This window comes from Suncus etruscus, chromosome 10 (assembly GCF_024139225.1).
Source record: "Suncus etruscus isolate mSunEtr1 chromosome 10, mSunEtr1.pri.cur, whole genome shotgun sequence".
NCBI classification, from domain to species: Eukaryota; Metazoa; Chordata; class Mammalia; order Eulipotyphla; family Soricidae; genus Suncus; species Suncus etruscus.
Window position 1 is genome coordinate 72,254,493 of NC_064857.1, and position 71,655 is coordinate 72,326,147.

The window sequence follows — 71,655 nt, forward strand, 5'->3', positions numbered from 1 at the left end:
CAGGACTAGGATTCCACACCATCCCTGACCACTCTCCCTGACACCACTAACTCACCACACTTATCTTTAAGCATTGGTAATTAGAACCCTGAGGAAACCTGCTCACCCATGAGAACAGGAGCTGGACCACCTCAGAGAGAAGTGCCTTTGGTGGGGCTACTCCCTGAAGGGGATCCAGAACACCTGTGTGTGTGGTGGGGCAGGGACATTTCTGGAGAGCAGAGTTGGTCCCATTTCCACCATTATCATCTGTGGGCAGGGCCCAGAGCACCTTCCCAGCACTTCTGGAAGCCAAGCTCTGGTCTGGGCAGCTAGCCCTGCACTCACCACCTACATCCTTGCTGGGGCATAGACAAGACATGATTCCAAACACAAATGAAACTCATTTAAGCCATGGTGTCATTCATCAACTGGTTCAATGATTTGGAAAGCCTTGGGCATGGCTGTCCATCTTTCCTGGGAATGTCCACAGAAATTTGAACTCCTAGTGATGCCTGGCAGCAAATGAGTGTGGTGATGGCATGAGAAATGAGAAAAGTTCTCAATACACACTTAGCCAAAAACAAACAAAAAGAGTAGAAGAAGAAGCACTTGACAAAAACAAGAAGACATGGATTTGGATAGCAATCATTTTGGATTATCACCAATGTCAAGCTGAATCTTTATATGTGTTCATATATTATATATATCTCTCTTTCTTTAGAAATGCAACTCTACAGCTGATTTTTAAAAAGCTAATAGAAAAGTAGAAACTGGCAATCCTTTTTACACATGTCTCCCTATTCACTCATGATGCCCTGTTTGGATGGAACAATCACACGAAGACAAGGCTATCAATTCCTCTATATAAACTCTTTGGTTTTGTGGCTCGGAGAGAGAATGTGTCCCCAAGACCGCTACCCCTGATCCTCACTCCCTCCCCTGCCCTCCCCTGATGTGAGACTCTGAACATAGAAAGAACTGAGTCTAAGGACCAAGAATGTTCAAGTGACAGGAGTATTTCCCATGTTCTGCCAAATATCACCATTCAGTATCCAAATGTCTTAAACTTGGAGTTCATGGAACCTTTTGAGGGATTCCAAGTTGGGGTGGAGAAGCCATAAAGCAAAATTAAAGGGAAACAATAAAAATCAAGTTAAATGACCCTTTTTCCTCGTGTTGCTGAGAAACAAAATTGATTACCTTCACACTGATCAATGGCGCTATTAGGATTTTAGCCAGGCAAAAGGAGATAATGAACTGAAACAAAAGGTGTGAGAAATCCTCATCTTTGGTATTGTAGCTGTTGAGGTTTCTGTTGCTCTGTTCCGTGTTCTTTGAAAAAACTGCATAGGCACAAATTAAAGACAATCTTTAAGATTACAGCGGGAGTCATCCAATGAAGCAGCTGCCATGGAGGCTCTTCCTTATTCCTATTCTTTTGTCTCAACCCTTTCTTTAAAATCTGCTTCCAAAAAATGTCCCAAGAGATCTGTCTGAACACAGTGCGTCTCGTTGTTCTCGTGTTTGGATTAGTTTTGTTTTCTGTTTTCCTTCTTCTTGCCGGTGGTAGTGGTTCTCGTTGACTTAGGAATTCATTTACGGATTCATTTTTTAATGGGACAATTGCTTTGTTGCAGAAGTAGGTGCAGAAAATTTCTCTTTGGTTTCGATTAGTAATTCATAAAAAAATGTCAGTCTCAAGTGTCTGTAAAGAGTCATCGCAGCGTTTGGCTTGCTTGGAACACCCCCAAGGTGCCCGTGTGGGGCCATTCACTGGTAAATATGCACATGGTGGCCTTCGCAATCTCCCAGAGTTCTGTGGGTGCTCTTCTGCCTGTTGTGGGAAGGTGGCAGCCAGGGACCAGAGCTGGCTTCGTGGAGCCTCTCCCTCGGTGGCTTTGGCTACTGTCGTTGGCGTGGCCAGTCTGCTCAGCCAGATGGTAAGCCAAATGCAAGAGCTGAATTGCCATTTGGAGTTGCAGAAGGTTTCTTTCTGATTTCTAAAGGTAATCACAGTAATGCTAGAAAATGGCAAGTACTAAGTGTCTTTGGTTTGCAGTATTCTGCTTCTTTGGTGTGCTGTGTTTTCTCCAGATTTAGCCAGTGGTTTTATGAGGATGACTCAACAATGGAAGAGATGGCAATCATGAGTAACATGTAGAGTGGTTTGAGTTGTTTTAGTAATTCATCATTTTCCTCACAAAATGTCCCTAACCAATGTGATGGGGATGGGAAGAACCTCAAACTCAAAGAGTGAGAATGAAATACATGGTGGTCCTAATGCATGAGAGAAGAAACCAGGTGACTGATAACCAAGAAGGATACATTAATGACCTAAAAAAATCTAGATCTTTAAAATGCTGCATTTGCTCTATGTACCGTAACAGTTAAATTGGCCTCCTGAGTGTGCATCTGTATTATGTACAAACAATTTGTAGCAAACTGCAAAATGTGCTTGAAGCCATATTCCCAATAATTCCCTAATGACTTCACAATCGGAGTCTTGAAAATCCAGAATTGGTAAATCCAGAACCTTCCTTCCTTGCTCTGTTTTTCTTTGTTGTGCTTGATACTTTGAGCTCAAGGGAACTGATTTTTTTTTTTTTGGATGGATCCAAGACCACATGAGATTTTTCAGGAGGTAAGGAAAAGAAAAAAAAAACACATTGTAAACTGGATCAACTTAAAACTTTCAAAACCATTCAATGAAAAGATGCCTGAGTTGGAAAACCAGGTCCTTGGATTTTTAAAAAATTCCCATATTGAAACTTGTGCTCAGTAATTATCATTCAGATGTTTTCAATGTTATGGCTGTGAATTTGGATGTACTGTGGAATCATGAGGCTAAGCACTTGGAAAGCAAACAAGGTCATTCTTGTTGCTAGATTCTTCTCTAGTGTAGCATCTTGGAAGCCCAACTCATGTCCTTAGATGGGGCCCAATTTCCCACTGTTACTTGTGAAGGACTCGAGATGAGACTGCGGACACCGCTTGGCTGACTTGACGCTGCAGTGAACTTGCTCCACGAATGCCCCATTTGGGTTTCTGGCTGCTTAGCATGCTCAGAGGACAATGTCCAGTTCAAAGAGATGCGTTTTTGGTTTTGTTTTTCAGCTTGCACTTGGACTCCATAGCCATTGAAAAAGAAAACAAGAACACCTGGCCTATGATTACAGCTAGAAGTTTCTTTTCAAGAGAATTGTGCTTTCAGATCACCAGTGAAGGGCCCCAGCTCGGCATCCGGCGTCGCTATCCCTTGGTGTTTCCTTCTGGTACCTGCCACCTGTGTTTGGAGGTGCCGCGTGTGCCATCGAGAGTCCACCTGTCATGCTTTGGTACACGTACTGGAGGTGGACGAGGAGCCCCCCGTGCTGAGGTCATCTTGCCACTTCTCCAAGCTGCGGCGCCGAGCATTCATGAAGAAGTTGCTGACCGTGGTGAGCTCCAGGCCCAGCTGCTGGGAAATGGTTATTTGCATCTCTTTGGACGGGCGCTTGTTCTCCTTGAAGATGGCAAAGAGTGTTCGGCGCTGGAGGTCAGTGAACACCAGGCGGGATTTCTTCTGGGAATTGTTCCTGTCTTTATTTGGTTCTTGCTCTTTGCGTTTGCATGCTGGAAAAGAAAGAGAAAGAGAAGGAGAATCAGTGAATGATCACTCCTAGACTGTGATCCATTGGACACATGGACGGAGTCTATATAAAGGGATGTTAAACTGTTAAGCTTTACTGTGCAAACCGCCTGCTTGTCAATAACCTGCCTGCCCAGTTCATCGCTGGTGATGAAAACCTCCTGGACAGGAGGGGAGATGGGTTGTTCTGCTCTGCTAGTATACGAGGGACTTCCCTCTTTCCACACTTCACCACACCCATGCTCTTAAGAGACTGTTTCTCTGAAATCAGGGTCTTTCCAAGTGGATTCCTGGGGGAGACTCCAGGGGAGTTTGGTGAGTTTTTTTTTTTTTTTTAATATTCACCTTCTAGAATTGCTTTGTCTTCAGCAGAGCTGAAATTGCTTTCTGGAATCAAATGGAAAAGGTGTGTGATACTTCAAAATCAAAGCTTCTGCCTGTGGGACTTGGAAGGATTCGGAAGAGAATGGAATCAGATGTGACAGAGGGATGATCTCATTTTGATCCAAATTCCTTTATAGAATTTGAACTTTTTTTTTAAATAAAATAGGCATCTAATCTTACCAATCTGAGGTGATATCAATACAAGATGAGGGCTGAAGGATGGACAGATGGTTCAATGGGCAGAGTAGACACAATGCATGTGTGTATAGTGGGCTAGATTCATTTCCTAGCACTGCATGGTTTCTTGAGCCCCACTAGCTGTGACCCCAAAACAAAAAAGGGCAGGGCTGAAGGTACAGAATCACTGAAGGTTACAATAACTGGTGTCTGGGGCCCCATATGTGTTCACTGGTATCTATACAGTCCCTGCTTCAGGAGATGGCAGGAAGACATTTTTACAAGGTTAAATAATCTAGTGCATATAACTCATAGACTGTCCATGAAAACACATGCAAATGTCATTACAAGGAATCCCTGACCCAGGGGCCTTCAGTATCTGTAGACAGCAAAGCTGGGGACAACCAGGACCAAGCCTTCCTCTCAGACAGGGCTCCAGCTCATTGACCAAGTCTGCTGGGCCAGTAGCTCCAGGTACAGGCTGCATGTATTCTCATACTTTCCTTTGGCCTGGCCAGGAAGTTCCCCTTTGGTGCCCTGAGACCCAGAATTTCTTATAGGTTCACTGTTCAGGAAGTGTCCCAGTGTGCAAGAATATGGCACCAAGGCTGTGTGCCCTACAGACCAACACTCACAAGAGCGGCATGACAAAAGCCCACACCCAGCACCAAGTCTCCCTGTCCCAAAGAACCACTCCTGGAATCAGTAACTGGTGAGTCCATCACAGACCAGGAAAGGGGAGAGCTGTTTAAGAAAAAACTGGGGACTAGAGCAATAGCACAGTGAGTAGGTCATATACCTTAACACAGACCACCTGGGTTCTATTGCAGGCATCTGGGGTATGATTCCCTGAGCCTGCCAGAAGTGATTTCTGAGTGCAGAGCCAGGAGTTCTCCCTGAGCACTCCCACGGGGACCCCCCCCCAAACAAACAAACAAAAGAATAAAAGAAAACTGGGGCAGGGTGAGCTGTTATAAACCAGGGGAAATTCTTCCTGACCTTTCCTCCTCTCATTTGAAAAAAGTGAATCTACCCCCTCTAAAAATTAAACGCACACCCACCTGTCCCTAGTTTGTTTCCATGGAAAATTCATTCTTTTAGGAGGAGTGGGCTTTCTTAGTGGAGGGAGTATGTCCCTCTGGCATCAGCAGCTCAGAAAGAAGATGATCTAATGTTGTCCAGCAAATATTTTATTTTCTGCTGATCCTTTGTTTCCATGGCTTGGTTTTCATTTATTTAGTTTTTTTTTTGGGGGGGCAGGAGGGCACATCCAGCAGTGCTAAGGGGTTACTCCTGGCTTTGCACTCAGGATTCTTGATGGTGCTCACGGGACCATATGAGACTCCAGGGTTGGCTTTGTGCAAGCAAGGTAAGCTATTCTATCTCTCCAGCCCCCATCACCTGGTTTTTAGACCTTCTTTCCTCACTATTCCTTACTTTGGGGCCCATCTCTGGAGCTTGAGAAGGTGCCTGGGAGAAGAGGGTGGTTTGGAAGAGTCTGAGAACCTGAATTTTTCACAGGCTCCCTGGTCAGGCTGAAGCAGGGAACTTTGTGGCTCAAAGTTGCTCTTGACTGTCCCTCTGACTTATATTGTTTCAGTGGAGGACCCTGATCCCTGATGGGAAAGGAGGCTCTGGAGCCAGATGTGCCTAGAAACCCCTAGAAAGCAGAATCACCGCCAAGATTTGGGGGCCTCAGCAGCACCATGCCTGCTTATGCCTATCTCATGCTCACTCATGCCTGTGTCATACCAATCTCATACCTGTCCCAGACCTACCCCAGTCTGTCCCATGCCTGTTCTATGCCCCCTCATGCCTGTCCATACAGTGGGGCAAAGCTAAGCCCTGAAAAGGTTCTAGGGGCCCTGAGACAAGCACACAGGCAAAACCGTTTTCCTCTTCACACATCAATAGGGTCGGGGGCCTAGGCTGATCGCTCCTATGGCCAGGTATGGCCTGGTCTCTCCTCAACCCTAGTACCACTGGGTGTTGCCCTGTGTCCTTAGCACCCTGCTAGGTGTGGCCCCTGTGGAAAAAACAATGAAATGACAAATAGACCAGGGATGAGGACTATGTGATTGTGTGTCACAGTCAAGTTGGCTGCAGAGCCAGGTCTTTTGTCTTTCTCTGTCTAAATGTCTAGAAGGTCTCTGGCAAGGAAGGGATCTCTGAGCAGGGACCTGTAGATACTCACCTCCAGAGATTCTAGGGCAGAATTCTGGAATATGGGCCTTTCAAGGACACAGGGAATATGTGCTGAGCACCACTCCCCCCCATATATATTTCACACATTAACACATATACACACATGCACAAATATACACTCCAAGCTTCCAGACTGTTTGTGAACAGCCCCAGGAACCTAATGCCTGTATTTGGGGGATTAGCAGACTATATTTGGGATCTGCTAATTATCTCTGAAGAAAATGAGAGTCGGACCTTTACAATCTTGCTTGAGGTCCTCTGTTATTTTGTGTTCCTTCGCATTCACTGTCTAGCTTTCCATTTTTGCTTCTTTTTGGGTTGGGGACCATCCCTGGCAGTGCTCAGGGGAATGTGTGGTGCCAGGAAAAAAACGAGGCATCCTGTATATTTGCATGCAAACATGTTCTACTGCCTAGGGGGCTCCGTCCCTGACCCAGCCCTCAATTTTCATCCCTCCATGGGTTTGTTTTTCAGCTAATGCCTCCTTGTGCTTCGATCAGAATATCGGGCAGTTGGGGCGGGCACAAAAAAGTCATCTGAGATGGTATTTGGTTTCTCTCTGTCTTTCTCGCTCTCTCTCATACAAACACACTTGAAGAGAAAAATGCTAAAGGCTCAGTGTTCAGCAAACTGTAGAGAAAGAACAGATCAATAGACTTGCCTCTCCCTTCCCAATGGCATTCAGAGACCCTGGATTCCACACCAGCACACTTCAGAGCAATAGTCTGGAGTCTCTCAATGCACAAGCTAAATGATGGGTGTGGGGGGAGGGATGCATGAGCTGCCAGAGTCCCCAGAGCTGGCATCAGCCACCTCACCCTATCCCACCCTTGTTCTTTTTTGGTGATAAGGTATTTACTTCATTGCTTTGCACACTCTCTGCCCTCAGCAGTTATCGAGATTCATAAAATGCTCACAGCATTTGGCCCCATGATTCTTAAGCACACAGCAGCTGGGCAGGAGCTGAAGGAAAAGAAAAACAAGTGGGAAAATGTCTGCTTTCAAAGGCTAAGGTAGATCAAAGGGTGCCTGGAAGCCCGGCAGCCTTCGAAGCTCAGAATTCTCAGAAGTCAGGTGCGATTCAGCTATTCCCAAAGGCACTGTGTAAGTGGTTGGGGGTTAGGAGGGCTAGTCAGTTCCCCATTTCTAAACAGCTTGGAAAATGCCAGGGACTCCTCATGACCCAGGAGCATGTGGTAGGGACCCAGCCAGGGCAGTGTGGATGCGGCTCTCCAGGTCTCAGTGGCACCAGGAAGCCCTAAAGATGTGAAACTGGCCCTGCGCTATAGGCCACTAACCTGCTATTTCTCCTCTGCCAGGAGCAAAGACAGCCGTGGTTGGGTGCTGGGAACCTGGGCCCAGCAGGCAGGCAGACAGAGCCATCTCTTCCTGTCCAAGATATGCAGGGGGCCTGGGGAGACAAAGCCTGAAAGCTCAGGAGGTCCTGGGGGTGACTTACTAAGAGGAGCTCTCAGGCCAAGTTCCAAGACCTTCTGAGGTCTGGAAATGACACATGGTCCTTCCTCTGACAGCGCTACAGCCCCTTCCCATGTCCTCCCCAGCCTCTGAAATGGGACAAAGTCATCTCTGAGGCTAATGCCCTCCCCCCAGGGATCTGGGCACCAGACATCCCCCAATCCCCCTTTCTACTTTCCATTCCATTGCTGGGTAATCAGGCTGCTGTGGGTGCCTGTAGGCTCTGAGCACTGGGTCACTGTTGTGTATGTAAATATTTTGGGGGATTACTATGTTGCTCACCCTAAATTGATTAGGTGATTGTGCCATACCCTAGGGTGTGACCTGGCATTCTGCCCCCACCCTAGGGTAGGATCTGATTCTGCTTTCACCATTGGTTGGTATCTGATCCCACCATTGGGTGGGACCTGATTCTGGAGTATAAAAACAGGAGGGCCCGGAGAGATAGTACAGCGGCATTTGCCTTGCAAGCAGCCGATCCAGGACCAAAGGTGGTTGGTTCAAATCCCGGTGTCCCATATAGTCCCCCGTGCCTGCCAGGAGCTATTCTGAGCAGACAGCCAGGAGAAACCCCTGAGCACTGCCGGGTGTGGCCCAAAAAACCAAAAAAAAAAAAAAAAAACAAAAAAAAAAACAGGAGTCTGTGGAAGGCCGGGAGCTTTTTGCTGGCTGGAACTGAATCTGAGTCTCTGGACTTCAGTTTTGTCCATCCGAATAAAGCAAATATTTCCACGAGCCTGATTGTCTGCGAGCTGTTTACCCGCCATTTCACTTCAGAACTGTGGGCTAGACAGGGTGGCAGACGCGTGCTCCGAGCTGGAAGAAAAGGGCCTCATTCTCCATCCCACCATCAGTCAACCTCTTCAGGGGCTGACCTGCTACAGGTCATGACTCTACTTTTGCCAGTAAGCGGTGAGGCCCAGTATGATGCCCCTCCTCAGAAGTGCAAAAGTGCCCCCAGAAGTTCAGACCTGGCTTAGGAAATTCCCCCAGAAGACTGTCTCCCAGAAGTGCTGAACCATCTAGTTCAGTAAATTCAAACTGATCTGACCCCCTAAAGTTCAGTTCTAGCTTAGTAATACAGTATTGTCTCCAACCCCTCTGGTACGGGGCAACCAACCATATATCTCTGGGATTAAGGCCTGAGGGCCTCTCCAGATAACTGTCCCCTCATACAAGGCTGATCCTGTCCTAGTGCCACTGTCCTGCTCCTTTCTGCTACCAGACTGGGAAGCTGGAGGATCACAGCTGGCGGCTAAGGTCCAGGTACCCTCTGCTTCTGAGCCTGGTGTAGGGCAGACCCCTGTCTTTTGGGGCACGGACTCAGGAGCCTCTTTTCCCTAGATGGGATACATCAGAGTTGGAGTCTTCAGCTGGTGGGGTCACCCCACAGGGAGTGACCTGGGCAGACAACAGGGGTCTGTGCCTGAGAGGGTGAGGTATGCTCTCAGGATCTGAGCCACTGCTCTGGTCTAACAGCTTAAACTAAACTGCCATACCCCTTCTCTACTCTCCATCCCACTCTTTCATTCTGGTTTTGGGTCCAAACCCAGTAGTGCTTAAAGGGCTGTCCTGGTCTCTGGGCTCAGGAGTTGGCCCCGTTTGTGCTCAGAGCCCAGTGAGCCATCTCCTTCACCAATACTCTCCTTTCTCTCCATTCTTGGCCCTGTTCTTTCTGGTCCAGCACCCTGCACCCTGCATCCTGCCTGCAGAGACCTGGGGAAGGGGCTGTACCAATCTCTGTGCCAACCTCTTGGCCACACAGTCCCTGCCTCACCACAGTAAAACCCTGGCAGAGTCTCAGAGTGAAGGAGTCCTGCAAAAGGCGATTTCCCACTCTGTGGACAAAACCCTGATGTCAGTCAGTGTCAGAGAAGGCTGAATTTCAGCAGGGTCCCCTTAATCCCAAATGGGCAGAGACCATCTGGGGAGACCCTGGAAGGGCTGTCCCCACTCACTGCAGCTCCCATTTCCCTGAGGGTCCCCTCCTGCCTGAGATTAATAGGGTGCAAGGCTTAAATCCTAATCGATGAACTGTCCCCTGGACAAAGACTCCTTTAAAATCGGCCAGGAGGGCGCTGGCTTTCAAGCTCGACCTAGGTTCAATTCCCAACAACACGAAGGCCTCTCCTGAGCACTCACCAGAGAGATCCAAAGCCCTCCATTAATCCAAAGACAGCACAGTCCCTCTGTCCTTAGCAGGCAGGATAAGAGACCCCAGAATGGGCTGTGAGAACAGAGGCAAAAAGTACCCAGCTGCCGGGAAAGTGGGGCCACTTGCCCCAAAGGGGACTGCAAAAACTCCTGATTTTCTTCCTTTCCTATCCCCCACCCCCCCCACAAAGTTCTGTAGCTCCTCTCCTTTGGGTGCCCCTGAGCACAGCTGAGCACTGAGGACAGCAAGGAGCCTCAGCTGGAAGTGGTGACCTGGTTGGATTTCTCAGGATTTGCCCCCAGCTTTAGTAGCTGATCAGCTCGGAGGTCTAAAGGCAAACAAGGTTAATGATGTTTTCGGTGGGTGTGTTCACTGAGAGATGCTGTCTGGTCCTTTCCAATCTTGCGTCTTCACAGATGTGTCAGAGATCCTAAGAGGTTCTGGACGACCCGTGTTCCCTCCCATCACTAATTTATGTCCAAGTACATTCCACGCAGGATGGTATTGTTAGCCCGTGATAAATAATGCACATCTCTGCTTTCCCCGCAGCAGTAAATACTTTCCCTGAACAGTGCAGCATGATCCGCCAGGGAATGGTGGGGGAAGGAAGGTCATGATGGGGGGGGGCACACTGGTCAGCTCACTGATTCCCCTCCAAGTGTGGGGGAACGTGTCCCCCATTTGAGCCTGGCTGCCTAGGCCAGGGGTCCTGTGTAAAGCTAGGAGTGTGACCCTCAGCCAAGTGGATAACCCAGAGGCTGGGGTGATGTTGGAGTACCTAGTTTGAAAAAAAAACAAAAAACAGTGACCCCATGGGTGGGGTTGGGCAGCCAGAGGAGACGAGCGCTTTGCATGTTGCCATCTGCTGCATGTCGTCTGCAGCCTTTGCAGATGACAGTTTTGAGGGCTGTGCTGCCTAGTCAGATCCTCCAAGGTCCCTGTTTCTGTGAGTTTGGTCCTTAGAGCTGACCTCTCCCTCTCCCTGAGCAGACAGGGCACCAAAATCTTGTCTCTGGGCTGGGAACTGGCTCTCCTGGGGGCCTAGAGGGGCGGTGGCAGTGGCAGTGTCTCAATCCACAGACAATTAGGAGGCCAAGGGTGGGCCTGCCAGTGGGATAAGCAAATGGACTGGGCTCCTCCTTCCTTCTGCTGCCTCTGACCAGGACTGTGGGCTGGCCCAGCCCGAGAAACCTCTCAGCTATTTGGCACATGACCTTGGAAGCTCACAGGCTCTTGGGGCTGCACCACCTGCGTGTCTGATGAGCCACTGCTCATCAGAAGAAGCGGTCTGGTGTGGACATGGGGGTGTGTGGGAACAAGGAGGAAAGAGGGGAAAGGAAGAGTAGAGGAACCAGAGCTGCCTGCAGCGTGAAGGAGCCCAGAAGTCATGCCAGGGGCATCCCCTTCCCACAAGTTCCACTCTGCTCCTCCTATATCCTTCCTTGGCTTTCCTTGAGTTGCTGGGTAGCATAGGGACCTCCCCATGCTCCTTATGGTCAGTGAGAAGGCAGCCCCCACACTTAGCTCCTGCAGGAACCAAGTTTGTATTAGGATTTGACCTTGGATGTGGCATCTTTGGAAGTGGGGTACAGGGGAGATTCACACTTGGGAATGCAGCTCCCACACAGGGTACTGCTCTCTCCAACCCCATGGTGCCCTCAGCTGTCCCTCCTGCAGGACCTGGACCATCCCTGCCTGTCATGCCTCTGTACCTGACTGGGGACATGTTTCCTGCCTGTATCTCCTTTGGAAATTCCATGAGCAAAACCAGATCTTGGCACCCCGAGAAGCAGGTTTCTAAGGGGAGAAGCAGGTTTCTAAGAGCACATGCTCATGGGCCCACTGGCAAAACCACCTGCCCCTGGAACAACAGGACTTTCAAGATGGTTTTGGGGGTGGGCTGGGGCAGGGAAACTAGGGATGGAGCCTAGAGCAGACACATTCAGTGCATGCCCTATAGTCCCAGCCAGACCCTCCTAGAGCCAGTGACCCCTGATCAGTGTCCAAGGCTAGAGGTTCCAGGGGCAGACTATTCTGACCCTGCTCCATGCAGCCCACCCAGTCTAGGCTCCATTCATGCTCCCCAGGGGCCCAATCCTTTCTTAATTTTAAATTTAATTGTATTTTATTAAAGCCCCATGATTTACAAAGTTATTCAAAGTGGAGATGTAGATACACAAGTGTTCCAGTACAGGTTCTACCACCAGAGTCAGCTTCTTTCCACCAGTGTTCCAAGTGGAGTCCACTATCTTTATTTATCTTTATTAATTTTTTATTTTTTTAGATTTTTAGGCCATCTGGTGGTGCTCAGGGGTTACTCCTGACTTTGCACTCAGAAATCACTCCTGGCAGACTTGGGGAACATAAGTGTTGCTGGGGATCAAATCCAAGTCAGCCATGTGCAAGCCAAACACCCTATCACTCTAGTCCCTCTTTATTTTATTGACATTTTTTAATTTTGGATGGAGGCTATACCTGGCAGTGTTCAGGGCTTACTCCTAGTTCTATGCCCAGGGATCACTCTTTTTTTTTTTTTTTTTTTTTTTTTGGTCACACCTGGAAGTGCTCAGGGGTTACTCCTGGCTTTACGCTCAGAAATCGCCCCTGGCAGACTTGGGGGAACCATATGGGATGCTGGGATTCGAACCACCATCATTCTGCATGCAAGGCTATCTCTCCTTCATGCTATCTCTCCGGCCCCTAGGGGATCACTCTTGATGGGGCTTGCACAACCCTTGGAGGTGCCAGGGATAGAACCAGGGTCAGCCATGTGTAAGGCAAGTGCCTGAGCCCTGGTACTATCCCTCTGGGTGCCCAGTCCTTTCTTTTAAATCTGCCTCCAGGAAGGAACGTGACCTGGCACACTGAGCCCCACTTTGCAGTGACAGGGCCTTGAGAGCCCGGAGCTACTCCCCTCAAATCTAGGGGGACCTTTCTTTCCCATGTGCCTATGAGACCTGATTCTGTTCACTCGGCTTTTGAGAGATGGTCATTCCAAGAGCTCCACTGGCCCCAGAGAGGCGTGGAGAGCTCTTTCCCGCTGCACATGGCACCTCTGTGCACTGCTAGCACCGCTCATGCTGGCTATGGGCAGCCTGGAGAGCTGGGAGCACCTCACTTTTCTTTTTACCCCTCTTGGGCACCTGGACTCAAAGGTCAAAGTAGCCAAACTGACAATCTGGGCTTCTGAGAACCCGCCTTCCCCCTTCAGCTACTCAGACACTCAGACTCCACAGTGCCCAGGCTTTGACCTGACTTGCCCCAATGGCTGATGCTTTGGAAACAGCCAAAGGGCTGCCCACTTGCTCTGGATAAGCTGAGAATTGTAGCTCAGGGAGCTACTGGGTCGAACATGGGCTGAGGGGGAAGAGGTACATGGGGTGAAAGACCCATGCTGACCTGGGAGCAGCAATTTCAAAGTTTGTGCCAGGTAGGCCAAGGGGCAAGAGACATCTGGCAGGCATGGCCTAGAGGCCTGCTGACTTTGCCTTGGATGTCTGCTCTGTCACTAGCCTGCACAGAAGCAGGGATGAAGCCCACAGGACTGAGAGCTTTTAGAGGGAGGGAGCCAGTTTGGGATACCAACTGCTGACTCAATGTATGCACGTCTAAACAGATTTAAGGAAGAGGCTTAGAGGAAAATGCAGCCTTTTCCATCACCATAGCAGACCCGGCTGGCCCTTTCCCATAGAGGATGTATAAATGGAACAAAAGGAAACCAATGAAGACAGGAAAAGGCATCGTGTAAAAACCAGAGCAAATGCATCTGGATGGATCTTACAGAGAGAGTCATATTGTCGTCTCTGGATGATGCAAAAGAGACGGACTTGGCACATGTGTTGCCTGGGTACAGGTACCAAAGCAACACACCCACATCTTCCCTCTTAAGGTGTAGAATTTAATGCTTTCATGGTGATTGGTGTAGTTCTCCACCTGTGCTCTCTGTCTTTTGAGCTCCTTTCTCTCTCTCTCTCTCTCTCTCTCTCTCTCTCTCTCTCTCTCTCTCTCTCTCTCTCTCTCTCTCTCTCTCTCTCTCCTCCTTCTTCTTTGTTTTTGTTTTGTTTTGGCCCACACCCGGTGACACTCAGGGGTTACTCCTGGCTATGTGCCCACAAATCGCTCCTGGCTTGGGGGACCATATGGGATACCTGGGGATTGAACTGCAGTCTGTCCTAGGTTAGGGCCAGCAAAGCAGATGCCTTACTGCTCCATGCCACCACTCCAGCCCTACTCTCCCTCCTTCTTATTCTCTCTCCCCGCTTCCTCAGTACCTTCCAGTATAACCTGTTTTTACTTTGAAAGAGAGAGTATAAGAGAGTGAGAGGGAGAGAAAGATGGCTTCTATGGAACAGGAACAACATACAATGGAGATGAAAGCTTAGAGAACTCTCTAGAGTAGTACTTGGAATAGAAATAAGAGAAGAGACAAGATGGAGGAAATACCTTGTGAGAAAATGAGAAATCTACCGGGTTAGAGAAAATATTGTTAAAGAAAAAAAGCCAGGCACAGAAGTACTCATTGAGTCTTTATATGAAATTAAAAAAAAAAAGCCAAGAAAGGAAACTATCATGGCCAGAGATAAGCATCAAGAGCTACAAAACAAAGACAAGAGGCTGATATGAGAGCAGGTGGGTGAACAGTTTTCAGTTAGGATTTAGGGAAAGAATCTTTTGACTAGGGCAGGAACAAAGAAGGACTTCTGAAAGGCTGAATATTCACATACTGCTCATTAAGCTTCTATGTGTAGTTCATGCACTCCCTCTATATAGGTTTTATTTTGTAAGACTTAATATTTCAAAAGCTAACTATTTTTTTTTAGCATCTCATACCAGTGAGAATGGCCTATATGAAAAATACAATCAATGCTGACAAATATATGGTGAAAACAGGAACTTTCTCATTCACAGCTGGTGGGAACATCATCTGTTTCAGCCTCAATGGAAAACAATACAGAAATTACTCAAAGAAAAAAAAAAGTCAGAGCTCCCATATGATCCAGTGATTCAGCCTCTTGGCATCTACCCTGAAACATGAAAACCTCATCCTAAAAGATGTATGCACACCTATGTACAGCATAGCAATGCTAAGTCCAATAGCCAAAATAGGAAAAAACCCAACATGAGAAAGCATGTGAGTGGATCAAAAGGCTATAAAGATGTTCTTTTGTTTTTGTTTTTGGGTCACACCCAGCAGCACTCAGTGGCTACTCCTGGCTCGAAGCACAGAAATCGCCCCAGCAGGCTCGGGGGACCATATGGGATGCCAGATTCGAACCACCATCCTTCTGCATGCAAGGCAAACGCCTTATTTCCGTGCTATCTCTCTGGCCCCTAGAGAGATGTTCTAATGGGTATGTGGCAGACTTGGGTTCGATCCCTGACACCATCTATGGTCCCCTAAGAACCTCCAGAAGTGACTCCTGAGGGTAGAACTAGGAGTAAGTCCTTCTAGGTTTGGCCCTATAAACTAACAACAGAGAAGCTGTGATTATGTGTGTGTGTGTGTGTGTGTGTGAATGTATGTATACACACAATAGAATAGTACTAAGCTGCAAGAAAGGAAGAAATCATGCAGTTTGCAGCCATATGAAGAGAACCAGAAGGTATCATGTTAAGTGAAATCAATCCAATCCGAAGGAGGAGGAATATCAATTATCTTACTCATGTAGGGTGTAGAGAGAAACAAAACACAGGAACAGACAGTAGCAAACAATGACAAACCCTTGACCCTAGGTACCAACTAGTTTGGGAAAAGGCGTAAGGAGGAATAAAGTAACTGAGAGGTAACCTTGAGTCATTAGTAGAGGGTCTTGAGCAATTTGGGGTGGTGGAGGACATTATTCAGGACCATAAATGTTAGTACTATTGGAACCATGTTACTTAAGCGATATTAGAAATAAATTTTTAGGGCCCGGAGAGATAGCACAGCGGCGTTTGCCTTGCAAGCAGCCGATCCAGGACCAAAGGTGGTTGGTTCAAATCCCAGTGTCCCATATGGTCCCCCGTGCCTGCCAGGAACTATTTCTGAGCAGACAGCCAGGAGTAACCCCTGAGCACAGTGGGTATGGCCCCCCAAAAAAAAGAAAAATAAAAGAAATAAAATTTTAATAATAAAATTTTAAATTAGGAAAAAGATATTTCTTATCTATAAACCAGAAATAGCTTATTAAAAATACACAATAATAGTAACAGATAAAGACAATAGAACAAGAATAGATATGTGGGGCTTTATTGCTCTAAAAATTTTCTACATGGTTAAAGAAATACAAGCTATAAAAAGGATTTGTGGAGAATATCCTAGACCCCAGAATACAGTGAGGATAAGGAAAGAACTTGAATGGAGGAGGAGAAAGACACATATGAAAAGACAAGAAACAGGGGCCAAGGGGTCTCAGGTGCACTGGTGTTAACAAAGGACAGAACTATAAAATCAAGCCAGAACCAATAACAATGAAATCATGAGACCCTGTTATTTACAAAACAACCTCAAGATTAAACTTTAAAAGGTGCCTGTTATGATAGCAGGCTGAAGCGGGGGATGGTGCATGGGATGGACTCTGGGAACATTGGTGGAGGGAGGATGAGACTGGTCGTGAGGTCCTGAAACATTGTATGTCTATAATCCAACAATGAATAACTGTAAATCACATTGGTTTAAATAAAAATATTAAATAAATAGGGGGGCCGGAGAGATAGCATGGAGGTAAGGCATTTGCCTTGCATGCAGGAGGACAGTGGTTCGAATCCCGGCATCCCATATGGTCCTCCGAGCCTGTCAGGAGCAATTTCTGAGTGTAGAGCCAGGAGTAACCCCTGAGTGCTGCTGGGTGTGACCCAAAAACAAACAAACAAACAAACAAACAAAAATTAAGGGCCCGGAGAGATAGCACAGTTGTGTTTGCCTTGCAAGCAGCCGATCCAGGACCAAAGGTGGTTGGTTCGAGCCTGCCAGGAGCTATTTCTGAGCAGACAGCCAGGAGTAACCCCTGAGCATCGCCGGGTGTGGCCCAAAAACCAAAAAAAAAAAAAAAAATTGAATAAATAAAAAAAACACAAGCTAAAACTAAAGCATAACCAAATCAGCAGGAATAAAATCATTCAACATATCATAAAAAGGATAACTATCCAAGATATATAAAGCAGTCATAGGATCCATACCAACCAAAAAAATGTCCATAAACTCTATCTAAAAATGGGGAAAGAATGGGGCCGGAGATATAGCATGGAGGTAAGGCATTTGCCTCTCATGCAGAAGGTCAGTGGTTTGTATCCCAGAGTCCCATATGGTCTCCTGAGCCAGCCAGGAGCAATTTCTGAGCATAGAGCCAGGAGTAACCCCTGAGCACTGCCGGGTGTGACCCAAAAAAACAAAAAAAAAATGGGGGAAGAAAATGAACAGAGATGACATATGGATGGCCAACAGACACAAGATCAATGTTCATCCTCACTTATTAACAGGGGACTCTAAATTGTGACGACAATGAAATATCTGACACCACTTAGAATGGCACATAATAAATAAAACTGGGAGCAATGTATGTTAGTGGGATTGAAACTCTCATACACTGTTGGCAGGAATGTTGCTTGGTTCAAACCCTTTGATAAACAGCATGGAGGTTTCTCAGAGAAGTACAAATAGTTATCATATGTCCTAGCGATTCCACTTCTTGGTATTTACCCCCAGGGCACAGAAATACTCATCCCACCACTGTTCATCACAGCACAATAGCTAAAGATACGAAACTACTTAGGTCCCAACAATAGATGTGATACCTGGAATACTATGCAGCTGAAGGGAATGATAAAATGTTCCATTTCCCTGCAACTTGGATGAATTAGACGAGATCATGTTAAGTGAAATGAGCCAGAAGAAGGACAAAGACCAGATGGTCTGACTTACAGTGGAATTCTACTCTGCCATGTGAAAAGACAAAAACCATGCAATTTGCTACTATATGGATGAAACTGGAGAGAATCATGCTGAGTGATGTGGGGCATAAGGAGTAGGACAAACACAGAATGAACTCCATGAGATAGAAAGAAACATAGTAAGAGAATATATATGGCCCCAAGCAACAGTCAGAGAAGTGATCTATAGAACTGAGCTTAGTGATGAAGAATCAGGACAGAGAGAGGAGCTTCAGGGAGTTTATCGTCAGACAATGGTGAGGGATGTGGACACTGGTAGGGTGTGGGGTTGGAAAATTGTTGTGTGCATGAGTCTCTACCAGTGACAGTATTGTAAATCATATTAAGAAAAACAAAACGGGCCTGGAGAGATAGCACAGCGGCGTTTGCCTTGCAAGCAGCCGATCCAGGACCAAAGGTGGTTGGTTCGAATCCCGGTGTCCCATATGGTCCCCCATGCCTGCCAGGAGCTATTTCTGAGCAGACAGCCAGGAGTAACCCCTGAGCATCGCCGGGTGTGGCCCAAAAACCAAAAAAAAAACAAAAAACAAAAACAAAAACAAACCAATATTTTAAAGAGTAAATAGAATCTAAGGAGACTGAGGAGGAAGTTGTAACACTTTGGTCATATATAATGTGATAATTTATGCAGACAATCTAAAGGGACTGAAATCTCCTGGAACTAAGAACTGATGATAGCAAGTGCCTTTCTACTGAAGAAGAAATATGGACAGGAGTAATAAACTCTTACCTTCAAAGCAAACAAAGATATAGATTAAGATTGGAAGTTGAAAAAAATTCAAAAATCATTCCTTTTCTACATATCAACAATGAACAAAAGGTATTTTAAATTAAAAATATAATACTGGGGTCAGAGAGATAGCATGGAGGAAGGGTGTTTGCCTTGCATGCAGAAGGACAGTGGTTCGAATCCCGGCATCCCATATGGTCCCCTGAGCCTGCCAGAAGTGATTTCTGAGCGTAGAGCCAGGAGGAACCCCTGAGTGCTGCCAAAAACCAAAATATATATTAAAAACCATTTAAATTAAAATTAAAAATGAACATTAATACACAACAATTCATATCAGATCACTATGAGGAAAACAATATTCTGGTGAATGAAATAATCAGAAATAAAGAGATTTCATGCACATGGCATGTAAACTCACTGTTCTCAACATGTAAGTTCTTGGGGTTGGAGAAATAGAACAGTGGGTAGGGTGCTTTCCTTACATGTGGCTCACCCAGGTTAGACCTCCAGCACCCCTCTTGGTGCCCTAAATTTGCCAGAAGTTATCCCTGGGTATAGAGCCAGGAATAAGCATTGAGCACCATCAGGTGTGGCCTTCAAACAAACAAAAGACAAAACAATAATTAAAAATAAATGAAACAATGCTAAAACCAAAATCCAGCATCTGTTCTGCAAACACTATTAGAGAATGGTAGAATAAGCCACAGACTAAATAAACTATTTGTAAAAGACAAATCTGATAAAGAAATATTATTCGAAACATACAAGGTAATCCTAAAATTCCATAAGATAACAACCTAGCTTTAAGATGAGGCAGGCAGGGAGCCCCACAAGGAGTGATGCCTTAAGCAAAGGCAAGCATGGCCCCAAACAAAAATAAAATAAAAGTATTTGGGGGCAAGAGCTCAGTGGTCTGAGCACAGACTTTGCATGTAGATACCCCAGAATCTTTCCACCAGGCAATGTCAGGAGTGAACCCTGGACACTGCCAGGAGTAGCTTCAAAACAACAATAGCAAACAGAACAGAAACAGAACAAAACAGAAATGAGGGGAAAGACTCGAAACAGAAACCTCACCAAAAAAGATGTGAAAGTGCCAGATATGCACTTGAAAGGACATACTATGACACTAGGAAAAGGCAAATTAAAGCAAACCTGAGATACCATGACACATGCATTCAAAGGGTCAATCAATAGCTGAAACAGTTGAGCATGAGACAGCGACAAGAACCCTCCTCACTCCTCACTGGTGGAAATAAAAAATGGTTCAGGCACTTTAAAAAACAGCAAGGCAGTTTCTTACAAAATGAAACAGGCTCATATAAGCCAACAATTTCCCTCCTTGGTATTTACCCCAAAGAGCAGAAAATGTATTTATACTTGCACATGAATTTTTACAGTAGGTTTATTCATAACTGCCAAAAACTCAGAAGCAAGAGATGTCTATGGTATATCCAGATGGTGGACTAGGAGGAAAGGATCTTCATCACTGAAAGCAAAAGATTCTTCAAAAGACATGGAGAAAATTTAAATTTAAATCACTAAGTGTAAGAAACCAGTATGCAATGGCTGCCACAAGAAGATGTTCTGTGGGGCTGGAAAGATAGCATGGAGGTAGGGCATTTGCCTTTCATGCAGTAGGACGGTTCGAATATCGGCATCCCATATGGTCCCCCGAGCCTGCCAGGAGCGATTTCTGAGCATAGAGCCAGGAGGAACCCCTGAGCGAGGTTGGGTGTGACCCAAAACCAAACCAAAACAAACAAAAGAGAATATGATGTCCTGGAAGAAACAAAGCTTGAGAGACAGTACAATGACCAGTGGCTGCCCAGAGGAAGCAGGTTGAGGAGATGAAGCAGTTAACAGCAGAGATTTTTAGTCCAGGAAAACCATCCTGTATGATATTATAATGGCAGATACAAGACATTATACATTTATTCAAATGCAAAAAAACTGTACAACAAACACTGACAGTGGTTTGAAGACATTATGATGTACCAATAAAGGTTTTTCTGCCTGGTAAATGGAAAACTCTCTCTTTACTGAGTTATGTTGAAAATGGGGGAGCTCATTCATGTGTCAGGGCAGAGGATAGATAAGAAATAACCACACATTTATCTCAATTATTCAATATAAAACTATCACCTCTCTAGTAAAAAAAAACCCAAAATATCAAAAGGAAGAGAACATAAATAGAAATTGTATAAATTAGGGATGGGAGAAATAGCAAAGTGACTAGGGCATTTGCCTTGCACATGGCTGACCTGGATTTGATCCCCAGCATCCCATATGGCCCCCTCAATCTGCCAGGAATGACCCCTGAGCACAGAGTCAGGAGTAATCCCTGAGCACCACTGGATGTGGCCCAAAATCCTCCCAAAAGAAAGTTTAAAATGGTTCAAGAATCAAAATAACAACAAGATTAGTTTAACCCCATCAAAGGAAATCTTAGCAGAAGCCTTAACCCCGGTACTAGTCTTTCAAGGTCCCCTATTTGTAATCTTTATAGAAAAAATTTTGAGGTAGAGTTCACAGACAATAAACGTTACCAGCTTCCCAGTTTCAATCGTTCACTTCAGCAGTATTAAGTATCTACACATTACGTGCAGCCGGTCTCCAGAGCTTCTGTATCTGGTCAAACAGGAAACTCTAGACCCGTTGAAAGCTCCTAGCACATCCCTGCTCCCAACATCTGGCAACCACCTTCCTACTTTTTCTTCCAATAACTCCAACCATTGCATGTACCTCATATAAATAAAATCACACTGTATGTATTTTTTTGGTGACTGTATTTGCCTAGCATAAAATTCTCAAGGTGCATTCATGTTATGGTATGTCTGGGAATTTCCTTTCTTTTCAAGGATGAGTAAGGTCCTGCTTCATAGCTATACCATATTTTGTTTAGTCTCTCTTTGACGAGCATTTGGATCACTTCCATCTTTTTGACTATTATAAAATATTATCAGTATAATCACAGGTGTGCAAATATCTTTTGGATTCAATGACCTGAGGCAACACTAGAAGTGCTAATGTTACTGGATTGGGTTTTAGGAGAGTTGCAAAGCAGTGCTGAGGAGTATAGGGTGCCCGGGAGGAAACTGGGGTCAACTGCATGCAAGGCAAGCATCTGAGCCCCTGTTTTTTAACCCTGCCTAGGTCATCTTTCTTTTACCCTTTGGACCAGTTGTAAATTCTTTCCAGTATAGAGGTTTCATTTTTCCTTCTTCCCACTATCCATGTACCAGGGTTTCAATTTTTCTACCTCCAACACTTGTTATTTATTTTTTGGTTTTTGGGTCACACCCGGCAGTGCTCAGGGGTTACTCCTGGCTGTCTGCTCAGAAATAGCTCCTGGCAGGCACGGGGGACCATATGGGACACCGGGATTCGAACCAACCACCTTTGGTCCTGGATCGGCTGCTTGCAAGGCAAACACCACTGTGCTATCTCTCCGGGCCCCACTTGTTATTTTTTTAATGTGTCTTCTGTCTGGCTGCTTGGTTGGTATGACATCACAAGGTATGAAGTCAAATATGCTGTGAAAAGAACTGGACTGCAGGGTTTGGAGAGAGAACTGGGTTTCTACATTTCACTTTGTCTTGGCTATTTGGCAGCCGCACCAGGAGAAAACATTTCTCCTTTCTCAGGGCAGATTCTGCTGGACATTCTTGGTTCCAGGCTGGGGAAGAGATAGAAGGGATAGGATGTGCTTCCCTTTGTCTCTACCTCTTTCTCTCCAAGATTATCTATTCTACCCTGTCCTCAGAGGTCAGGCCTGATTTCAGGCTGCCCTCTCCTCCAGCAGCACCATGGACCAGGGACCTGGTGCAGCTGTAACCAGACCCCAACAGTCACAGTCCAAATGATAGCTGCCCAAGCTATGCCTGTGGATCAGAACTAATGGCATTAGATGATCACTCAGGGAACAGAGCTGCAATTACCCCTTGGCTGCTTTCTCCAGGATGACCACATGCAGAACACCAAGAGGGGAAAGAGTAATGAATCACCCAGTGAATTAACTGGAAGCCGTTCTAATTAGTGTTATAATTTTTCATGAAAACACTAATGAATATAAAATAATGTGGCCAGGAAACCACTAAGACAATTAATGCCTGGGAGTAATTTGGAGTCAGGAAAGGATCTGAGAGACTGTTTAAATAGACTGGTGCATGGAGAATGCTGAGGCTCATGCCTTCAACACCTGATATTTAGTAGCAAGTACACTGCTTCTTCAGAAAGACCAGGAGGGTATCTGGGGATTTTGCTTTCACTTCCTGCTAAAGCTCCAGCTTTTAGGAAGAAAGAGGATGGTGTGAAACCAAACAGGAGCCTTTCAGGGCATCTGATGAGAACCCTGGTAACTGAACAATGAATGGATTTGAAGAAGGTGGCCGAATGAAGCCAGGACAAAGGGTGACTAGGACAGCACCTTCTTTGGCATCTCTAGCCTCCCAGCCACTGGGACTGTACTCCCAAACTAGGAGTCCTGATGGAGCCTTTTGGACCCAGTTATAATTTTCACATATTATATGGTCCTATCCTGAAAATGCTTGCAAAATGAACTTTTATCCCAGCATAATTAGTGGATTGTGGAGGATTCAGGTAGGGTAGACTGAATCAAAGTGGATGATTAGCAGATTTCTCCAGTGTGAATCACGGGGCAGATTCTGAGGGAGGTGGGGGTGTTCTACGTCTGAACACTGATGACCAGTAGACCCTCGGGACAGCCATCACCACAACCTCTACCTCTGAAAGAGCCAGATCAATGATGCTAAAGCATTGATGCACCTGTGAGAACTAGGGTGTCAGATGTAGTAGGGAGGAAACAAGGGGTGAAGAAGCAGAGCGCAAGGCTATGCACTTGGAGGTGTGTGATTTACATTCATTAGACTGAAGGATCTGGGCACTAAACTGACCCCATTTGAGAGAGAGAATCATCGAGGATCTCCGGAAGCCATGTAGCTGGGTGGGTTAGTGGAGTGACTGGGATACGTCAACAGTCACAGCCCAAAGCTCAGCCTTCCAGTCACAATATAACACTTTTTATATATGCTCATAGTCACTTTATTCAATGCTCCAAGGACCCTGCAATGCTGGGAACTGAACCTAGGGTCTACATGCAAATCATCTACATGTAAAGCATCCTACTGGGTGCTCCCTGCAGCCCCTCTTTCTTGTTGTCTGAACTCTATGGGAGAGTAAATGACACAGAGTACATTTAGAACAGAGATGTTCTAAAATACACTTCACAATCAACAACCACCATACTAGCAGCTAAGTTAGCAAGTGCTCTCTCAGCACTAATTGTCCTGAGCATCTCTATGCATCAGTTTCTTGAAGGATAGCAATCACTGGTCTCTGTTAAGGGTTTCTCTACTATTTGATGAACAGATTGTAATGAACTGAAGGTTTGTGATGCTGAATTTCACAGGCTGAAATCCTAACCCCCAATAGGGATAGTACCAGCAAGGGGGCCTTCGGGAGGTGAGTAAGTCATGTAGTGGGTCCTCAAGGAACAGAATGTGTGTCTCAGACACTTGGTTCTGGAGAGCACCCTAACTCCCTCCACCATATGAGGGCCTGGAAAAGGATCTGCACCCTTTCATGCTGGCTCTGGTCATGGGCTTCCAGCCTTTAGAAAGCTACTGTTCTATGGCCCACAAGCGACCAATATTTTGTTAAATTATAATGGTTTCCTACATGAATGGAGTGAAATAAGAGAAACATTGAGGAATATCATGAGTTCTGAAGTAGCCAGGAACTGTGTGTGTGTGTGTGTGTGTGTGTGTGTGTGTGTGTGTGTGTGTGTGTGTGTGTGTGTGGTAGGGTGCTAACCTTGCATGCAGCTGACTTAGGTTTGATCCTTAATTTGATCCAAGGTTTCCTATACATAGCCAGAAATGATCCCTAAATGTAGAGCCAGGAATAAGCCCTGAACCCAGCCAGGTGTAGGCCCCAAACTAAAACACACACACTAACGAAAGCTAACAAAGAAGAGAACAGCAGTGTTTGTGGATTGCAGATGCTCCACCCAGATCTCTTGCCAAAGGACAGAAAGGTCTGTTTTCCTGATGTTCAGCCACAGGGAAGGTAAGGATGAGAGAAAAGGACTTGCCTCTGTCTTGCTTCCAGCAGCGAAAAAAGGAGGAATCACACTCCTCCACTGGAAAAGAACCAAGATCAATTCATCCTGCTGCTTTCAAGCCCAAAAGGATTTCTGGCTCCTCATCTGTATACCTAAGACTTGTTGTGGAGGCCCCAGAAGAAGTGGGCCAGTGAGCTTGGAAACAGAAGTGCCAGATTCCAGCTAATCCAAGAAGGAAAGAGTAACTTCTGTTCACAACGCTCACAGCCCACACATTCAGTCTCCCCAGCCTCTGGTACAAGGATACAAAGCATTTTTTTTTGGAATCACTGGGTAAACAAGTCCATTGGCCAGGGACAGGTTGTTATGAATAACCAGAGACTCGATCTCCCTACTAAGGGTGTGATTTCTTCACAGCCATTGCAAGGCTAGACGCTAGGCATTGATTCATAGGCTGCCATTTCATATGTATGCAGAATGAATCCTGCTAAACCAAGTTATCTGCCCAATGGAACTCAAAAATATTTCACAATTTAATTTTAAGCAGACCTCAATGCGAAAGAAACTTAATTAGGCACGTAATATAGAACACAATGAAATGTCCATCAAAATTGCTTCCAACGGTTTTTTTTTTTAATGTTTTCCTTTTCCACCCCTGTAGCTCGAGTCGCTGAGATCTCTACAATGTCTTGAAAGCAGAGCTCAAAAATCAATGGGATCATGTCTCTAGATTCTGTATGCAGAAATAAGAGCCACCGAGCTCCGAATAAATCAGTTCAAGTAGCCCTCTCTGGGCCCGACCATTAGGGGACAGGCGAAAGTGAAGGCAGATGAAAATAAACACATTATCTGGGCACACTCACTAATGGAAGGCTTCATGTACCCACATTAAGAATCCACACAAAGCATCAAGCACTTTTAACACTGTGTGTGATTTAAAAAAAGCAGCAGCATGCTCTATTTGGAGGACCTTAGAACACGCAGGCAAGCACACAGTAGATGCATTTGCTATAGTTACACACGAATGAATCTTTCTTGGAGAGGGAAGGGCTGTGCACCCCCAGCTCAATGCTTGGACGGTCACTCCCAGCTGTGCTTGGGAAAGTATACAGTGCTGGGGATCAAACCTCCCCTTTCTGATCTTTTTAATATCATCTCCAAATTGCAACTTATTTATTGGTGCGCCTTAGGCAATGGTGCTGCAATGTTTGCATTTCGTAGCTACAGGATCACCAAGTTTTGAACTGAACAGTTGGACTTTTGGGCCCTTTGGTTTTGTTCCTCTGGTGTTTGGTTACTTTGGGTGGGGAAATGAGGTCTGTTTTAAAAGTCTATGCAAGTGGCAAGCAGTCATCAAGTGGGGCTGGAAGAGACCCCCCAATAGGCCACAGAAAAGATCACTTGATAGGTCACAGAAGTGATCGTATGGTAGGCCACGGAGAAGACTATCTGATGGGCCATGGAAGAAATGGTCTGACAGGTCATGGAAGAAACTGGAAGGCCACAATAGAGACTGATGGATTAAGGAAGAGACTGTCTGGTGGGCCATGGAAGAGACTTTCTGATGGGCTCCTGGTGCAGAGTGACCCTGGGTTCCTGTGGCTCCCACCTTTCTTGACACTAGTCACATATTAGGAAACATAGTGAGTGAAGCTCAGAGTCATGATGCCTGCTTCAGTCTCATGTAGGATCTCAGTCTGTGGGCAACTAGGGCCCCGGACAGAGAGGCTGGTTCACTTCCTTATTGAGGGCCTGCTGTGCTGCCAATAGCCTTGCTTTATCCTGAAACATGACTGCTATCCTCTGTCAATCACAGGACTGGCTTTGTTTCTTTTTCTCTTTTGGTCACACTCAGCGGTGCTCAGGACTTACTTGTAGCTCTGCATTTAGAAATCAATCCTGATATAGGGGGTGGGGTGGGGTCAAACCCAGGTAGACCATGTCAAAGTTGCAAAGCAAGTGCCTTATCTACTATACTACCTCTCAGCCCCCCCAGATTTGGCTTCCTTGAGAGAAAAAGTGAAGGGCCAGAGAGGTAATACAGTGGTTAGGATTCAGGGTCACTATATGCTAGGCCTGAATATATGGTCACTATATACTAGGTCCCTCGTGCAGCAGGGACCATGTTGCCTCCATTGAGTGGGCCTGGATAATCCTCAGCACAGCATCCTTAACCCCTCACAATGAACTACCAGCCTGATTTTCCAAGAACTGCCAGGAGAGATTGCTGAAACATTGGTTGGGAGCCCCTTTGCCCCCAATAAAGAAAGTAATAATGAAGTAATTAAAGTAATAATAATGAAAGTAATCTGAAGCATGCAGCAGATGGCAAACAAACATTGTTTAAAAACCCTCTAGCTCCCCTTCTCTATACCCATCTCCTTCCAGCCTCACGTGCACTGTGCTCAGTCATGGAACTTGCTTTGACCAAGGGACTGTTGGAGGTGAGATATGATTGGTTTGTCAGCACTATGAGCTGGTCACACTTGGCTACCCCAGAGGTCTAAGCATGAGAAACAAGTCACTGCCCCACGCAGGCTCAATCCAGGGAAACTTCAGGCACAAAGACAAGTGCTAGGAGACATCCCAAGTCAGCAGAGGCTAACAGACACATAGCAAACCAGACTCACTGTTGAATGCCATGGACCCGGGCAAGGTTAGAGGCAATGGGCATCTGTACACTGAACATAACAGAAGGGGAGAAATATATATATATATAATATATGTATATATAATTTGGTGTCCATCCACCCTTATTATTCAATGCCATGTCGTTCTTCAGATCACACTTCGGGTGAGAAGTTGGTGGAGGGAACCCTGGAGACAGCGTTGCAGTCACAACTCTCTGTCACCACATCATTTCTAGTGTTCATGGTGGCTCCCCAAGGTCGACAAGAGGAGACTGAGCATCCAAGAGGGAAAGTTCTAAGTGACCTTCATGTCTGTCTGAGTCCATGGCCAGAGGTGGTTCATTCTGCTGTGCTACCCTGGGGCAGTCTCTAATAAGGGACTAGAGGGGTGTGGAATCATGAGAGTGCCTGCTGCCTCCAACCCCTTCCAGCAGCCTGGGAGAAAGGGGTCTGTGCCATAGGCCCACCATCAGCCCCTCTGAAGAGCCCCCTTCTGAGCTCAGAGGTTCCTGCCAATTACGAATGAGATGGGTAGAGTCATAACCTAAGGACTTCCGTTGCTCTAGAAAATGTGGCTTCTTGAGTTGGTACGTTTAATAGCACAAGAGTTTGCCAAGTTCTACTATGAAGATTCCCCCTTTCCCCCTCCAGCCCAATCTCCTATCAATTCCCCATTTGGACTTTAACTCCCCTTTAAATGAACTTTCTGGAATAAGCCTGTGGCAGAAGTCAGAAGACCCAGGTAGAGAACTGTCAGGGAGAGGTAAGCCTAACAATTTCATGCTCAGGGAACACTCCTGGAGGAGATCTGGGAACCATATGAGGTGTTGGGGATTGAACCCAGATCTCCTGCATGCAAGACAAGCAGACACCCTATCTGCTGCCCTAATGCTCTGGTTCCAGCAATTCTGTCTGGTCTCACCTGATGGCCTTGGGAGGACAGTTGGAGGTGGAAGCCATGGGCAGTAAAGAAGAACATATAGTGTGGTCAGTGGTGCCAGCTGTGTCCAGGCTCCACCACCCTGGAGTGATGGGGAAACTTGAGGCTTTCCAGACGACTCCAGCTCTGCTCGGTCTGGCCTGTCTCTGCCTGTATGTCCGAGGAAGGTTCGTTTGGCTTGCAAGGCACATAAGTGACAGTCACTTAAGTCAATTGCTTATGGAGCACACCTAATTATCATGCAGAACAGCAATGCATCCAATTAATGGCTTCAGGGGGGAAAAAAGCCAGTGATGTTTTAATTTTCCCACTGAATTCTCTTCATAGAGGCTGAGCTGTCAGAGTTTGTTATGTGCGCAAGTCTGGACATTAAAGCCTATCGGTAAAAAAAGAAAGTAGTTCAAGGCAAGGGGTTCTTCCTACTTCAGATGTCTAGAATGTGAGCTTAACTGAATTTTTTATTGACGTTGAAAGAACAAATAAATATGTTTTCACATAATCTAATATGACTGTTATAAAGGCAAACAATGATTTGTTCACTCAAGTGTTTCAAAACCAGAAAAATAAAACAAAACAAACAAACAAGGAGCCAAAATGATAGTACAATGGGTAGGACACTTGCTTTGCATGTTGTCTACCCAGGCTCAATCTTGGGCATCTCATATGGTCCCCTGAGCCTGGCCAGGAGTGATTCTTAATACTGGTGATGGGATTGGTGTTAGGAAATTGTATGCCTGAAATTTGTATCTGAATAACTTCGTAAATCACTGTATCACAATTAAAAATATGTACATATATATTTTAAGGGGGTTTGGGTCACATCTGGCTGTGCTCAGGGGTTGCTCCTGACTCTGTGCTTAGAAATTGCTCCTGGCAGGCTCGGAGGACCTTGTGGGATGCCCAGGATTGAATCTGGGTTCATCCCGGTTTGGCTGTGTGCAAGGCAATAGCCCTATCACCATGCTACTGCTCTGGTCCCAATAAAATCTATTTTTGTTTGTTGTTTTATTGGGGTCACACCCAGTGATTCTCAGGGGTTATTCTTGGCTATGTGCTCAGAAATCGCTCCTGGTTTAGGGGACCATATGGGATGCTGGGGATTGAACCCAGGTCTATCCTGGGTCATCTGCGTGCAAGGCAAACACCCTACCACTGTGCTATTGCTCCAGCACCTAAAAATATTTTTAAAGTAATAAAGAACTAGTTGTTTTTCCTATTCTTTAATTTTCTTTCTTTCTTTCTTTCTTTCTTTCTTTCTTTCTTTCTTTCTTTCTTTCTTTCTTTCTTTCTTTCTTTCTTTCTTTCTTTCTTTCTTTCTTTCTTTCTTTCTTTCTTTCTTTCTTTTTTTTTTTTTTGGTTTTTGGGCCACACCCAGCTGTGCTTAGGGGTTACTCCTGGCTATCTGCTCAGAAATAGCTCCTGGTAGACACAGGGGACCTTATGAGATGCCAGGATTTGAACCAACCACCTAAGGTCCAGGATCAGCTGCTTGCAAGGCAAACACCGCTGTGCCATCTCTCCAGCCCCTAATTTTCCTTTTTAAAGTGATGTTTATTTAAGCACCATGATACAATGCTATTAATAAGAGTTTAAGACATATACTGTTTCAACTCCAAATAATGCTGTGTTTGTAAAAACACTGTACACCCTTGAAAAAATGTTTTGGGGTTGCACACTGAGATGCTCAGGGCTTTTTCCTGGCTTTGGGCTGAAGAGAATACTCTTGGCAAAATTCAAGGTGCAGATGCTGGGGACAAACCCAGGTCAACTGTGTGTGAGGCAAACACCTTCTCTCCTGTTCTATGGCTCTAATCACTCCTTAAAACTTTTGACTACTCAGGTTCAAAGGTAGAAAGTAATGTTATGTATGGACTGGTAGACCAAAAGATAAGGAATTGGGCTAGAAAGAGAGTGGAATTATTCTCTGCCAGTTCTCTTTACAGGTTAATCAGGATAGAATCAATCTAAGAATGCATGATACCTCCAGAAAAGACATTTCAATGTAAAGCTAAGTTTATTAGTAATGAAAATGATTAAAAAGAGGAAACTATCTCCTCTATGTGCTTGCAAATACAATGGTCTAAATTACATGTTGGTTCTGTGGGGACACAGAGAACCCTTGGTTATTAGCCCAGCCTCCACTAACATTGCTTTCCCCCTATTACATTTATGCCTATCTCAGATGGACTTAGCAAATCATTTTTGGCTACACAAGCATTTCTACCAGTGACACCAACATTAGTGATCAACAATCCTCCCTTTTCAAAAGCAGAAGGTCTGGTCAGAGCCATAGTACATTGGGAAGGTTGCTTACCTTGCACTCGGTTGACCTGAGTTTGATCTCTGACACCATATATGGTTCCCTGGACCCCACCAGGAGTGACCCCTGAGTGCAGAGCCAGGAAAGACCCCTGCATGTTGCTGGGTATGGCCCCAAACCAAAAAGACTAACCTAAACTAAAAGCAGAGGCTTAACAAGAATGACAACAGTAATTGAACAGATCCTACCCCATGGTGCCTGGTGTTGGAAATGAGGAGATTATGTGTAGAGTAGCATGACACTATCAACTCAACCAGTCACTGGGATAAAAATTCCTTCTCTGAGTGTAGTCAGTAATCAGTGGTTGTGGGAAGCATGGAGCATCCTGTGTTCCCTCCAGAGACAAAAGGGAAGGCACTCAAAGACTTCCAGAGAGGTGGAAGAACAATGCCAAGAACGGTTATGCAGTTGGTAACAGAACATTGCAAAAGAAGTGCAAGAAAGGGAGAGAAATGAATGCTCTGAATCTCCAGGGACTAAGTGCTGGTCTTGCATATGGCTGACCCTGGTTCTATGCTCAGCACTATGAATAGTCCAGGAGTGATCCCTGAGCACTACTGGCTGCAGTCTCAAACCCCTCCCACAGGGAGCCCTTCTCCCCGCCCCCCCAAAGGAATGGTCTCACATCTACTGGTCACTAAGATTGCAGAAAGAGAATGTGATTTGATCAGGAAGGGATAAGAACTGGAGAGAAACAGATGAGGGCAGTTATTCCAAGGAGGAGGAACAGAGCAGGCAAAGACAGATATGCTGAAGGGCCCATGTGTGAAGAGCACTCAGAGAACTGTCTGGCCAGCACAGGCATCCTTGTGGGTGAAGTGAGGTGGGAACTGGGTCCCTAATGTCCCAATCCTCACTTCACTCGGGAAATCACCCATAACTTTGGAAAGACTGGATTCTACACCAAGATCTCCTCTACAGTACACGCCAAGGGCAGAAACAGCTATAGCAGCTGCAAAGGAGGGTCAGTTTATGAGAGACCTATGTGGCCTCCTTTAAAGGGACTCAGGAAGTTCATCAAGTGTTCTTTAGTCAGGGTGTGAGGTGCTTAGATTTGGGAATCCAGAAAAGTCACTCAGGTTTAAGACTGGGAACTGCATGGGAGAAGGCAAGATTGGGTGTGGGGGTTGAGGGGATCAGTCAAGAGACCCTGAAGCTGTGATGGTCCCAGCGAGGGGAAGAGCAGAGGGGACAGAGAGGGCACTGCTTTGTTTGAGTCAGATGCAGTGGTGCCTACAAAGTAAATGAAGAAGGAAAGCTTGGCTCCCTGTCAGATCTATGTCTTACTGGAAAAAGGTTTTGGTCCTGCAACCTAGCAACTACTTAAAAAATGCATGTCTGCAAATTCAGAGATTACAAAGCTGGAAGGCACTGCTTTAATAAGTGTTTACTGCACAGATCTGAAATCAGCTCTTAGATCTGATTTAAAAATATACCTGCTTATTTTTAGAGCAAAATTTGAGGCATTTAGATTGAATTTACCTCCTTTGATATGGAGAGCAGATGCTTTACCAGATCTGCTTTAGCTTTATTTAGGGTTGGGTTTTTCTTCACTTTACCCAAGAGTTGCTTGGAATCTACAGGTAAATTCTCACAGGGGAAGAAAAACTCATTTATCACACCCTTGACTTTCTTTGAAAGGGGACACACATCTGTTCCTATGCTCCAGCATCCCAAGAACCACTTTAGCAATAAATTAGAATTGAATTAAAGTTCCTTGAAATAAAGCAAAAGGTTTACATTTTAATTAGCACAGAGAAGTCAAGGGCCATTTGACTAGATGAGAGATGTGAGTTGGGTCCATTATAGATCAGAGGGATCCGTCTCTCTCTTTTCCTTGGGAATGAAAACAACAAAAGCAGGGAAATCGGGGGTGGGGGCAGCCAGAGTTGGGTGGGCACTTGAGGTCAGTGCTTACCCTGGCCAGGGCCATGTGACTGCAGGTGTGGCTCCACCATGTGGCCTGGAGGAAGTGACAGAGAGCATCTTCTTCAAGTGTACTATCATGAGGCCATAGAGATAGTATAGTGATAAAGTACACACAGTAGGCATGGGTTTGATTCCCCCAAGACTCAGCAGGAGCAACTCCTGAGCACCTCTGGGGGTGGCACAAAGCCCATCTCTTACCCCCAAAATGTCCCATCCAGGGAGAGTCTCCAGAAACCAAACAGGAATTTGAGCTTTATGATAAGCAAGAAAGCTATTCCCAGGTTAGTTCTTCCCTGCAAAACACTGCTGTTAAAAATGGAAGACGAAAGGAACATATTTCAAAAAATTAGGACAAGTAGAGGAACACACACACACACATATACACACACACACTTTTATGTTGTGTGTACTGGGAACTGGGGGGGGGTACAAGGTCAAGGAGAACCCTAAACCTGTCCTAAACCTGGAGAATGGACTGTGCCCACAATAAGGCCATTACTTTTGGGGGAATTCAATTTGTATGCCACCCCCCAACAGCAGCTCCCTCTCTCTGCAAAGTCCCTCAGAGCCTCCTTCCTTTTGATCATTGTTGACTTCACACCCAGACAGTGGTGGGCGAGAGGGTACCAGAAGGTTCAGACAGAGGAGCTCTAGTGAGAGAATTTCACCTAACCCAGCTCTCAGGAGGCAGTGGGCTAGCAGCTCTCTGGGTACTGTTCGTGGTGCTGAAGCCCAGGGCAGGCCTGGTTTCAGCAGCTCCTAACCACCCTGTGCTCTGCAGCCCAATTCATAGGAGGGGAGTTTGCAAACAGCCGCCATTCACAGAGCTCCCACCAGCCCTGTCTTTTGACTCCCAGTCTGGCTTGCTGGCTCACTTCTGTGCAGTGGCTAAATGACCAGAGCACTCCCTGTCCCCCTCTCTCTTTGCCCTGGTGGTTTCCAGGGCTCTGCCTCCTGCTCACTGGTGGGTCTCATCCCCATGTCCTCCCTGCCTAGGAGATCTGCCTTAACATTGTTCTCTCTATATTATTTCCCCTTTCCCGAGAGCACCTTGTGCCTGAGACTGTCCTCCCTGGCACCATAGCCCGAGCCATTTCTCCTCTTCTCCCAGCTGTTCTAGCTGTTGGCTTGTTCTCTGCTTGGCCTCCCCATCCTCCTCCAAGGACCCCCTAGTTCTTTCCAGAAAAACAGCCCTTTCACACACATCAGGTTTACTTCCACATGTCACCCTCCACAGCAGAATGGGTGGTTGCTCCTGGGCTAGAATTTAGAAGCAGCCGAGGTGGAGTCTATAGAGAGGAGACCAGTTCCTGGAGGTAGTGGAGCAAGGGCTTGGGCTAGGTAGAAGGCCAGGTTGCACCAGCAGGTGGCACTGTCGTCCAAGGCGCTCCAGCCTGACCCTCTAAGCAGCACCTCTTCCCCCACCCCCTTGTTTGGAGGTTGTCTTCTAGATCTGAGCACTTATCCAGACGACATTCCTGCTAAAAAGCATCGTTTGCACAATCCTTTTTACTGTAATGCACTATGATGAAGGGAACATAAATAGAAAGGAGAGGTTCAGTAGAGCTGCCTTTTTTTTTTTTTTTTTTTTGGTTTGTTTTGCCTGCTGTGATGGATGTTGTTCAGAACAAAACTGTTTAATCATCAATAACGTGATTCAGCAATTGGGAAATGTAAACAAGTTGTGCAACTGCAGGTTTTGGTCAAAGCCCTGGAGGGGCTCACGGAGCTGGGCTAAGCCTGGGAGAGCAATGCCAGTAGGATTTGCCCCCTCCTCCTCCTCCTCTCTTCGGGTTGGGCTGGCTTCACCCACAGTCCCACTGGCGTGACCTTTGGCTTTGGTAGCACTGACACATTTGGGCCGGGGTTAATGGCATTTTGCAGGAGCTTCAATTGAGCAAACAAAAAAATGTCTTGCCTCGTTCTAATGGAGCACATTATTCTGAGGCATAAGCCTGGGTCCTAGCCCAGCAGCTGCTCTGCAGGTCAGAGCTACCCATAAAGCAATTAGCCAATGAGAAAACTCGCCTTCCCCCGAGGGGGACTTTGGGGGTTTTGCTGCAGTTCGGGCTTTTGCTTTGAGTTTTCCAACAGGCCAGCCAAGTTGATTTGAGCCTCTTACATCAGACTCCAGGATGAGGATGCATGGAACTGTGTGTTTGCTGAGTGTGAGGTTTGAAGGGACTGGTCTCTTGTTCCACAGAGCCTGGAGAGCTCCCTGCTTCCTGTTCAATTAACCTGAACCAGAGCTGAACTCTGCCCTTTGAACTCACTCAGAAGATAAATACATTAGCTCACCTAAGGAATCATTAATATTTTTCAATCACATAAAACAAACAGGAATGGCTGAATACAACCCAAGAGATGGCCAATTAAGAATAAGCGCATGTACCATATTGGGGAGGGGTGTCAAAAATCAGAAATGGGTGGTATTTACAGAACCAAAGAGGTCAAGGAGGAAATGAAATGAATCATTCCAACAGTTCTGGAAACAAAGGGTACTTTCATTTTTGTATCTACAAGCAAGAGGGAGACTGAACAATATTTAGTAATTCTGATTCCAGTAGCGCTGATAGATTGGAAAGTACCTTGTTCCTAGTTGGGTTTCTGCTCCCATCTGAACACACAACTCCCAGCTCTCTATCATCAAAAGTGGCTTCAGTGTCAACACAGTCTAGTACAGCATCCAATATATTGCATTTCTGGAGACAAGTCTATCCTTGGTTTGTTACCAATGAACCAAAAGAAATTTTGGAGAAGTATGACTCCTTTTAAGTGAACCAAAGTAAATGAGCCAGGCTAGTGGCTTGACCTAAACAATTTAACAAAAATGAAATTCCCAAGAAGGGGCCCCATTTTGTAAATAAACAGATTTTCTTTTGTGGGAAGATCAGTAGGAGAGAGGGAGAGGGAGAGGGAGAGGGAGAGGGAGAGGGAGGGAGGGAGAGACAGACAGACAAACAGAGAGAGTGTAAGAGAGAGATGCTAAATGCATCTGCTTTGTTCTTATTCTGGCACATCCTCTTAGAAGAACAAGAAAAACATCCCCAACCAGTCACTGCCCATTTCAGTCTGATTCAATTTCACTGGCCACAATTATCTTCCTGACCCCTCCCCTACAAGCCCCTTTCATTTTGGTTTGGTTTGGAGTGTGGGCTTAATGCCCAGCTAGCCTAGATGAGAACACTTAAAGGAATATCACAAGCGCGAAGGGTAAATCTATTGAACGAGGGTCTTTAACTATGTGGTTTCCTTAAAGGGAAAGGTTGGATCAATAGGATCAATATGAAAGGTTTCCCTGGCCCTGCATAAAAGGGTAAGGGCTTCTCTTTTCACTGGTTTAACTTTACTCTCTGACAAATGCAAATCAATGGATCTGTGTTTACAACAGATTCCCTAACAGACTCAACTTGGGTAAAGCCCAGAGCCTCCCTTTGGGGGGCAGGGAGCCTGAGCTGGCTCTTGGGGAAAGCTCCAGGGCAGTTTCACACCCAAGACTTGGGGGGGGGTGGAGGGTGGCTGGGGTGGGGGAAGAAACCGAGGGATCCAGCTGCTGTTCCTGTCTGTGGCCTCTCCATAGAGGGTGGGAAGATGGAACAACACAGAACAGGCTCTCCAAGGCGGTCTCAATCTCAACCCAACCGTAGGGAGTCCAAATTCCTGGGATCTGGCGAGCCAATCTGCCTTGCTTCCCACCAATATAGATCGGGTGAGCTGATCATGCGGAGGAAACTGGAGTGGAATTATCTACACTTGGGGCCATCTGAGGACCTGCGCTTGAGAAGGCTCTTCCGGCCCTCTCTTTGGGGGAGCATGGGGAGGGGTAACTGGCTTTCTTAGCCATGACAAGCTAAATCACTAAAACTATGGCTTCTTTTCCCCTTCGTTTTCCCTTTCCCTTTAAAAATGTGATGCTTTGCAGAGATTACATGACTTCAAGTCAATACCAGTTACTGAGAAATTATTTTTCTTCCTGCAGGAGAAAGTATATGTATATTTGATTACATGAGCCAAAGTCCAATGCTGATTAAATTACGTTGGAGGTGTGCTTCCAACCCAAACAAAGTCTGCTTTCTGCCCGAGAGTAATGGAGCTTCAAATGGCTAGCAAGGCGCCCGGGCAAAACGCAGAGCCTCTCTCCCCTCTGGGACAATGTGTGTGGGGCAGTTTTTCATAACAAATGTCCATAGCCTCTGAGCAGCCTCCGTGTATGGACACTCTGTGCTTAGCCCACACTAGGCGGGTGGCTGTACCCCCATCTGCTCCTGACTTCCTCTTTGCCTGCCCCTCCAAAAAAGCTAGATAGGCACATTTTCCAACTTGGTCTGGAGAGAGGCCTGGAAACCAAAAGAGCCCTTCCCAAAGGGCTGAAGTAGAATAGGGAGGCAGGTGAGGTCCAAGAGGGCTTTCCTGACCCACTGTCATTCTCCACAGAGAGCAACCTCTTCTGGACAGAAGTGATGAAGGGAGTGATGGTCCTATTAGAAAAAGTAAGGGTCTCTAAGTGTGTGTTTGTGTTTGTGTTTGTGTTTGTGTGTGTGTGTGTGTGTGTGTGTGTGTGTGTGTGTGTGTGTGTGTAACCCCCTGGAGACTACAGGTAAAGTTTAAGGCCTGAGGTGTCTCTGTGGTCACCTCCTTAATTGCCTCCCTTTAATGCAGGCAATTATTTCTATTTATTTCTGGCTCATTGCTCTTTTTTCCTTTGGCAAGAATCCTGAACCCAAAATCAAGAATGCTGCTGCCTCTGCTTCAAGGATCTCATTCCCCCAGGGATCCCCTACATGATTAACACTTCTCTTTAACTGCCAGCACCACCGGCAGTCATGGGGTGTGCCAGGCACTCTTCTGGGGAACTCTGCAGTCTCTGACACACGTCTGCCAATGGAAAGGCCTAGAATGGCATTAATAGTACAGCAGGGCAGAGTGCTTACTTGAATACAGCAGGCTCAGGTTTAATTCAGGACATTACACATGGTTACCTCAGCCTTTTGATCCCCAAGTGCAGAGCCAAGAGTAAGCCCTGAGTATAGCCAGGGATGTGTGTGTGTGTGTGTGTGTGTGTGTGTGTGTGAGAGAGAGAGAGAGAGAGAGAGAGAGACCAAGAAAGTGAGAGAAAGTGAGAGAAAGTGAGAGAAAGTGAGAGAGAAAAAAAAAGAAATCACCACAAAGGTTGGAGCCCAAGAGGTCGGTGAGGTGAGGCTGATTCCCCAGAGGAAATGAGGGAAAGTATCTTCACATGGAGCCTCGGAGTAGCTGGGCTTGAGAAAGCTCCTGTCCTTCCGTTCAGGCTGAGAACAGATCCCCAGGCTTGAGGAGGTGAATGAAAGGAGTCAAGGAAGCTGGGCAGACGTAGGCACACAGTACAGCCAACAGCTCTTTGGGAGCTGGGAGAATGGGGGAGCAAGTGCCAGTACAGAGAATCTGGGACGTGGGTCGGTTTCCCCTTGCTTCTTCCCATTCACTGTGAGCTTCAATGGACATGGGAACTCTCCAAGGCTCCACCTGCCCCCCCCCAAAGATCACTCATTCCAGAGCAGACCCCAGAGGCAGTTTACCAGGTGAGGGGGCTGGTCTCTGGGGAGGAGTGCAGTTGTCTCCCAGAGTGGAGGAGAAGGCCCACTTGGTTTCTCTAGTCTAGCTGATCTCCAGTGGCCCCCCCCCCCCTATACGAGGAGCCAAGAAGCTGAATCAAGGCTTCCTTCTTCTTGGAGGGATTGTGAACCCAATTTCTGTGAAGGTTAAGAAGAAATATAAGTTCCCTCCTTGCTGCACACCAAAGCAGAACATGATCAAATTGGCTTTTCTTTCTCCCCCGTTCTTGCCTCTAGGATCTCATCTCATCCGGAAGAGGAAAAACACTCCCCAGACCATCTCCTGGATAGCAGCTGAACTGGGGGGGGGGGGTGTTTGCAGAGGTCGGGAGGGGTCGGAGGTCCGGAGGGGCGTTTATTTAACAGACGTGTCTTTAAGGGGCTTGCATCTCATCCCTGTTCTTTCCTTCTTCCCAGAAAAAAAATCGGTATAGCTTCTTTGGGAAGAACAAAACGCCCTTTCCTGCTGGGCTGGCTTCTCTCTCTGGGGGTGGAAGTGACAGGGGTAATGGCAGAGTCTCAAAGCAAACCTCACTACCGGACACAAATTCTCTCCAGATTGGGGAGTAGGTCGGGGTACACAGAATATGCAGATAGGAAACGTATTCTCCAGGGGCTGATCCAATGAGTCTCAGACACAGCGGGACAATCCAGCTTCTGTCCCAGAGTGAAAGTTCTGCGAATGGGAACATTCAAGGTAAATGAATGTTCTCGAATATGAGAGGGGTGTGAGGCAGGGCTGACGAATGGGAGGAGGCCCCGTGAAACCCGGGACTGTACAGCTAAGAGGGTGTTCTAAGATTTCGAAAGTTGGGATCCCTCTCCAGGTTGGGCTTGGTCGTTCTCTCGTGAGAGTAAATGCCCAGGTAGGAAAGAAATTGTTGGGCCCCGGCCTGGTTCAGAACCGGGTCGCTGCGTCACTGACAGGGAGGCGAGGACACCAAAATGACAGAGCTGAGACCTAGAGTGTCACAGGAGTCTGTCTGCGCATCCTGCTCCTGAGAAGCTGAAGACCTGAGCGCTGAATGTGGGGTGGGGTGGGGTGCTTGCTCTTGCTTTCGGTAACCAGGGATGCCCCATGAAGGGAGAAGAAAAGCTCGGGTAGGAATCCTGGATGGGAACTCAGGGAGGAGAAGCCACATTGAGTTGCGGAGGCGGGAGCGCCCGGAGCCGGGACACTGGGGAGTCGGGGCGCTGGCGAGCGCTCTGCTGGGAAGAGCCGCGCGCACCGTCGGGCTTACTGGAAACGCGCCGGATCAGGTTCCAGATCAATGAAATCTGGGTCCACACGTTTACGTTATTGTTGCCAGCATTAATGCTCTTTTAATCTTCTAGACATTATCAGCATCGATCTCCCTCCATATACACATTTGTTTGAGCAAGTGACATAACCACACGGTGGAAAGCCTGGAATAAAAATAAACGTGCCGCCCTGTGCGTCGAGGGCGCCCGGGCACTGGGTTTCTCTTCCACGACCCTCCAGGCAGGTCCTGCCTCGTTTTCACCTCCTCTACCCGACAACCGGCGCCTGCCTGCAGGGAAGGTGTTTTCCAGGCCTCGGGGCTAGACCCGGCCAAACCTGCCTCGAAATGAATCAGACCAACCCGCGGGTAGAAACGCGCTGTGAGCCTGCCAGCTGACGCCTGGCCTTCGGTCCTACGAGCTCCAGTGCTGGGTAAACAGCAGAGCTGACCCGACATCTAGCAGCAAGATGGGGTGGGGGTGCTCTCCAACGGAGACACTCCTGCACATCCCATAGGAGGCCAGCCACACCCCCAGAGAGGAACAAACCCGGGAGAAGCCGCGGGGTGCTTGGTGGGGGGGGGGTAGGAGGCCAGGGGAGGAGAAGGACGCGCTCGCAGACCGCTACACCTCAGTCTGACCACACTAGGAGCTGGGTTTGGGGGGGTGGTTACAGAAATCCTCCCTTCTGTCCCTTAGGCATGGACTCTCCTCCAAGGGCGCTAGCCCAGGTTCCAGCTGGTTCGGTTCAGGTTCAGAGGCCTTCCGGGCTCCCAGCCCAAGCGAGGGAGCGTGTACTCGAGCCCTCGGGGAATTTATACTCTAATCTGGGGGAATATAAACCTTGAGTGCCCATCCCCCAATAGTGAAGACAGCCCCATCTGACCTTTCAAGGAAACTTGGAGCTTCCTGGACCTATTCCTCCCAATCCTACAGTTGGGGCAATTGGGGTTCTCCTGGCTTCATCTCCCTTCCCAGAGACAAGCCACCCTGAGCTTCGAGAGGGAAATAGGACCTGCCTCTGGGTCTCCAGTTCTTTTTACCTAAGAAGTTAGGGGTCTCTTGAAACTCTGAGGACGCCTGAGACTCAGAGGGGTTGGGCTAGTAGGACATTAGAGGGATAAGGGAAAGAAGAGAGACACAGAGATAGACAGAGACAGAGAGACAGAGAATGAGACAGAGACCAGGATGGAGAAAAGATGGGAGAGGAAGTCTGGTCTGGGGAGGGGTATGGGGAGAAGCTCTGGGCTGGAAGTGAGGCCTCAGTTCCTATAGAGCCCTTGGCTTGTTAAATCCCAGAGTCCCTTAGTGAGAGGCCTCCCTGGCATGTGGATGGGGATTCTGATCAATACCCAAAGCCCAAGTTCTGCTGGTAGCTGGCTCTGGTCCCCCAGTGCTGCAGGGCCTGTAATACCTACTTACCAGTCCCAGCTTCTGCGTCGTTGTGGGTGTTTGAAGAGACTGATCGCCTGACCCCAAACAGAAAAGCCTCCTATGTAATAATAACTGCTCAACACACTTGTAGTTGCTGATAAAATGGCCAGATAAAAAGGTAAAGGCTCTTGTCCATTTTCAGCGCGGGGGTAATAAAACAAACACAGATTTGAATGCACATGCAAAGCAGAATGCTCAGCAAGAATGCCCCTCAACCGGAAAGCAGTGACTTCTCTGAGAAGGCCCCAGCTCCCAAGGTCAGTTTCCCCTCCACCCCCAGGAGCCACCACTACTTCCCCGAATGGGGGTGGGCAGGAGAAGGGTTCCCAGGAGTTCCTTTATCCCAGAAACGTGTGCCACTCTAAAAGCTGCCCAGATCTAACAGGTAACAACACATCACTAGCGCTCAGTTTCAGACACTGGCAGGCAGAAGGCACGTGTTTCCAGAAAGCTTGGCCCTTTGCTGGGCAGGCATGAGGGGGCGTCAGTGCACCGAGATATCTCGAGGGTCGCTAAACTGAGCTGTCATCCTGCCTTTCACTGTATCCCCCCCCACCTCACCCCAAAATGGGCTGCGATTTCTTTGGGGTGGGGGAAGCTGTACCCTGGAAGCCAGCACAGTGCTACAGCTCACTCCAGAGTAATTGGAGGTGTTTCTGGGGGTCCTAAGACAAAGACTTAGACTTTTAATCGCTACTCTCAATTCACAGCTTCACCTTTGCTGGAAACCAGGCGTCAACCCAAGAAAATCGAGGGAGAGAAGTCTGCAAAAGGAGAGGAAGAAAAAGTGGATTTCTGATCCTAGGAAAAGATGGGTCGAAAAAGTGGATTTCTGATCCTAGGAAAAGATGTGTCTAAAGCACCCTGATTTGGGGGCGCTCTAGGAGGAGGGGGAAAGCTAGTTTTCTTTATCTTTTCAGTTTATCCCAGCAGGGTGCTTAGTAGCGGGGTGGTGGTGGGGGGAGAGGATCTTCCGACAGCCCCTCCGCAGGCTTCATCGCACACGCTGTCACCTCCCCCAGCCCTGTCCATCTTCCGCAGGGTGCATCCCTTCAGCCGGGGCTGAGAGCAGTGTGGCTAGAGCACCCGCGGGCACTAGGGAGAAGAGGAAGCTTCAGCTGTACGCGTTGTGTGCGGGCAGCTCAGAACCGCGTGCGTTCTACTCTACTCCCCGCAGCTACATAAACGACCTTCACCGGGAACTGTTTCCCCAGAAGGCTCATCCACCCGGGGGGATCACCTCCATCCCGCAGAAGCGGCCGATCCCGGCAAGCCGTGGGTGGGGGTACCCGGGTGTGTGCTCCCCGCGGGGCGCCTGGACACTTTGTGCCCCCCAGGTGAGCCGCACGGGTCTGGGCGCGGAGCAGCTGCCACGCGCACCACGCTAGGTCTGTGCGCACAAAAGCGTGCAACTACAAGCCAGTCGCAGCCTCTGCTGCTGCTGCTGCTGCAGCGTCTTTTCTCTCCAGCTCCCGCCGCCCACACCGGAGGCTTCGGAGCTCCGACTAGAACAATAGAGGGCTGTATCTCGCGGCTCGGCCGCTAGAGGAGGCACAAAGAGCCGAGGCGGCTCCAGAACAATGTAACCGGCGTCCACCACTCCCCTCCCGCCGGCCTCTAAGATCTCCCGGGTGCCTCGCTGGCTGTGTCCGCTTAATGCAAAGAAGGGAGCCAGTAGCCCGTGGGCAAGATGCCTTAACTGATCTGCACCTTAATAACTCCGCACTTCTTTCCACTAGCGCTCAGCTTTTTCCAGAATCTAGCTAAGCCATGACACATTTGTCCCCGCAAATGCCAAGAGCCGGGCTTGGGCAGCTGGCGAGTGAGCTAGGGCCACTCTCCACTCTTTACTTTCTTCTCCCACGTCGATACTCCCCTCCCAACCTCGCAAATACTAGTCCTTGCATCCTCTTGCCCCCCTCCCTCCCACCCCAGCAAGGTGCAATAACACAGAAGCGGACTTCCTTCACGCACGCTCAGAGGACCAGAAAGTCACCCTGGCGCAAATGCCAACGCTAGAAATGGGCTCGGGAAGCGCTCTAGTATTCTGCTACAAATCCCCCTCGCCGGCGGGCTGGGCTGTGACTCCAGCCAAGGACCAAAGAAGTTTGCTTAGGAGAGAAGAGGGAGGTTCTCCCTTCTGAAACCTTCTCTAGCGCCTCCTTATAGGCCGGTGAGGCAGCCGGCAAAACGCAAACGCATTGTCTTAACAACGAAGTTCAAGTGCACTGGGCTTTTGACTTGAGGACAAGTCCCGGGTCTTAAGTCCAGTAAAGTCGGAACAGACATTTCTAAGTGCACCCTGGCTCCCGCGAGTGGAAAAGGTCGCAAAGAGAGTGTTGAATTGAATTGGCAGACTTAGGAGAGGACGGAGGAAGGGGGGGGGGAAGCTTGGTTAATGGGAAATGGGGAAAGAGAGAGAAGAATGAAAAGAGGGAGAAAGAGGAAATGCAAGAAGAAATAAAGTCCAGAAACACCAGGAAGTGAGTGGGAGGGGAGAGGAGAGGAGAGGAGAGGAGAGGAGAGGAGAGGAGAGGAGAGGAGAGGAGAGGAGAGGAGAGGAGAGGAGAGGAGAGGAGCGCACGCACCCGCAGACGCGGGGAGGCGCGCCTCGAGTCAAACCCTCTCCTGCCCTCCTGCCCGCGCCTTTCCCCCCGCTTACCGGCCAGGCGTAAGGCGGACATGCGCTGGAATTCGGGCTCCTGCAGCCACTTCCACATCCTGCGGAAGGTCTCCCTGCCAGATTTGAGTTTACTCCACGGTTTGGGGTTGCGGAGCAGGTCGGAGAGCGTCCCCTGAGAGCGGCAGAGCACCCTCTGCGCGAAGATGGCCTGCGGGATGCTGTAGCGCTTGAGCTCGGCGGTGATGCGCTGGGCCACCTCCTTGGTGTTGATCTCCTCCAGCTGGCCCGACGTGGCCACCTGCGAGCCGGACGAGGACGAGGGCGGCCGCTCGCGGCTGGGCGCCAGCACGGGGCCGTGGGCCTGAGCGTGGCCCGGGTGGTGCAGGCCGTTGAGGTGCGACATCATCGCCGTGGGCGGCGTGCCCAGGCCGCGGGACAGGTGCTGCTCGCCGCGGGTCAGCATGGCAGTGTGGTGCGCGTCGAAGTTGGGGCTGAGCATCTTGTCGTGGCCGGGGGGCCCGTAGTTGGGCAGACTCTGCTGCGCGTTGTGGAGGCCGCCCAGCCCGTTGCCCAGCGGCGTGGCGGCCAGCGGGGACAGGCTCTGGCTCATGCCGGGCATCTCCTTGTAGGGGTTGTAGAGGTTGTTCATAGCCGGGGGGAGCCCGCGCTCGTCGCGCATGAGGGTGAAGCTGCCGCTGACGTTGCCCGACAGGCGCTGGTGGTGGTGATGGTGGTGGTGGTGGTGGTGGTGCGGGTGGTGATGGTGCGGATGGTGGAACTTGTCGGACACGGTGGAGATGGGCGGCAGCGGCTGGAGCGGCGTCAGCGTGGTGTAGGTGTTGCTCATGCCCATGCCGGGCGGAGACGCGTCGCACGACATGCTCATGGCGTGGTGCAGCGGGATGGAGAGCTCGGGCCGGTAGTCGCCGCCGTCCAGGATCGAGGCCATGCTGGTGACCATCGCCGAGCGCGACGCCGCCGCCGCCGCCGCCGCTGCAGCCGCCGCCGCCGCCGTGCCCAGCTCCTGGTGCGCAGCCGGGGCCGGTGGAGGCGGCGGCGGCGGCGGCTGCGGGCCCCGCAGCGAGCCGGCGGTGGCCCCGCGACCCGCGTGATGGGGGCTGGGGCTGGCCAGCAGCTCCTGCTCAGGGCCCGGACCCCCTCCGCCGGCCCCGCCGGCCCCGCCGCCGCCGCCACCCCCGCCGCTGCCGCCGCTGCCGCCGCCGGCCGGCCCGTGCAAAGTGCCCAGACTTTCCATTGTCAGCTCCGGGTTCATGGCGCAGCCCTCTAGGTCTTTGGAGAGGCATCGATACGCGGGGTAGGCAGCCTTCATTCAGTCCATCAGGGCCCGGGGGCGGCGGGGGCGGCGGGCGGCGGGCGGCGGGCTGGCGGGGCGCGCGCGTGGACCTCGGAGCACGCTCCAGCCGCGGGGCGCGCGGGATGCTGCTGCGGGAGGAGTGCGGGTGTGTGCGCTCCGGGCGCGCCCCGATTGGGGGCGGGGTGGGGGCGTGCGTGCGAGGAGAAGGGGCCGGGAGGGAAGGGATGGAAGGGATGGGATGGGAAGGGAGGGATCACCGGGCCCCGCCGCTCCAGCCGGCGCGCTGCCTCGCCATGTCCGAGCCCGCTCCGCTCGCTCCGGCGCCGCCGACGTCCTTCTGTTTGGCCGGAGCCTCCGGGAGCTGTCCAGAAGGGGCTCGTGCCGCTCGCCGCCCCAGCCTGCCAACCAACCAACCAACCAACCTACCCTCCCGGACCTCGGGGGGGCGGGGTTACGGCTGACGGGCGGGGAGAACAGCCACTCCGGAGCCGCCGTTTTCCCCGTGGGGCGGGCCTAGAGCGCGAGTCCACCAATGGGAGGGTTGAGGGGCGTGGCCGCGCGGTTCACGTTTGTTTGGCTGACAGCTCTGTGCTCCCACCCACCACCACCACCCTCCCCTCCCCGGCTCGGCCACTGGCAGCAAACGTCAAGAAGGAGGGAGGGAGGGAAGGAAGGAAGGAAGGAAGGAAGGAAGGAAGGAAGGAAGGAAGGAAGGAAGGAAGGAAGGAAGGAAGGAAGGAAGGAAGGAAGGAAGGAAGGAAGGAAAGAAGGAGGAAGCCCCGGGGTGTGCGGTGTTGGGTGGGACTGAGAAGGGAGCTGGGTAGCAGAGGGAGAGAAATTATGTTAAAGAGGCCCGCTCAGGGTTCCCCTCCGGGGAGCTGCGATTTGCGGGGGGCGGGCGGGGGGAGGATCTGGCTTGGGTTCCCTTGGTTTCTAGGCTTAGGAGGACCAAAGCACCCCTCCACCAGCTGGTGTGCAAAAAAGAAAACAAATAAACATCTTCAGGCTAGCCGAAAGCTTCCCCCGCGTGTCCCCAGCTAGCCAGCAGCCAGGAGTTTTCGCCTTTTAAGATGCAAAGCGCTCATGTATGTATTCTAATGCAGGGTGAATTCCCTGTCCAGCCTGGAGGCGTGCAAGATCTATCTATCTATCCCGAGCGAGGAACTCCATCCAGCGCCCTAGATAGCCGCCCCCAGGAGCTGCGGCTGCGGAGGAAAAGCCCACACACAAGCTTCCCGTAATGCATGCAAAGTTAACACAAGAACATCATTTAATTACCCAGCGAGCCCATAAATCTCTCAGTTATGAGACTTCATTCACGAAGGCCCAGCTAGATTGCAGAGCGGAAAAAAAAAAAAAAAGAAAAAAACTCTAGAAATCCTGGAACTGCAGTTTCAAGGGGACCAAATACTTGTCCCATTAGCGAAGAAGTGGGGGGCCACCCACTTCGGAAGTGGGGGGAGCGTGCAGCAGGATTGCAGGTGCAGATGCCTATAGTGAGATGCAAACTTCTGGGGAACGGTGTCTGCGAACCATCCGGGATAATACTCGAAGATCTTGAACCTAACGTGCACACGCGCGCGCGCACGCACACACACACACACACACACACACACACACACACACACACACACACACACACGATTTGAGAGAGAATAAGAGAAAGATTAAACGCCTGGGCTGTCAGCGTGCAGCTGACATGAAACCTTGGCGGACATCTGCCTATTCAAGCCCAATTTCTGAACAGACCAAAGCCATGGCGAGTTCTAGAACGTTCGCCAGCCGCAGGTTTTAAAAGTGCCTCTTGGTCTTTGCTCCAGAATTTCGGTGGTTTGGGAGACCCAGGCCGGTCGGGGTGGGCTGGGGGCGCCCGGAGTGCAGCGGGGCGGAGAGAGGGTGCAGACATTTGCAACCGGGCGAGAGGATGGAGGAGTGGGGGAAGACCCAAAGCCACCCGGCCTGGAAAGCCTTAAACGTCACAGATTCTTCCGAAGCAGGTTGCGCTCCGTTTGCCTCCGAAGATTCAAGCTCGCCGAGGTTGCGCAGATGTTGCCTTTGTTTAAAGAGACAGTAATTAAAGACAGGGTGGACATAAGTTTGAGAAGCGTGACCTATTTTCTTTTGATCAGCTGTCAAAAGAAGAGCAGGGGGTCTTCTGAAGACAGCCCCCTCCCCTCCAACCACTTCCAGCTGTTAGAGAAAACTTGATAAGAAAACAAGGACCACAGCCTGGAAGACTGTATGTATGTGTGTGTGTCTTCCTGGCGCTAGAGAACGGTTTAACTCATTTGGAAAACTGTTCTTTGCTGTGACCTTTTACAGCTGCCCTCCTCTCTCTTCCAGCTCCAGAGCAGACCCCACTCCACCCCTCGCACACACCATCCTGCCACAAACATGTAGAGTGACGTTATTCATAGATCAACTTTATTGAGCTCTGGCCAATACCTTGCCAATTACTCTTCCAAATAGCTTCTTCGTCTCTGCACTATCAGAGCCTAGACAAGAAAGCGGCAGATGCCTTGCTTTATAAGAAGTCCTTTCCTAGCTGTTCACCTCTTTAATGTTGCAAATAAAAATACTTGACAAATAAAAATAATTCCATTTTCTGGTTCCCTGTTTGTCACCCTTCACCCTCTCTACGGCGTCTTTCCAGTCTGCATCTTATGTATGTATAGTCTGGAAGGATATAAAGGGAACTAGTTAATGTTTGGAATATACATTAAGTTAAGCAAAAAAAAAAAGTTCACCAGATTGCTACCTTCTGTTAGGGCAGGAGTGCTCAGAGACTGAAAGAGGGCAGGAGAGGATTTAGGCCAATGAAGAGACCAGTCTGCCCTGCCTTGGTCCTAAATAGAGCAGAATATCTTTTGCCCTGGCTTCAGGATAGAGAAATAGCAGGTAACACCAGGCTAGTGGACACTGCTTCCGTAAAGAAACTTAAGTACATAAGTTGTCATTTAAATAATTTTTCCTCAAAATGATAAAGTCATTGACCAGGCCACCAAGATAAATCTACTCCAGGGAAATGCATTTCGGTGTGTCTGGGATCAGTCACGTGCAGGGGAGTTGAAAGGTAAGTTGCATATTCTAGCTGTTTCCCTCCCTCCCTGTCTCCCTCCCTCCCCCATCCCTCCTCCTTCCGATCAATATTGGTGATCTCAGGGAAATCATGAAATCGTATTGGCTTCTTTGTGTATAATTTCATTGGGCTAGATTAAAGCAGATTTTTCATGTTGTTTTTCTAATGGTGGTTTGAGGTTTTATAGTGCACCCAGAACCCCTTTAAATAGAAAATGAATGTGCTTGTTTAGTCAACATCCTTATTTATTTAAGTAGTTATTATTTATTTTTACTCAATTAGGTGCTCTTTCCCCTTTATTTCTGAAAAGAAAAAATAGTTGTTTTTTACTTCAAGATAATTTTAAAGAACATTGCTTCTAATTAGATGTTCAAATAGGTTTTGAAATTGTATTTGTTTTTTCTCCAAATTTAGAATAATTAAAGGAGAAGCTGCTTTGCACCTGCCTTTTTATTTAGCACCCAAACCTCACCCTTCAGAATTTTTCCTAGAACATTAGTTTGACTCCCAGTCTCTTCATTTGATTCACTCAGCATTTGATTCACTGTATAGAAATGTGGTAGCGAGAATGCTAGCTCAAGACTCTTAGAATCTGAAGAAATAGTTGCACAAGCCATTCTGTCAGAAACAGGATACTAATTTCTTAGAGTGTTAGATCCGCAGATCTGATTTTCTCCAAGATCCTAAGCTGAAATGGGTCAAAAGACAACTGTAAAGAAATGCAGTTTGTGCCACTACAATTGGCTCTGTAACCTATTGCATTGTGAAAGAAAAAAATATATGAACTTGAATTAGCAGTTGCAAAGTAAGTTCGACAATATTTGTGAGCAGGGTTTTTCTATATGGGTTTTATACTTTGAACATTTCTGAGGTTCTGAGAGAGAAAAAGGTGAATGTTTAATTACAACAGAAACCCTATAAATTATTCAAGGAAAAAAATAAACAGACCACAAGTACACCCGATCTGGACAAGGAAGGAGCCACAGAGCTTTGTTTTCATTAAACAGCAGTAACCACAGGCCAAATCCCAGGAAAAGGAGGTTACTTATTTCCACCCAAATGTTCGAAATCCTGGAGGTTTTGTGTTGGCCTGAACACTTTTGTGCCACGGCTACGTTTATCAGAGCAACACAAAAAGACATAATGGTGGGTTGATTTGGACGATTTTATTTTTGTCCTTCCCCAAACCATCTGGCGTGTGAGTGTGGGATATTGATCAGAGCCGTGAGCTGTTGGACACCATGCCAATCCATAGCGTTGCTGGCAATCAGCGTCGCCTATGAATCGCAGCTGTCTGGCTGCTCCCGACGAGAAATCTTCAAAAAAGTGCCCCCCTTATCAAACACATCATCCGTTCAGGGGTAAGTCAATATCATTTCTTTGTCATTCTGTGAACAGGATTATTCGGGAGAAAGTTTTTGTTGTCGGGCAAAGCTGCTGCAAGCGGCTGCATCAGCGGCGCAGACACCCCCCCCCCCACCATACACACACTTTTTTTTTTTTTAAGAGGAAGGAGAGCAATTTTCTAGCTATTGAATGGTAATGGTTTCCCAGAAAGGCCTCAAACGTTTGTATGAAGCGTTTGTATCAGACAACAAATGCGGGTGCGGTATTGCGGGGGAATTTTTAAGAGGGGTGGAAATTCTTTTGGGGCTCTACCGAATTAATAATAACTCACCGAGGGCTCCTGTTCACAGCGGAGAAGAGCCCCCCCCCCACCTCCTAGATCTCCCAGGCCCTGGGAGATTTGTGCCAGTGTGGGATTGCCTGGTTGGGCCGTGGGTGTTGTGGGGTGTGTGTGTGTGGGGAGGGGGGGAGAGAAATCTTTGTAATTGGGCAGCTTCAGTCTTTCTTCTGCCCGAAATCTCCTGCTAATGGAGTTCTGGGAGAAGAAATCCACCCCCCCAAAGCATATCCCTATTAGACAGACCCCTTGGTCTCGTAGCTGGGAAATTTATGGACACTCCAGATTTCAAAAAGTTTTTTTGTTTTGTTTTGTTTTTAAAGAAGAAGAAAACAGAAAAAGTTTCTCTTGGGGTGAGGCCGACCGGGTGCTTTTGCGTCTCCCTCTTCCTCCTCGGGTGTCCATTCGCGTAAAGTCGAAAATGTCGGCTAGTGGGCAGCGTTGGTGGGGGCCGTCACCAACTTTTGGGTTGATTAAAGGTATTCGCTCGGCTCAGAGGCCGAGTAGGACCGAGTGAGACTGGGTTGGTCTTTTCCCACCCTCAAGTGGGTCTTTTAGGAAAAAGAAAATGGTGTGGCAGAAGCCGGGTCTCCAGGGTACCCCTAACCCTGCATCTGGGTTTACAGGTGCAAAGAGGGCGCTTCGAGGTGAAGCCTTCCCGCACCCCGATCTCTGTAGTCCTGGCAGGGGAGTGGGCGGGTTTGGGGGAGGGACGGAGACCCCCCACCCCCGAAGTGTGGGAGCCAGCTCCGTTGAGGCGAGTTTGCACCTGCGAGGCCTCTGCTCCCTCCAAAACTCTGCATTTGCACCCACCTGCCTGATGTTATGAAAAATCAGAAGTCGGGGAGCGACTTTGATCGGTCCCCGGGCACTGGCAGGGTGAGCAGGTTGGACTGGAGTAACACACACACACACACACACACACACACACACACACACACACACACACACACACACACCACGTCCGATGGTCCCCACCGCCCCCAATTCTGGGAGCCCTCCTGGAGCCTAGTTAGCCTAGTTTGTACCTAAGGGGGCCTTTGAGCTCGGCAGGATGGATAGGGTCTGAGTTCAGAGTCGGCAGCCTTAGTCAAGCTCGCCCCAGACCCTTTTCTGGGACCCCCTTCAGTTCTGCAGGTTTTCGACGGCAACCAGTGCGAAAGCTGTGGGAGAAATAATTTCATTCTTCGGGGAGGGGAGTTAGTTTACATTCCCAAAAAGTGAAAGGGAAATGAGATTCAAGAGGCATAAAGATCAGAACATTTTTCTTCTTTATTGGGGGGCTGTGTGAGAAGTGTAGGGGAGCTAGTTATCCCCGGGACATAGCCTTTTCTCTCCCCCCAATTCGTTGCACTGCCAAAAATGCAACTCCCCCCCCCCAGCCGGTGTAGCCTCAGCTATCAGTGGGGGGGAGACTGCACTGCAATTGCTCTCAACGCTGCTTTTTTGCCAAAAGTGCTCTCCAAGTGCGCCTCAAATAAAGTTTTCCTCTCCTCCAGTTGTCGCCCCACAAAAGAAAAACTGGCGTGAGGTCCTTTTGTTCGGGCCAAGTTGTGCGCGAAATCTTTTTGTTGTGCTCTCAATAGGAAGGCAAAAGTTGCAGTTGATTGTAAAAGGGACAAATTTAACTCTCTAAAAGTGGAGCTGTTTTCAAGTTGCCCCGAGACACGAAAGCACCGACGTCGCCTTTTATTTATGACTGTCTTAAAACGATCATTTATTTGCTCTGGACGTAGCCATTTTTGATCGAGGATTCAATATTGCTTAGGCATTAATATAATTACCTGCCACTTATCCTCTCTATGAAAACGGGAGAGTTTAATACTATTTTTTGGTCTAATTTCAATAGCCTTTCTCCCATGGAATGATTATTTTTAAAGGACTGCTTTTTTTCCTTTGAAAGGCATGGGTTAGATTTTTTTAATTCGAGAAATATTTCCTATTTCCAACGACAACATTTCTTCTTGAAAACGAACAAAACTAACCTAGGGGGTTAGCTTATAAGTATCGACATGAAACAGACCCTTTTTTGAAAAAGAATTGGAAAAAGAAGGCATTTAGAAAATATTCCTCGAGAATCAGTTCCCAAAGAAATGATCAAGTAAATTTTGAGCTTCTTGAAGTTATTCATAAGTAACAGAGCTCATTTAGATCATGTATTATAGGAACAGTTTATCTTCGGGAAAGTCTTGAAGGGGCCACTTTTTAGAAATTTGAATTTGTTAGGCTTCCAAATGCCTAAAAAAAAAGAGGGGGCAAATATTGCTAACCCTGCAGCATTTGGGGGTGATCCTGGAGGCCCTGGAGACGCTTCCCCCATTCTCCACGACCCGCAGTAGCTGGTGCGGGACCGGGCCGGGCCGGGCACAGGTGGTTTGGCCGCTTGCAAACGCCCGGGACTGGGCCAGCGTCCTGCTAGCCGATTCGGGGAACCTGGCCACGACGCTCCAGACGCGCGAGGCGCTGGGGAGACCTGTTGGCTCGGGGAAGCGGACTCGGCGCGAGACCAGCATCCAGGCCGCGGATGCGGGGGGCTACCAGCTTATCCCAGGGCCCGTGGCCTGCGCCTCGGTGCAGCCCGCGCGCCCTGCCCAGCCCGGGCCCAGCGGCGCGGCCTTGGGGAGCCCCCCAGCGCCCGGCCGCTCCTGCGGGAGGGAACTGCGCGCGAGGCCCAGGAGGCGGACGGAGCCCGGCAGGATTGATGTCTAAATCAATGCGGTTTCTAGGCGCTTCTCTGGGTTCCTCTCCATCTTCCTCAAAGGCAAATCGCCTCCGGAAGGGGGGGGTTGCGGGGGTCTTCTAGTGGCCAGTGGCCAGAGCCATCGTGCAGCCGCCCCGGGAGAGCGCGCACCTGGCGGGGTGTCCGAGGGAAGGGGCGCCCCGAGTAAGCGCCTGGATGCAGGGGGGGGGGGGGAAGGCGACTGGGAGACCCGACTGGGCGCTTTCTCCAGCTTTTCTTTGGGCCCCAAGCCGACCCCTAGATCTCTCCCTCTGCAAACACTCCGTATGGTGCCCGGGATTCGGTCAAACTCCCCAAGCCCTAGGCCCAGGCATGGTTTGGCATCGGCAGGTCCTCGAAGCTCCCAACGACGCGCGCAAAGACCAGGGCTTGGAGAGGGGGAACACCCGCTGGTCTCCGACGCCACCCACCCCGGCCCCTCTCTGAGCAGGCCTGGCTGCTTCTGATTTAATTATTCACTGATGAATTAGACAGCTGCAATTGTCGTGAAAACTCAGCGGCTGCTATCGATTCCAAGCGGGAGAGGGGGTGGGGAGGGAGGCCGCGGGCGCAGGCTAAGGGGGCGGCGTGCGCCCCGGCCTTGGGGTGTCCTCGACCGGGCCGCCAGGCCTGGTTCTCGGCCAGCCTGGAAGGGCCTAGGCCAGCCCTGGGCGCCCTGGGACGCCACTCGGGGTCCCGGGGAGACAAAGGGCAGCTGGGCGGAGAGGGTTCGTCGCCTCTCCGCAAGGGTTCGAGGAGGCTCCCAGGCTTGGCTCAGGCTTGCGGGCGGTGGAAGGAACGCGGCGGGGCCTCCTTCCCGAGGCCTGGGGCTTGAGAAGCCGCGCCATCCTGAGCCCTTGGCAGCAACATCTGCTCCCCAGGACCAGGGCCCTGCAGGGCGCCCCCCACCCCATCCCTCGCACGCGCAGGTCCAGCGGTGGAGAAGGGCGAGTCCGCACATCTGGACCTGGGGGCCCAGGCCTGCATGCGGGCCTGGCCTGGGAGCAAGGGTTTCGGTACCATTGTGTGGACCCCACGGACCTAGATTTGATTAGATGGGCACTTACTTGCTGCAACGCTTTCTTCTTCTAGTTAGTATTGCTAGTAGGAAAGCATGTCAGGGCCCCCCTTTCTTTGGTCGTCTTTAAGCCATGTGGTGGTTCTTTATAATTTGGAATTATTTTTGTTAGATTACGTTTATAGGGATCAATAATTAAACAGGGTATTTCTAGGCTATGGAGAGTTAAAATAGTCAAGGCATTCCTCATGTTTCTCTCTCTCTCTCTCTCTCTCTCTCTCTCTCTCTCTCTCTCACACACACACACACACACACACACATTTGTATCTACTCTTCCTTTGTTGGTGAAAAGTGTGCAGACTTGGTGGTGCTGGGAGGACTTGAGCTCAGTGCTCCCTGGAGAGCTGCTATAGAGTGGGAAAAGGGCCCTGGCACTATATTGCCTGCTTCATAATCCACAGGGCTAGGTAGAGGTCACTGAACACAAAATGGCCTTTCCTCTCTTGCATCCTGAGATGGTTTAATGGATTTTGTCATGGTTTTTCAACTCTCCAACAGGCAGGGGATCTGACGGGGGGGGGTGGGGGAGACTGTGTTCATATATAACAAATACACACTGCTCTTCATTTGCTTTATTAAAGTAAATAAAAAAGAAACTATTTATTTAAATGAACTGTTTGAAGACATGAGCAAAAATCAAGGACAATTCTGTACAATGTTTTGAAGACAGGCTTGTAACCAAGAAAGTGGTAAGTCCTTACCATTGTCTATTTTATGTAGCCTGGGCTGAGGAAAAATTTCTGAAAATCTCATTTTCTATCATCTGCTACAAAACTGTGATATCTTTGGGATATGGCTTCAAGATATTTCCCTCTCTCCCTTTTAGGATGCAGGGGATTTTGGCAGTGGGTGCAAGGAATGAGTTTTGGTTGATTTTTACTTTCAGTGAAATAAAAGTGTGTTTGGGAACATTACTATTTGCATCTATAATTCTCTCTGGGAATAGTGAATTTTTCATCCTGCACTGTACATTAGTACTCTTTAGTGCTTAAACGAAACATATCTTTTCAGAGTTCTGAATAAAATGACATTTGCTTAAGTGAAACTGCTCAGAGTGCTATTCATGGCATCTGGACATACTTTAGGGGACGATTAATCACAAATATTTTTACTTGACTTTTGATTCAAGAACTTCCCTTTATTAATTAAATAGTAGATCTTAAATATTGGAGCACACAGGGGAAAGCAGTCAGGTGTAATAATCAGCACATGGGAAGGTTCTTAGACGCTATAAAGTCTTAGACAAAAATAACTATGATCACAGATAGTGGATTTATCAATCTATTTGCTCTCTTAAGAAACATTTACTGAATGCTTCCTGAGGCTGGCTGGAGTTTTTGTTTCAGCTTTAAATGAATTGCTGGAGTATTTGATTCAATTTTACATTCACTTCAGTATGAAGGCACCTCCATGGAAGACTCAGGTAGCTCACAGAGGTGAAGGCACTATTGAGTGGAAAGCTGGCAGCAATACAGGGACAATAAATGTGGGGGCAGTTCGGGTTGTGCCATGCAGTAGACAGAACTCTTAGGAAACAAACCTCCCCGGGCAATTATTAGCTCTGTTGCAGATGCCAAGATGCTTCTGTGTGAGGCCTGGGTTTTCGTTTTGCCTCTACTGAGTCATAGGAAGCAGCTGCCCAGGATCCCAGCTACTGGAAGAAAGGTGAAAAGAGGGTGAAACTACATTGCATCCATACTGTAGTTTTTTTTTTTTAAGAGAACCAATTAAAAAATAAGAAGGGTGTTTGGATAGTATCCAGCCAAAAGTACAAAAACAAAACAATGCAACAACCAACCAAAAATCCAAACCAATAAGCAGCAACTATAAATATGTTTCTAGGTGTAGTAAATAGAACAATGGACACATTATATGTGCTTCCTGCTCTGATAAAATTTTTCCTTTCAGAGGAATGATGATGAATATTTGTGTATAAAGGAGAGTAGGAAAAAAACCCACAAATAATTATTTGAATCCCATCTCAATGCTATGGATGTTTTTTCCTTTTTCCTTTGCTTTCTTTTGGATATGGTTGGATGCTGGCACAGGTATGTTAGTGGTGCCATGTTTAGTTAACCACAGTTAACATCAAGGTTAAGGTTATGGTGGACAACTAATTCTGGAAAATGGAGCTGGATTTGCTGATCCCAATTTTGTCACTGTCCTTTTGTGGCTTTGAGCACCTTCTTAGTTTCAATGCTTTTCATAATCTTTGTCCTGCTATAAGTCTGATTTGATATGGATCCCCTTTTATCAAAATGGGTCTTAATAATGATTGGGTCCATTTCAGAAGGGCTTTTGAAAAAGATACCCTAAATCTGAATTCATGTAGTTAGTAGACTTATAGTCTTAAATTGCTATTTATGATGGGATACATTTATAATAACTTGTTATTCCAAAAAGCCTTTAGGATTTTCTTTTTCAAAAATGAATTTTCTTTTACCTCTAAATCCAAATGATTGAATTCAGTGAATGGGCTTGTTGTCAAATGACCTGGGTGTGGAGTGGGGAAATTTGGTTCCTATCTGCCATTAGTTTTCAGATTGAGGAACTTCTATTATTTTCTATCTATTTTCACGCTTTCACTTCTCCCTTCCTATCTAGTCTGAGGGAAGGAACAGAAGAAACAAAAATCCAGAAAACAGGAAAAGAGAAAATGTATGAATTAGAGAGATTGCTCATATCAGAGTTAGTTCAGAATTATTAGTTTAATTATTACTGTTGGGTTTTTTTTTTTTTTGACAGATACTTAATTTGAAAAGGATTTCAGTTTTATGTGGAAAAAAGTACTTGACAGGACAGAAATCCTGATTTGAACTTAGTTTCTTTTTCTTTTTTTCTTTTTTTTTAAATCCTGGGCAGCCATAGTAATATTTACTATAGCATCAAAGCACCCTGAGGAGAGTGACCTGGGGACAGTCTCAAGGGTCATGTTTAACATTAGGTTTGTTGCATAATAGAAGCAAACAGTAGCAGCCTTGGTTATTTCATATTCCTGGTATTCTGGTGAAAAAAAAAAGTGGGTATATCAAATGAAATCCTTTTAGACCAGGGTCACTTGCCTTGCAGGAGAGCCCTCTGCATGATGGGTTTTAAAAGTGAGTCCCCTGGGAAAACCAAACAAGCATGTCAAATTAGACATGTTTAAGATGTCGATTTTTGCATACTGGGCCGCTGAAAATCTCGCAGTGTCATGCAGTCAGTAGGTGGGTAGAAAGGGGAATGGGAGGAGTCCCATCCATAGGAGTGGATTGATCTCTAATGAGATAGGGTATGCTTTTCCTCCTTATTGTCTTGCTCTCTTGTCTTCTATGATACTTACTCTTTTTCCTCTTCAGACCCCCTTTCACCAAGGGGAAATATTTTTGCTACTTTGGGCATATAAAATAGTATATAAACCAAACATCAACTAACAATAAACCATGTATTTGTTTTCAAGCAATTTGATTTTATGGGGGCCTGCATACAACTGTGCAGTTCAGTATGAATGAAGCTGCAGACCAGAAAATAGGAAGTTAGGTCTATGGCACTTCAAATATTTCCCTATGTTTCAGTGTCTTGGTAGAACCCACAGTAGGAAATGAATTTTATATTGTAACCCTAGTACATATATATGGGGCATTTCAGGAAGGATTCTCCCCCCCCACACACACACATTTAGCAGTGCTAACCTCACTCCTTTTCCTGACTCTGTGCTATGGGATCTTTCCTGGTGGTGTTTGTGAGATAATATTCAGGGATGGGACATGGTCTGGTTGGGTACAAGGCAAGCACCCTACCTGCTGTACTGTCTCTCTTATACAAAAGGCATCTTTTTAGTGACCTACTGTAGCCAACATTGTATTTAAAATGTATTACTGTAGGGGCCGGTGTGGTGGCGCTAGAGGTAAGGTGTCTGCCTTGCCAGAGCTAGCCTAGGACAGACAGGGGTTCGATTCCCCGGCGTCCCATATATTTCCCAAAGCCAGGAGCGACTTCTGAGCACATAGCCAGGAGTAACCCCTGGGCGTTACCGGGTGTGGCCCAAAAACCAAAAAAAAAAAAAAAGTATTACTGTAGAGACTCCTCTGATGATTTCTGGGTATATTATTGTCTCCTTTTGCTACTCAGTCTGTACATATCCTCAAACACTTGTTATTTGTGTATGAGGTTCTTGACTTGTTCTATCTAGATGGCACCTAAGAGTGCCTAAGGACTCTCACTAGACTTTCAATCAATCCTATCTTGCTTATAGTATTAAAAGAAAGTTTCTAATCATTATTAAAAGCATTTCCTATAAAATTTGTCGGTGACTTAGTAGTAACCATAGCTAATATGTTGAAAGGTAAGATCAAGATTCAAAACTCAATAAGAATATTGGGCTGAAAAAAAAACACCAGAATGTAATGTAGCAAAACCACAGCATAGAATCCCTTTATTGAGGCTGAAAAATATAACAAGAGGATTTACCTGGGTTGTAGCAGCATTACATGTGAAAACATGGGAGCTCAATTTACTATAAATGCAAAATGACACCAAAATACTGTAAAAATAAGCTAATATGGAGCAGAGAGATAATGCTATTCAGTGGTTTAATTGCTTGTCGGCATTCCATTGGCTCTATTTCTATGCCTTGCACCACATATGGTCCCCTAAACATCACCAGGGGTAATACCTGAGCTCAGAACCAAGAGCAGATCCTGAGCAGAGCTGAGTGTGCAACCCTGAGCTAATAAAATTTTAGACTGCATTCATAAAACTATGATCTAGAATTAAAAAAAAAAGGTAACTATTTCCCTAGCTGCTGGAGCTTTATGTAGTCCTAACTCCCTTATTTTATTTAATTAATTTAAAATAAAAATTATTTTATTTTTGGTTCAATTTGGGATTATACCTGATGGAGCTTGTGGGATTGCTTTTAGCAGTGCTTGTGGGACCAAGTGTGTTCAGGGAGCAAACTTGGGCTTCCTCCATCAAAGCATATGCTCAGGCCGGTTGAGCCCTCTTGCTAGGCAACTTCATTTTAATACAGGCACTGATAAGTTAGAGATTAGCATGGCCTTCCGGATGTGGGGGAGAGGAAACTTTCTGCTTTCCGTGGAAGTTAGGGCAAATGTTTAGTACAGAGAAGAGGCAAATGCTGTGGTACATGCTTGCCATTTCAAATATTTGCCTAGTTGTCATGTGGCAGAGGGCATCGAGCCATTTTTTTCTGCTCCCCAGAACAAAGTTAGGGCAAAAGGGTAAAAAAGTGACAGAGGCGTTGACTGTGGTTCTAATAATTAACATAGTTCGACCAAGTTGCCCGGAAGGAGCGAATCCTCCCATAGCAGCATTCTGCAGAGGTGGAGGGCCAGGCTTGCTAAGATGTTGTTCTTTTTATTAGTAGGGATCTCCTGACTTAGGTAGCATCTATTTCTTGGGTTAAATTCCAGAATTTGTAAATGGAATATTTAAAACACAGTATTGTAAAAGTGATTTGATATATTTGATTTTTCCAGGGGGGAGGGGAGTTAGTGAGGTGTTTGGGGACTACACATAGAGATGGTCAAGGGCTGTTCCTAGCCTGTGCTCAGGAGATACCCCTAGTGGTGCCCAGGGGGTCATATGTGGTACTAAATTTGAATTAGTGGCAGCTGCATGGAAGGCAAGCTGCATGCAAGGACCTTACTCATGTATTATCTCTCTGACCTCTATATAGATGATATTCAGTTCTATTAATATTCAAATATATCAGACATTTAAATGTGCCTCAGAGCATTTTCTATCCTTTGCAAAGTTCTATAATACCATTCTCTTATAAAAATCATAATTTGATAAAAATCACAATTTTATTATTTTTATGCATTTTATATATAAAAAGCTGTGAAAACCAGCTTTTCTAAATTTCACATGACTAAATAATAGCCCTAAAAAATCAATGTAATTAGCTGACAGAAAAAGTAATAAAATTATTTGCATTTTTTGTATATGCTCTTTCTTGAATCAATGGAATCAGATATCTTGCAAGAATCCGAAGGACAGAGCACACTTACTGATTTGGAGCAGTGTCTTTTTATGAGTTCATTTATTCATTTATTCATTTATTTATTCATTTATTTATTTATTTATTTATTGGTTTTTGGGCCACACCCAGCGGTGGTCAGGGGTGACTCCTGGCTGTCTGCTCAGAAATAGCTCCTGGCAGGCACGGGGGACCATATGGGACACCGGGATTCGAACCAACCACCTTTGGTCCTGGATTGGCTGCTTTGCAAGGCAAACACCACTGTGCTATCCATCCGGGCCCATGAGTTCATTTATGATAATGCCCCTTTGTGTAATTCAGGAGTGGTGTGATACCACCCAACTATCCATTCTTTAGCATTGACCTTCTTAAATATTCCATACATGTTTTTCAAACAATCATGGTCATCTTAATCATCTTCATGAAAAGAAACTGAGATAACTCCAAATATCACTCAACTGATGTGTCAGCCTTTGTTCTACTTGAATAAACAGCCATACTTAGCTCTAAAAATAAAATATTGTCGGGGGGGCCAGAGAGATAGCATGGAGGTAGGGTGTTTGCCTTGCATGCAGAAGGACGGTGGCTCAAATCCTGGCATCCCATATGGTCCCCCATGCCTGCCAGGAGCGATATCTGAGTGGAGAGCCAGGAGTAAACCCCTGAGCACTGCCAGGTGTGATCCAAAACAAAAGAAAACAAAACAAAACAAATATATTGTATTGCATTATAGAGCATTGCTTTAGAACCCAGTAAGGTTATGGAATATGTGATCCCCCACCATATTTTAAATAAGTAAAAACGTTAATTTTGAATATCTATTTACAGAGAATTACATTAAAAGCTTGCTATTATTTATCACAGATAGTTTTTGTTTTCTTAGCCTAACTTAAATCTCACTGAAGAGAAATCTAGACACTAAACCATGTGATCTCTCTGTGCTAGAATGATTCTTAATAAATATTACTGAGGAGCTAGCCCAAAGGACTAGGGTGCTGCTTTGCATGAGGGAGCCCAGGTTTTTATCACTGAGCACTACCAGGATCAGCATACTCTTGCCTCTGAGTGTCATGGGGTATGGCTCTCTCCCGAGAAAAGAATTTTAAGGGATTGGTATATAGCTCAGCAGTAGGCAGTAGAGCTCTTACCTTATATGATTGAGGTCCCAAGTTCAATCCTAGGCACTGCAATCCCCCCAATCCCCCAGAATTTATTGGGGGTGGAGAGATAGTACAAATGCTAAGGCACTTGCCTAGCATGCAGCTGCAACCTGACTATGGTTCAAATCCCAGTACCACATATGGTCTCCCAGCTCTGTCAGGTGTGGTTCCTGTGTACAGAGTCAAGTGCTAGGTGTTGTCCCCAAATTTAAAAAAACGAATTAAAAATGTCTGTGTAGGGCCCAGAGAGATAGCACAGCGGTGTTTGCCTTGCAAGCAGCCGATCCAGGACCAAAGGTGGTTGGTTCGAATCCTGGTGTCCCATATGGTCCCCTGTGCTTGCCAGGAGCTATTTCTGAGCAGAAGCCAAGAGTAACCCCTGAGCACCGCCGGGTGTGACCCCCCCCCAAAAAATGCCTGTGTAAAAGGTAGGTAGTATGTTACAAAAAAGGTTAAACTTTTTTTTTTTTTTCGGTTTTTGGGGCCACACCTGTTTGATGCTCAGGGCTTACTCCTGGCTAAGTGCTCAGAAATTGCCCCTGGCTTGGGGGGACCATATGGGATGCGGGGGGATAGAACTGCGGTCCTTTCCTTGGCTAGTGCTTGCTAGCTCTAGCTCTAGCGCCACCTCACCGGCCCCAAAAAAGTTTAAACTTTTTATAGAAGGAATTTCTTTGATGAGCTAAATATTATTATTATTATCATCATCATCATCATCATTATTTGGTCACAGCTGGTGGCACTCAGGGATTACTCCTAGCTCTGTGCACAGAAACCAATCCTGGCAGGCCTGGGGGACCATATGAGATGCCAGGATTCGAACCACCATCCGTCGTGTATTGGCTGCATGTAAAGCAAACATCCTACCACTGTGCTATCTCCTTGGCCCCAAATTTATTCTATTGATGAGGTTAAATTGCTTTGCCTTTTCCATATTTATTTTGTGAAGTGGCAGGTGGCCAAAAATGATCAGGTTCTCCCCTCAGTATAGTTTAGATTATTCAAAGTTGGCCACAGGAGACAATTTCATACTTTCTGAATCTGGAACTCAGTGGAGGATTTTGTAGACTGGGTTTATGAATGACTTTCCCTACTTATACCCTTTCTGTAAAGCTCTTTCTTTAGTTATTTTCAGCATGCCCCTAAATTAAGCAGAAGAGTTACAAAGGTAACAGAATGAAGAAAGTTTCCTTCCTGTGTGTATATGCACAAAATAACTTGTAGCTTAATATGGGAAAATTCTATTGTTTTCATTTTAAAGTATGAGAAATGTAGCCTCAGGAAAGTGAAGTGATTGCTTAGAGTTAAATATCCAGTAAGTGGTAAAATAGAATCCAAGGATTCAAATTAGAGTCTACTTATTTTTCCATCAAATTAATATAGAGGAAACTTATCTTTCTCATCACTTTTACAAGGGTGGACTTTTTGTCCCCTGATTTAGACTTCATAGTTTTGTGTGTTTAGAGAACACATGAGGAAATAAATGGGTGTTTATGAGGAAGGGTCTCCACTGCTTAACATAGACATCCAAATGCCCAAGCTTGCCCTTTGTCCATCTGCTGGCAGTTGAGACTCAGACATCAGCTAAGCTCAGCCAATCAGACTTGCCTTCATGGAGGTCTAACACAAAGAACTTACGAGAGGGGACCCTCAGATTCACTCTAGAAAGTGGCATACCTCACAGGGCTACTTGTTCTCTGTGTTGGTGCTTTGGTTGTGGGTCTTTATGCCTAGACTTCAGGGGAACATTTTCAGTTGTCCTGTATGCCACCTATGTCCATTCCTCACTACAGAGGGACAAGGCAATTCTAGTTGTTTTCAGCCAAGGATTTGGACTAGGAGAGATCCACTTGAAAGACAAAGTAGTGAAAATTGGTCAGGTTTAGGTTGTGTTATAGAGAGCTAGAGAGGGAAGCCTGATAGAAATGTGTTGAGGGACTGGATAGAGAATGCTAGAGAAACGGGTTAAATTAAAAATGGCTCCCAAATTGGTCTGAATCATTGAAAGTATGAAGCCTCCATTTGTTTTAGTTCTCTGTCACTATAAACATCCTTAGTGTGTGTGTGTGTGTGTGTGTGTGTGTGTGTGTGTGTGTGTGAGAGAGAGAGAGAGAGAGAGAGAGAGAGAGAGAGAGAGAGAGAGAGAGAGAGCAAGAACGAGAGAGGAAGAATGAGAGAGAGAATGTCTGCCATCGAGACAGGTAGGGAAGAGGGCCGAGAGGAAGGTGGGAAGGAAACGGGATTTTGGTGATAAGAAATGTGCACTGGTGAAGGGTGTTGTACATTGTATGACTGAAAATCCATCATGAACAATCTTGTAACTATATTGCACAGTGATTCAATAAAAAATCTATAGGAAAAAGAAGATAAAATCTCTCTGTTCTAGTAGCACTCGCCTGTGTTTACATTTCTTGTAGAAAGGGGTCACACAACAACAAAGCTTAAGTCACTTCTTTCTATGCCATAAACTCTGGCCAGACCCAAAATATTCTTTTTCTACCTTGCCATTTGAAACCATAGATATTTATTTGCTTTAGTACTACTTTTGTTATACTGCATTAATTTTGTTATATATTGTGTTTTTATCTTTTTTTTTTTGGTCACACCTTCAATTATTCAGGAATTAGTGCTCAAGGATGGGGCTCAGGGTATGACCTGGTTGCTGGAGATTGACCCTGAATCAGCTGCATGCAAGTCAAGTGCCCTATCTACTGTACTATTTCTCCTGCTCTTGTTGTTTTTTTTTTTTTTTGGGGGGGGGCACACCCGGTGGTGCTCAGGGGTTACTCCTGGCTATCTGCTCAGAAATAGCTCCTGGCAGGCACGGGGAACCATATAGGACTCCGGGATTTGGACCAACTACCTTAGGTCCTGGGTCGCCTGTTTGCAAGGCAAACACTGCTGTGCTATCTCTCCGGCCCCAAGGTGTGGAATACTTTTTTTTCTTTTTTCTTTTTGGGTCACACCCAGCAGCGCTCAGGGGTTACTCCTGGCTCTATGCTCAGAAATCCCTCCTGACAGGCTCGGGGGACCATATGAGATGCCAGGATTCGAATCACCGATCTTCTGGTTGCAAGGCAAATGCCTTACCTCCATGCTATCTCTCCGGCCCCTGCTCTTGTGTTTTTATTTTCATCTGTCTGGAGATATTTTCTAATTTTGTCCCTAATTTCTGCTTAGATATAATAGTTTAGAGTGTGTCACCAAGATTTAGCAAAAATGTGAATTTTTCTATTTTATTTTTATTATTGATAGCTAGCTTCAATCCATTATGATTGTAAAACATCTTTGGAAATATCTCTGTATTCCTAAAGTTTGTTAAGATTTACTTTTGTGACTTAGCTATGATCTATCCTGGAAAACGCTCTGTACATACTTAGGGAGAATTAGTGTCTGCTGCTGTGTGCCCTGAATATTTGTTAGGGCTATTTAATTTATAGTGCTGTATAGTTCTGTTGCTTTTGTGATGAATTGCTTTTCTGGAAGATCTTCACCCTATAGAAACTGAAAGTACAAGAGTGAAGCCTCCTATTATTATGGTACTGTTTTTTTTTTTTTGTTTGTTTGTTTGTTTCTCTCTAGATTTCTCAATGCTTGTTTTTTTTTTTTATGAAATTTTAGGTGATCTGATGGTAACTATTATATTGTCCTCTTAAATTGACCTTTCATTGCTATTTAGGGGACTTAGTAGAATTATATCTTTACGATTTCACTGTTTATAACGACTTTTATCTCTTGTGACAATTTTATACTTCTATGTCTTCTTTAAGTATTGCTATTTCTGCTGTTTTGATTATAATTTTCATGAAATATGTTTCTCCATCTCATCACTTTTCCAATCTTCTTAAATCTAACGTAAGTTTCTTGCAAACAGCATGTTGTTGGGTCTTATTAGAGTTTAAATGGAAAGTAATTATTGTCAGATAAGACTATTACTCTTTCGTTAATATTTTAGTTCTTTGTTTCTGTCTTTCTGTGGTTTTATTTTTAATTTTTACTTATTTATTTTAAATAATATATTTAAGCACCATTATTACAACCATATTTGTATTTGGGTTTTAGTTATAAAAAAGAACACCCTCCCTTGAGGCCAGAGAGATAGCACAGTGGTAGGGCATTTGCCTCGCAAGCAGCCAACCCAGGACTACTGATGTTTTGAATTCCGACATTCCATATGGTCCCCTGAACCTGCCAGGGGTAATTTCTGAGCTCAGATCCAGAAGTAAGCCCTGAACGTCCAGGTGTGACCCCCTCAAAAAAAGAACATCCCCCCTTCACCAGTGCAACCTTCCCAACACCAATGCCCCCATTTCCCTCTTCCCCCACCCCTGCCTGTATTGTAATTGTAATTTTTAAATTTGGGGGGGCTTGGGTCACACCCCCGGCAGCACTCAGGGGCTACTCCTGGCTCTATGCTCAGAAATTGTTCCTGGCAGGCTAGGGGACCATATGGGATGCTGAGATTCGAACCACCATCCTTCTGCATGCAAGGCAAATGCTCTACATCCATGCTATCTCTCCAGTCTAATTTTTTAAATTTTTGTTAATATTATTTAATTATTTTTATTGCACTTAAAATATTATAGTTAAGATAATATGTTTACAATGGTATTTATTGTCTTGATGTACAAAGCCTTTTTTTCTGTTATATGTACCTAATATTTTTCCTTTCTGTTTTTTTAAACTCTACCATGGAATAATATTGAACGTTTTGTTTTGTATTAGTAGCAGTCTGTTTAACGCTCATAGCAAATTTGATTGCATAGCAAAATTCTATATTTTACTCACCCATTTTATGTAATTAATTATGTCATATTTTATGTCTTTCTATATTGCACTGAATTAACAGTTTTCTGTTAATTGCTATATTTTTTAGTTTAATTTTATATAGCTTTATGTCAATGTTAAAAGTGATTTACAGGACTGGAGGTATGGTATAACAAGTATTTCACCACATTTCATATAGCCTGATCCCAGTTTGAACTGTTACTGTGTATGATTTCCTGAGATTGCCAGGGATCACTCCTGGGCAAAGAGTCAGGTAGAGTACCTGAGGATCATCAGGTGTGTCCCAACACCTCCCCTGATAAATAGATAAAAATAATTTACATGACAGCACCACAGTATTGTTTTATTTATATTTATATTAACTTTTTAAAAATATGGAAGAAATGCTTCACGAATTTGCGTGTCATCCTTGCACAGGGGCCATGCTAATCTTCTCTATATTGCTCCAATTTTAGTATATGTGCTGCTGAAGCGAGCACTATATTAACTTTTATCAGTGATATTTTTGCTTTAATATGTTTTTACATTGCCTTTTTTTAGTACCTTTTTATTACAACCTAAAGAACACTAAACTGTTTAGTGTTCCTTGTAAATATATTTAATGGTGATAAAAACATTTAGTTTTTGTTTATGTCCTTTTTACATCTTTTGTGGAAGTTATACCTGATGGGACTGGTGGCTTCTCCCAGTGCAGTGCTTGAGGGCAACTCTCAGTGGTACTCAGGGCATAATGTAGCGCTGGGGATCAAACTCAAGGATCTTGCATGCAAAGCATAATTTGATCTTTCTTCTTGCTCTTATCTTTCTCATCATAATATAATTTAAAAATGATTTTTAATTGATAGTTAAAATTTTTCTTTTCTTTTCCTTATTTTTTTGGGGGGGGTGGGGGGGACACCCAGTGGTGGTGGCGGTGCTCATAGTTTACTCCTGGCTCTGTGCTCAGAAATCGCCCCTGGCAGGCTTGCAGGACCATATAGGGTGCCGGGATTTGAATCACTGTTCATCCGGTGTTGGCCACGTGCAAGGCAAAGGCCTGCTGCTGTGCTATCGCTTGGTCCCCCAATAGTTAAAATTTTTAAGGGGAACCTTTTATGGTTCCAATAGTCTTAGTTGACAGTTCTCTTTTATTAAAAAATTGAATATATTATCATACTCTCTACAAGGTTTTTACTGAGATTATTATTGGGAGTTGCATGGATGAAAAGATGTGCCTTGTATGTGACAAATTGTTTTTGTCTTGTTGCTCTCAAAAGTCTTTTTCTTTGACTTTTGACTATTTACAAGTTAAACAACTTGTATTTAGTGTAGCTCTCATTGTGTTCAACCTAGTAGGACATTTATTTATTGCTTCATTTTTTTGATGTTGTTTTCCTTCTCTAGATTTAGTACTCTTTTTTTTTTTTTTTTTTGGTTTTTCAGCCACATCTGGTGACATTCAGGAGTTACTCCTGCCTATGCACTCAGAAATCACCCCTGGCTTGGAGGACCATATGGGATGCTGGGGGATCGAACCATGGTCCGTTCTAGGCTAGGGAGTGCGAGGCAGAAGCCTTATGGCTAGCGCCACAGCTCTGGCCCTGTAGATTTAGTACTCTTTCAATTATTAGTTCTTTTAATGAAACTTCAGCCACTGTCTCTGTCTCTTCTGTGAATTTCATAATGCATATGTTGCTTTTTTTTCTTGGTGTACTATAAGTTCCATAGCTTTGTTTGCTTCATTATTTTTATTTTTTAAATTTCTTTTTTTTTTTTCATAGGGGACGCCAGGGGATCGAACCTCAATTCTTCCTTGGCTAGCGCTTGCAAGGCGCTTACCTCTAGCGCCACCTCACCAGCCCCATTTTTTAAATTTCTTGCTATATAATTCAAATTGCTGATATTACTCTTGAATGTTATGCTGAAGTGCTCTATTAAAATTTTGAATTCAGTGATTGTATTTATCAATCCAAAGATTTATTTTTGGTTCCTTTAATATGGTTTATATTTCTTTATTGAACTTCTTGTTTTTGTTCATGCATTCTCCCCCCTCCTTTTTTTTTTTTTTTTAAGTTTGCTACGGTCTCTTGTACCTCACTGAGCTTCTTTAAGACAGTTATTTCAAATTTGTTAAGCAGTTTATGAGTATCTTTATTATCTTTATTATGGAACTTTATTAGTTTTCTTTGATGGTTCCATGTTTGCTTGATTATTCACAGTCCTTGTAGCCCTGCATTGGTTCTAGGCATTAAAATGAGTAGCCTTCTTTTCCCATCTTTTATAGACTGGTTCACACAGGTAAAGACCTCCTGCCTGGTTCCTGAATAGATGGGACTGTCTCTAGGACCACAGTTTAATGGATTAGTAACAAGCCACAGATGTACTCTGGGTCTGTAGTTGGCTTTGTGACTAGTAGTCCTGGAGTGTGGAATGGTAGGGTTGACTGCATATAGCAGGACTGGAGTTAAGTCTCCAGGTCTTCTTCAAGTTTGTGGTAGACAATCATTTGGACTTAGACCATTGACATTCACTCCTCCTCGTCTCTTTTTCCACAGACTTTTGGAGACTAAATTACCACTTTTCTGTTTCTCCAGCTTGCACGTAGTAGACTGTGGGAATTCTCAACTGCCAAAACCATGTGGCCTGTTCCTATAAGAAGACTTCTCTATCTCTTATTGGTTGTTTTTTTTTCTGGAGAACCCCAATATTGTGCTGTGATGTGTATAACTATAACCCTGTGTAATTCTGTTTGCCAAATGTTATGTTCAGGATTTGGTCTGGTTTGGATATTGGGATAATGCTCATTTTATAAAATGAGTTGGAAATTTTATTAATTCTGGCAGAAACTATGTATAAATGTTATGTCTTTAAATTTTTATACATACATATATACATACATACATACATACATGTATATGACGTTTAGGGCTGAGTGCTTGAAGGCAGTGGTCAGGGTTTGGGAACTGCTCCCAGTCATAGCCAATAGAGTTGACAGTTCTAAGCCTTGCTAGGGTTCTACAGGGTCACACAGGCCATACCTGGTATGCTCAGAGGACACCAGAGCTATTTCCATCAATGATGGGAGGACATGCAGTGCTGGGGGTCTAATCCTGTACTAATGCTATATACTATTTACCAATCTCCTCTTTGGATAGTTTCAAAATTGCAAGTTAAGTTTCCTTAAATAAAACATTATTTATCTATGCCATAGTGGTGCTAATCTGTGCTTTTATTTTTTGAAGAATACAAGTAAATTAGATACATTTATCAAAGTTGTCAAATTTATATCTCTAAAATAGTTCATGCTATTCACTTTATTATCCATTTAATGCATGTGTGGTTGAAGTGATATTCCTTGGTTTGGTTCTCTCTCTCTCTTTCTCTCTCTCTCTCTCTCTCTCTCTCTCTCTCTCTCTCACACACACACACACACACACTTTCTTGCTGGTCAGTCTGTTAAATGTCAGTTTTATTGATCTATTTTCTTTTTTTTTTTTTTTTTTTTTGGGTCACACCCGGCAGTGCTCAGGGGTTACTCCTGGCTGTCTGCTCAGAAATAGCTCCTGGCAGGCACGGGGGACCATATGGGACACCGGGATTCGAACCAACCACCTTTGGTCCTGGATCGGCTACTTGCAAGGCAAACGCCGCTGTGCTATCTCTCCGGGCCCTATTGATCTATTTTCAAGAAACATTTTTCTGGATCTCATTGATTTTTCTCTATTGCTTTTATGTTTTCAATTTTATTGATTTCTTTCTTATATATATTTTATTTAAACACCTTGATTACATACATAATTGCGTTTGGGTTTCAGTCATGTAAAGAACACCACCCATCACCAGTGCAACATTCCCATCACCAATGTCCCAAATCTCCCTCCTCCCCACCCAACCCCTGCCTGTACTCTAGACAGGCGTTCTATAACCCTCATACATTTTCATTATTAGGATAGTTCAAAATGTAGTTATTTCTCTAACTAAACTCATCCCTGTTTGTGGTGAGCTTCATGAGGTGAGCTGTAACTTCCAGCCCTTCTTTCTTTTGTGTCTGAAAATTATTATTGCAAGAATGTCTTTTATTTTTCTTAAAACCCATAGATAAGTGAGACCATTCTGCGTTTTTCTCTCTCTGACTTATTTCACTCAGCATAATAGATTCCATGTACATCCATGTATAGGAAAATTTCATGACTTCATCTCTCCTAACAGCTGCATAATATTCCATTGTGTATATGTACCACAGTTTCTTTAGTCATTCATCTGTTGAAGGGAATCTTGGCTGTTTCCAGAGTCCTGCCATGGTAAATAATGCTACAATGAATATAGGTGTAAGGAAGGGATTTTTGTATTGTATTTTTGTGTTCCTAGGGTATATTCCTAGGAGTGGTATAGCTGGGTTGTATGGGAGCTCGATTTCCAGTTTTTGGAGGAATCTCCATATTGCTTTCCATAAAGGTTGAACTAGATGGCATTCCCACCAGCAGTGGATAAGAGTTCCTTTCTTTTCACATCCCCGCCAACACTGCTTGTTCTCATTCTTTGTGATGTGTGCCAATCTCTGGGGTGTGAGGTGGTACCTCAGTTGTTTTGATTTGCATCTCCCTAATGATTAGTAATGTGGAGCATTTTTTTCATGTGTCTTTTGGCCATTTGTATTTCTTCTTTGTCAAAATGTCTGCCCATTTCTTCTCCCCATTTTTTGATAGGATTAGATGTTTTTTTCTTGTAAAGTTCTGTCAGAGCCATGTATATTTTGGAGATTAGCCCCTTATCTGATGGGCACAGGGTGAATAGTTTCTCCCACTCAGTGGGTGGCTCTTGTATCCTGGGAGCTATTTCCTTTACGATGCAGAAGCTTCTCAGCTTCTCAGCTTAATATATTCCCATCTGTTAATCTCTGCTTTCACTTGCTTGGAAAATGCAGTTTCCTTCTTGAATATGTCTGTAGTCTCAGTGTCCTGGAGTGTTTTGCCTATGTGTTGTTCTATATATCTTATGGTTTTGGGATTTCTGCTCTTTTTTTTTTTTTGGCCACACCTGTTTGATGTTCAGGGGTTACTCCTGGCTAAGCGCTCAGAAATTGTCCCTGGCTTGGGAGACCATATGGGACGCCGGGGGGATCGAACCATGGTCCTTCCTTGGCTAGCGCTTGCAAGACATACACCTTACCTCTAGCGCCACCTCACCGGCCCCTGATTTCTGCTCTTTATTTTCTTCTTTGTACTGGCTTTGAGTTTATTTTACCCCTTTCCCAGGTTTATAGTGTTTCATAGTGTTTATAATGTAGCTTGATTTGAAACTCCCCCATTTTTCAAATTTAAACATTCAATGCTATAAAATTTCCTTTCAACCACGCTTTAGATGCACCTACCTATGTCAGTAGACTGAATTTTAAGCTTAAGTCAGGTCTGTGTATTTTAAAGTCTTATTTGAGATATCTTGATGTAATATTTACAAGTATGTTTTTTAGCTACCAAATTTTAGGGATTTCCTCTTTTTGTTATTGATTTCTAGTTTTATTCCTTTGTGGAAAAAGGAAACCACAAGGTATAATTTCAAATTATTTTAAATTAATTCAAACTTGTTTTTAGGGATCAGGACATTGGTTTATGTTTCATAGATACTTGAAAATAATGTATATTCTGCTATTAGGCTATGTGTTGTATAAGTTAAATGTTCATTAGATCTTGTAGGTGAATGATATGTTCTTGCAAATTTTACTTCTAGTTCTGTGAATTATTAAAATAGTGCTGTTGTACATATAATTGTGAATTAAAATATATTCATTTCTGCCTATCTCTGTATTTATTTATTTATTTATTTATTTGTGTTTGTTTTGGGCCATACCCAGCGATGCTCAGGGGTTATTCCTGGCTCTGTGCTCTGAAATTGGTCCTGGCTCGGGGGACATATGGGATGATGAGGATCGAACCCGCATCTGTCCTGTGTCAGCCGTGTGCAAGAAAATCGCCCTACTCCAGCCCATCTCTATGTTTATTCTTCGTATATTTTGCTGCTTTGCGTTTGGTAGAAATTCATTTAGCATTGTCATGACATTTGATTAAATTGACCTTATTATCATTAAATATAGTTTCCCTATACTTGATCTTAAGCTTATTTTGTTGATCTTGATGTTTAATATCTCTGTTTTAGTCACAGCAGTATTATTATTATTATTATTATTATTATTATTATTATTTGGTTTTTGGGCCACATCCGTTTGACACTCAGGGGTTACTCCTGGCTATGCGCTCAGAAATCGCCCCTGGCTTGGGGGGACCATATGGGACACCGGGGGATCGAACCGCGGTTCGTCCTATGCTAGCACTTGCAAGGCAGACACCTTACCTCTAGCACCACCTTCCCGGCCCCATGCAGTATTATTTTTATATAAAAAATCTTTTCAA

General features: G+C 46.2%; 1 protein-coding gene and 1 non-coding gene across 2 annotated transcripts; both read right to left on the reverse strand.

Annotated features, from left to right (window-relative positions):
• Positions 1-854: 854 nt before the first annotated feature.
• On the reverse strand, positions 855-44,810 carry ONECUT2 (one cut homeobox 2). Its single transcript, XM_049782167.1, has 2 exons — positions 43,500-44,810; positions 855-3,594 (listed from the first exon to the last, which is right to left on the reverse strand). The coding sequence occupies exons 1-2, from the start codon at positions 44,788-44,790 to the stop codon at positions 3,308-3,310; spliced, it is 1,578 nt and encodes a 525-aa protein (XP_049638124.1). The 5' UTR covers positions 44,791-44,810; the 3' UTR covers positions 855-3,307.
• Positions 44,811-65,637: 20,827 nt separating this feature from the next.
• LOC126021602 (U6 spliceosomal RNA) lies at positions 65,638-65,748 on the reverse strand. Its single transcript, XR_007500103.1, has one exon. It is a non-coding gene; the product is annotated as a U6 spliceosomal RNA (small nuclear RNA).
• Positions 65,749-71,655: the final 5,907 nt, after the last annotated feature.

Excerpts from the sequence above, each read along its gene's own strand:
- ONECUT2 (XM_049782167.1), bottom strand. The coding sequence starts at position 44,790 with ATGAAGGCTGCCTACCCCGCGTATCGATGCCTCTCCAAAGACCTAGAG. Across the intron at positions 3,595-43,499 it reads GTCCGCCTTACGCCTGGCCG|CATGCAAACGCAAAGAGCAA; the intron begins GTAAGCGGGGGG and ends TTTCTTTTCCAG.